We start from the raw sequence: 71,655 nt of genomic DNA, 5'->3' as shown, positions 1-71,655 counted from the left end.
ATATCTCATTATAGGGTGGTGACTAAGAACTACCAGCACCTCCTGACTTTGGTATATGCTATAAAGGAGATCAATGAAAATTCTCAGATCTTACCAAATATCACCCTCGGATTCAGTATCTATGACAGCTATTCTGAAGACAAGTGGACCTATCAGGCCACAATGCAACTTATTTCTACAAGAAACCGATTATTCCCCAACTACAAGTGTGATAGCCAGGACAATATAATAGCTGTTATTGGGGCACTTTTCTCACTAAGTTCTGAGGAGATGTCAAATATTTTGAGCATCGACAAGATTCCACAGGTATGATACCTATTGATTTTTTTGTGGGAATGTACAGGTGTGACTATTACTACTACTGCTGCTGCTGCTGCTATTAATTTAGGACTAGCTTCTTTACTCCTGCATGTATTTACAAAATATGAATGTCAGAACTGGAGTTTTGAGATCTATACATTTTGTTCACTCTCCTTGTATTTCATGTTAGGGCAAACTATCCTGGATCATAAGGCATAAACAAGTTTAATGTGTAGAGGAATGCTGGGCCAAGAAGCCCAAATGGACAATGTTCTCCTATTTATTTTAGCTATCATTAATCAAGGTAACATTTTTGTCAAGTGTATATCTGGTGAAGGAAAACTGAATAGAAATAAAACATACAAATTCTTGCATAGATGCAACTGATAATGAGCAAAGCAGTTCTTAAATTTCCCTTCTTGGCAGGGACACCAACTATAGAGGACCCTGGGGCTCAGCACCCACACCATAGGGCCCCTGACACAACTTCTGGTGCCTTGCGAAGCACCAGAAGTCATGTCTGATGACGTGCGAGACCCCAAAGGTGCTCTTTGAGGCTGTTTTAGTGCCATTGGAAGTCAGGTTTCAAGACATCACGAAACCTTGGACATTATCTCTGAGGCCTCGTGATATCATGGAGATACGGTCTGAGGCCTTGCAAGATTTCAGAACCTCAGGTTCTGTGGCTGTGGGGTGCATGACGTTGTGACATCATGTCACAATGTGACGTCACGTCAGGCCACACGCACTGGGGACCCATAACCCAGGGACCTAGTCAGCACCCCTGCTTGTCAGTAAAGCATGTTTGAAGTGTTTTTCTCTTGTAGTTACTCAGAAGTGTACCTGTGTAATAGTCCATAAAAGGAAGGGGTAGCTTGTCACTAGTGAGCAGCGATATTATATTTCCTCAGAGTAGCGACATGTATGTTTTCAGACAACATTTTCACTTGTAGCAATGTTTGCACATAGTGTTCTGTTCTTTTTTCTTCCATTTTTCTCAGTCATTCCAAGAGGGCTAGAATTGATCCCCAGAATCATGAGGGGGGGGGAGACTTTAATCTTTCACTAAATTCTTGGGGGAGTGCAAATTAAACACTGCACAACAAGTCATACCTCAACATGGCTGATGACCACCATGAACATAGAGTTGGAAGGAAACAGACACCAATGTATTATATCCACCCTGCCCCCGCTAGCACTTTCAGGGTACATTTGACCCTACCTGTAGATGGAGGGTGAAGGTTTGCTAAATGTTCAAACTGCAACTTACTTCAGTAATTTATTAATAGATTCTTTTCGGATGTGTTCCAGTTAAATAGGACATTCTCTGTGCAAGTGTTCACTGTTAGGTCAAATCATCTTGATTTGATGATGACTATGCATAGCCTTTGAAATGTTTGAATGCTCTCTTAGGGGTTGGAATGGATGACCCATTGGGTCCCATCCAATGCTATAATTCTATGAGCCTATGGTTTTATGACATAAGTCTGCAGGCACTGTAACATCTTTTAATTAATTGCATACTTCTAAGGCAGTTTATACTGAAATGTGTTCCAGGTTCTTTTGTTTAAGTGCATTGTTTTGAAAATCTGCATGTCTCCCTGTCTTTAGCTCTTGTATGGCCCTGCTCCAGTAAAAGTGGTCAACACTCTTTCCTTCTACACAATGGTACCAAATGAAAACCTGCATTATATGGGGATTCTCCATCTAATTATCCATTTTGGTTGGAGGTGGATTGGGGTTTTAGCTTCAACATATGAGAATGCAAAAGTATTCATGCAGTTCATGAGCCCAAGGATTTCGAAGGAGGGCATTTGTTATGCCTTCATAGAAACAATTGATGATTTCCCTTGTGATGATACTAAAGAAGCCTTTGATAAATGGATGATGGGACTGTATGACAAAATCATGAGCAGCACGGCCAATGCAATAGTCCTAATTGGGGAAGCTGATGTTATTCTATTTCTGAGATTGTTGTTATCTCAGTCGAAAATGAAAGTTACCATTCAAAAGCCCAAAGGTAAAGTGTGGATTCTTTCAGCCCAAATGGAATTAAAATCATTAAACAATCAAAGGACTTTGGATATACAATTCTTTCATGGTGCTTTATCTTTAGCTATGCAATCCAATGAGCTTCAGGGATTCCAAGAATTTCTTCAGAGAAGATATCCTTACAGAGCAAAAGAAGATGGTTTTTTAGAGGACTTTTGGGAAAATGCATTTGACTGTGAATTCTCAAATTCTTCTATGGGAGATGCAAATGGGTCTATTTGCACTGGGGAGGAGAGGCTGGAGAACCTCCCTGGGCCTTTCTTTGAAATGAGTATGACAGGCCACAGCTATAGCATCTATAATGCAGTCTCTGCAGTGGCTCATGCTTTACATGCCATGTCTTCATCCACATCCTTAGCCAGAGCAGTGATGAAGGGGAATAGAAGACTCATTTCATCCCAACAGATATGGCAGGTAATATCCTCAAGATGAGAGCTACCTGAGTAAGGGTGCTCATTTACCTCTCAGTAATGTTTTAAGCAGCTTGAACCTTTGTAAGTTATGAAACTGTCCTGCCAGCCACCATTGGAGACTGAGCTGATTTGCGGATGACTTGAAATTTCTGATAGGCCTAGGAACTCCAGCTGGATATTCAAAGATTTTTTGTTATGCAAAGATTCAGTTCCTTGTTCTCCAGTTGCATTGCTTTGATACTTATTTCTCTTTCTCTTTTCATTCTAGCTACACCATTTTCTAAAACATGTCTCGTTTAACAACAGTGCTGGAGACAAGGTTTCCTTTGACCAAAATGGGGTAATAGTAGCAGGATTTGATATTATTAATTGGGTCACATTCCCAAATCAATCTTTTGTTAGAGTCAAAGTTGGAAAGATGGATCCCCAGATGCTTCCAGACCAAACATTCATCATTAATGATGATGCAATTACATGGAACACCTGGTTTAATCAGGTAAGTCTTGAATTTGGGTGTATTCTCTGAACTTAAAATGTGCACTAACAATGGGATGGTACACATGTCTGAAGTAAGTCATACTGGGGTTCCCAGTTCACAGGGTTGGCAGGGATACATCACAATGCTAACTATGGCCACATTGACACCGTATTGTTATAGCAGACCAAATAAAATAAGGGTGACAAAAATAATGATCTTATTTTCTTATGAGCAAAAAATAAATACTGGACTAAATGTGAGCTGGCCTTTATTTATTTCTTAGTATAGAAAAACCACAGAAACAAATTCTATACAAAAACATTGTTTTATTGGAATCTTGTCCCATGCCAGCTTCTGTACAATTCATAACTGAGCCTTTACACACTCACTACATGCAATAGGAAATCCTGCCCATGTTTTCCATGTAGTCGACATTTCCTAAAGACATGAAAATTACTTCATTGGGTACCATGCTTTCTCTTGAATTTCCAGGACTCCCACCTTTTCTTTTTTTCTCTTCTGAAGATTAACAGTGTCCTCTTTCATTTATGGATTAGGCACTACCCCTTTCTGTATGCAATGCCTACTGTCAACCTGGTTATATGAAGAAAAAGAAGGAGGGGGAGCCATTCTGCTGCTACGATTGCATTCAGTGTCCAGAAGGAAAGATATCTGATATGCAGGGTAAGAGTTATAGTGATAAGAAATAGCAAACATGGCCAGAGGCATGCTCCACTGTGATCTCTCCCTTGCCACCATACTGCCACTTCTTTCTTACAACTCCAACCCTCTCCAGCCTCGGCAGCAACAACTTCCAACTTGCTTTTGGGTAAGCTGAAGACACAGTCAAAACTGAAGCAGGAGAGAGCAGCAGCAATGCCTTACAGAATACCCACTTTCCACCAAGACTCTTGTCTGAAATTGAGAGGAACATAAATTTAAGATCAGTGCAAGGATGCGTCTCCAGTGCTATGTTTATTCAGCATTAGATATGTGACTTGTTATTCATGCGTGTGCATGAATTTAATAATCTGCTCCTTGCTTTTAGCACTCAAGCAGTGCTAATTAAATCATTGATAAAATGTGGACTATAAAGATAACTAAACCTATCTGTAACAATACTCATTGTACATGTTTTTGACTGTTTGAGAGTTTCCTAGAGGGTAATCAGAGCTTACACAGATTATTTTCTGTCATGGCTCAGGGTCTGTCACCATGGTTCTCCAATGATTCCGATACTGAAAAGGTTTCCCTGACCTTCTTTGAAATGCAGAGTCCCGTCCCACAAGTGTAATCAAAAGAGTGTATCACATTTATACATATCACACTGCAACAGATAAAAAAGAAATTGGTTAACTGAGATTTTTTAATTATTGTAGTGACTACAATAATAATTGTAATACTTGATACACATAATATTTGTTCCATATCAAGTATTAGGAGAGAATTACTATAGGGTATTCTTGCATGACTGAAATCACAATCGCTCTTTTTTTCAGATATGGATGACTGCTTCAAATGCTCAGATGATCATTATCCTCACGAGGATAAGACTTCTTGCATTCCCAAAGTTTTAATCTTCTTAATGTATGATGAACCTCTGGGGATTGGTTTAGCTACTTGTGCTCTTTCATTCTCTTTGATCACAGTTCTAGTGCTAGGAATGTTTATGAAGCACCACAATACTCCTATTGTTATAGCCAACAACAGGAACCTCACCTACACTCTCCTCCTCTCCCTCCTGCTGTGCTTCCTTTCTGCATTGCTATTCATTGGACAGCCTCATAAGGTGACGTGTCTCCTCCGACAAACCGCTTTTGGCATCATCTTCTCAGTGGCTGTTTCTTGTGTGCTGGCAAAAACCACCACTGTGGTTCTGGCTTTCATGGCCACCAAGCCAGGATCCACCATAAGGAAATGGGTGGGGAAGAGGCTGGCCAATTCCATTGTTGTTTCTTGCTCCCTTATTCAAGGAAGCATTTGCATTGTGTGGCTGGCAATTTCTCCTCCATTGCCAGAGGCTGACGTACACTCAGTGGCTGAAGAAATTATCTTGGGATGTAATGAGGGGTCTGTGGTTATGTTTTACTGTGTCATTGGCTATATTGGCTTCCTGGCCATTGCCAGCTTAACTTTAGCTTTCCTTGCCAGAAAGTTACCTGACACTTTCAATGAAGCCAAGTTTATCAGTTTTAACATGCTGATGTTTTGCAGTGTTTGGTTATCATTTATCCCAACGTATTTGAGCATTAAGGGGAAATATATGGTAGCTGTGGAGATCTTTTCTATCTTAGCCTCCAGTACTGGGTTGTTGGGCTGCATCTTTTCTCCCAAATGTTACATTATTCTGTTGAAGCCTGAATTGAACAATAGAGAGCAGCTAATAAAAAGGAAAGATGTAAGAATCAAATGACTGTGTCTTCTACTATAGTTAGTGATCTCCAGATAGGCTGTTTATAAATTGCCTCTCCATTTCCTAAGAAGGTTGTTGTGTGTTCATAGTTGTTACCACTGAATACAGTTTTATGGGGGGGGAAACACAGGTGAATTTTAATGAGGACTTTTATTTTTTTTACTTAGGAAAATCTCTGACTGATATGGAAATGTGGAGAACTGTATTTAATATTGGGGGAAATGAGAAGTTGGAGTGTGTCGAGTACGATTCTAGCTCTGGATTGGAAGCTAGAGCTTGCAGTGATTGGATTCCATCTCCTCCTCCCTCACCCTGTCCCTACCCCACCATTCTCCTTACATGGTGTAGATAATAAGTGCAACACTTTGGAGGCATTCTGTCTGGCTTTAGAGATACTGCTTTTTAGTTCCACATCAGCACAATTCACTATGGACTGATTGAGGTGCACCTAATGGTGTGGTTTGTAGCTGTCTCGATGCAATCTGGATTCAGCACAATTGGGTTACAAATGGCCTGATTTGGTTCAAGAATCAGACAAATCAATTATTCAGCCCTAATCACACAATGAAAGATACTGAAAAAAGTTTCTTGGCTGTCATGAATACCATGTAACTATGAACATGGATTCAGCACAAATATTGAAGCCTGTGACATCAGCCAGTGCAAGGCATTAATCTGAGTGAAATGGGTCAGCCACAGCAATAAACATATATTATCAAGCTCATTCATATTATCAGTTCATTAGCCAACGTAAAACTGTGATGTGTCTCCTTCACCAAACTGCTTTTTTTGCAATCTTCTTAGTTACAGTTTCTTCTATATTGGCAAAAACTATCACTGTGGTTCTGGCTTTCATGGACAAGAATCCAGGAAGCACAGCCAGAAAATGGGTGGGGAAAACACTGTCCAACTTCATTGTGTTTTGCTCCTCCTTCATCCAAATAGGCATTTGTGCTGTGTGGTTAGCAACCTCTCCTCCATGCACTCAGTGACTGAATAAATTGTATTAGTGTGCAACGAGGGTCTTCCACCATGTTTTACTGTGTCCTGGGCTATATGGGCTTGCTAGCCATTGCTAGCTTTACTGTGGCTTTTCTTGACAGGAAATTACCTGACAGTTTCAGCGAAGCCAAATTATCACTTTTAGTATGCCTGTGTTTTGCAGTGTTTGGGTATCCTTTGTTGCAGCCTACTTGAGCTCCAAGGGGAAGTACATGGTGGCTGTGGAGATTTTCTCTATTTTAGCCTCCAGTGGTGGTCTTCTGGATTGCATCTTTTCTCCCAAATATTATATTATTATGTTGAGGCCTGAGCTAAACACGATGGAGCAGTTAATTAGGAAAAGTCAATGAAGTGTTTAGTAGCTAATTTATGTAGTCGTTTAAACACTTTTCCAGTTGCAATGGTTTTTAAAAAGATCTACATAGATCTGGGAAGATCTCTGGGTAGGGTGATGATCCTTTGTGAGGGGAGAGTGGTATGGCAATGACTACCTTTTCCCTGTTGCATCACTTCTCATATAATGGATGTATGGGTGCAGTGATCCATTTCTTAATGTCATTGGCATCCTTCTGTCTAGGGAGACAATGGAGTGCACCTCGGGGGGGGGGTGAAGTCAAACTATGCTGTTTTTGCTGCATTAGCAGCACTGAAATGATCATTTGGGGCACAAGCATGGGCAGTGTATATGGAGTTGCATGCCAAGGCTCTGGGCCCCACAGTTCCCTTTGATAATAAAAACATGGATATGAGTATTTAAGTTGGGGGGGGCAAGACCACAACTTTATTGGTTACAGATGTGAGAAGTTTGGCTTAGGCATTGGGTGAATCCAAGCTATATCTTGACTCCCGCCCATCTGCAGGGAGTCCAACTAAGGGTAAACCACAAGTAGGGGGAACCCTATGACGTACACAAAATAAGGGCACCCCGAGGGGTCCCCAATGGGGTCGTGGTATGGCCCAGCCCACATCTGGGCATTGGACAGAATCCACACCCCTGGATCCCTTTAACAGCATATCCTTGATGAGGAGGGGCAGGTGGAGGCTACAACCTCACCTCCATCCAAACAAAGGCTTACCCAATCCCTAACCTTACAAAGTTGTGATGATTGCTACCAGGCAGGCGAAAACCAAATGGCCAATTTGCCAAGTGAAGAAAAATCCTACCTGGCCCCAACAATATTGCGGCCAACAGATGTCCATACCAAGGTTATATATGAAGAAAGCATAAAAAGAGTGTGGGTGCATAGGGAGACCCAGCAAAAGGAGGCCACACCTACTACCAGAGCTGATTGGCCAGAAAGACCTTGCTGGGTGTAGCCTTGCCCAGTGCTGGTGACATGACCAGGGAGACGCAAGCAAGGGACGTCAATCTCCGCCCTGTGCCAGATCACTATCAGGTCCTGGATGCCTGACCGCAATGCTGCCCACCAGAAAAGGTGGTGCCAAGATCACAAGCCCACCCTCCACCACTTGGAATATGTTTGGTACCAGCTTGGCTATAGGAGCTGCCAGAATGATGCATACAAGATGCCATCCACTCTGGATTTGTGTAGGGTTTGCTGCTTAGCATTTTCTTCTCCCAAATATGTCCTGCAAGGCAGTGGAGGTTTGGGATCAGTTTTCCATCTCCTAGATGGACTACTTTCCCAGGTTGACGAGCCCCATCTGCCCATGCCATAATATTCTTCTTAAGTTATACTGAAACATGCTCTACACAGAGCTGTCCTTGAGGAGTATTTTGAAAAATTAAACAGTCAAGACTATTCTTCCCTGGCATGTGCTTTATGAACCATATAATACATGTCATACTCCGTATCCAGTTTGTTCCCTATCACAACTCAGGTTTTTAGTTTTTATGAAAAACCTCTTCCTTCTCTACGAGCCTGCACAAAATTTACTATCATCTTGAGATATCATGTTGTATATCCCTCCTCCAAGGGAGACAAGGTTCATGAAAACTTGGGACAGCACCTTTTTCTGCAGTAGTGACCAAATAATGAATCTCAGACTTTATTATTTCAAGAGATAAGATTTACATATTATTACTATTATTATTAGTAGTAGTAGTAGTAGTAGTAGTAGTAGTAGTATGTGTCAGTCATGTTAACTTGCTCCGGGCAACCCAATGTAACATAAGCAAACAGGACACCACTTTTACATGTAATATAATTTTTTATATATTGCCCCTTAATGAGTCATTGTAAAAACTGAATGTGGGACTGCATGTAGGTCAGTAGTACTGTTGCTTGGGAACCAGGTGAGCCAAGGATGAGTACCCTTGCTATTGACAACTTTAATAGCAAATGGCTATTTTGATGTTTCTTGCAGTATGAGTATTCTCAATTAATAAAGAAATTATATGTTTCTTCTGTAAATTAAAAAGAGACTTGCTCATATCTGTCACAGAATAAAATAAAAGTCATTATATATGTTTGTGTGTTTTCTTCAAAATATAAAACCTATCTTCCATATTACTAATCATAACATTAGAAGAAACCCACAATGCTATCTTTTTATAATTCCCCAGTCTACAGATTGCCAAAATATCCATGGAATTATGACAGAAGACGGTGAATTAAATTCACTATGGACCACAAAAAACCACATTGACCTACATATCTGATCTGCAACACTTTAATTAAAAAGAAGTGTGTTTTGCTCCTCTGTTCTGATAGAAGGCATATGCAATGAAATGTGGGCATGTTGTAGGTGGCATAGGAGAGGTCAAGCTACATTGAGCAGTTTTTAATGCATTATGGATTTTTGAAGCATTATATATTGAAACCTTTCATTGGCACAATAGGAGGTACTGGCAGACAGACGGGCATGCAAGGACATAATATTGTTGAACCCAGATGCGGACAATAATGCATTAGATGGACCAAAGGCCTGAAGAAAACTCAAATATTTCTCATCCCCCACTCCCAGCATAAGTTATTTAATTTTGCTAGTATAATTTTCTTATTATTGTTCTGTACTGTCCAACTAATAGGGAGAAAACGCTTCCTTTTGGACATGACAATCATGCAATTTGAGTCCCCTGCAATTATTCAGTGAACTGCAATTATTGTCACTGTTTTCAAAATCCACTCAAGAGTTAGACTAGCCTAGTCAATAACAAAATGGGGGGGGGGATTCTGAGACTGATGGAATAAAGAGAACTCTCTCTCATACAATTCTGAATAGAAATACAGTGTTCCATCACATTTTAAATTTCAGTAAGTAGGAAGCAGGGACGCATGTTGTTCTGCTGCTAAGAAACATTAATCATACTTTTACTTCTGCAGAAAAGGTAATCTAGATTAAGAGTGGGGGTTTCTTACTCGAAATGGCTGCATCGGTGGTGTTACAGCTGATGATTCTCCTCATAGTGGGCAATAGTCCTTTTGCTAAATGTAGAATCCAGGATCCCTACCATATCCTTCACAAATATTTTCAACCAGGAGACATAATATTTGGAGCTATTTGTTCTCAGAGTCTCATCCTCTCCAGTCCAAAAGACTTCATACATAAACCTCCACAGACGCTATCTGAAGAGCCTGTGTAAGAAATGCTTTTACCATCTTTAGTATTTTGAATAAACATTCACAAACTTTTTATTGATAATTATTACTTAAATAGTTTGAGGATCTAATAGTATGAGGAACTGTGTAACATGCAGAAAACAGCATTTTTAGAGAAATCAAAGACTGGAACTGAGGGAAGTCGGGGGGGGGGTTCTGTGGGGGGAGGGAGGAAAAAGGGGAAAATATGGATGATATGTTTCTAGATAATATGTTTTGTTTTAATTTTGAATAAAAAGGTAATTTTTAAAAAAGAAATGTAATAGATGATATTAATGGTAGGCAGTCAGTAATAAGTACACAGTACCAGGTTATAGCAACATTGTGGTGAATAGTAATAATGAAATATGTGCACAGCACGATAGAAATATTTTTATAAAATGTGGAAAATGCATGTAACACTAAATGCAAATATCTTTGCAGTATAGTGACAAAGAATTACCAGCACATCCTGGCCTTGGTGTTTGCGGTAAAGGAGCTAAATAAAAATCTCAAGCTCCTACCAAATGTGACCCTGGGATTCAACATTTATGACATCTATTCCAGTGCTGAATTGACCTATCATGCCACAATGAAACTGCTTTCCACAAGGAATATATTTATCCCCAACTACAAATGTGACATCCAGGAAAATCTGATTTCCATCATTGGGGCACTGCATTCAGAAACATCTCACCAGATAGCAAATGTTTTGAGTATCTTCAAGATTCCTCAGGTAGAGTGCTTGTGTGATTCAGGAATCTACATTTTATGCCATTTTCTTCTTTATTTTCAGATGTGTCATAACCATTCAAAGACAGCAATGGGTATAAACAAATATGTTTCATCATTTCATTGAACATGTTATTCAGAGAAATCAAAATAATGTTTATCTTTATTACATAGTGAATAGAAACCTTTCCTTATATGAGCTTTAGTAATATTGTTATCAACACATCTGAGGAGATCAGGTCATGTATGCAGCTGCTGGGTGACCTTGGGCCAGTCACACTTCTCTGAAGTCTCTCAGCCCCACTCACCTCACAGAGTGTTTGTTGTGGGGGAGGAAGGGAAAGGAGAATGTTAGCCGCTTTGAGACTCCTTCGGGTAGTGATAAAGCGGGATATCAAGTCCAAACTACTATACTACCATACTATACTATGTACACGTGAATTTTTCATTTGATGATTCAGATGGGCTTAGAATTCTTTATGTCTTTTAATTTTTCTTCTGTTCATGTTGAGGGCTGTTTATACGTTATTGGACTGTTATCCTTCTTTTGCATTGGACTACATACTCCTCCTCTACAATCTGTAAGAAGGAACTATATTGTTTAATGAGTGACATGACTCTATGGCAGCTTAGTACCACAACTTTCCCTATGGTAAGATAATAATTCTGCTTACTCTCCAAATTGACCTTTAGCTTTTGTATGGTTCTATGTCTTGGAGGACACTTCAAACTGAATTTCTTTCCTCCTATCGAATGGTCCCAGATGATATCCTCCAGTACTTGGGGATTCTACAGTTACTCATTCACTTCAAATGGATATGGTTTGGATTCATTGCTGATGACAATGATAAGGTAGAAATGTTTCTGCAACACATGCTTCCCTTATTTTCCCAGAAGGGCATCTGTTTAGCCTTTGTAGAAACATGCCCTTCAAGTTTTAGTTTTGATGAAGATGATGAGAATGGAGAAGTAATGAAAAAAGGGATTGAAACCTACAACAGAGTCATGAGCAGCACAGCCAATGCATTGGTGTTCTATGGAGAAGCAGATTCCATAATCTTTTTGAGATGGGTACTATTTCTACCAGAGGTGGATGACACAATACGAAAGCCAAAAGGTAGGATCTGGATTCTAACAGCTCAGATGGAGTTAAAATCATTTGTCCACCAACGGCATTGGGATATCCAAGTCCTCCATGGTGCTCTATCTTTCGCAATCCACTCCAAAGAGGTTCAAGGGTTCAAGGAATTTCTTCAGGGCAGAAACCCTTCCAGTACAACAGAAGATGGTTTTATCAGAGATTTCTGGGAACAGGCATTTGGCTGTGTATTCCCAAGCTCTGCTTTGGATGATGTGGTGGGTGATATTTGTACTGGAGATGAGAGTCTGGAGAACCTTCCTGGGCCTTTTTTTGAAATGAGCATGACTGGTCACAGTTACAGTATCTATAATGCTGTCTATGCAGTGGCCCATGCTTTACATGCCTTGCTTTCATCCAGATCCAAATATACAACAATAGCAGAAGAAGAAAGAAGGGAACTTCAGAATATTGTACCATGGCAGGTAAGGCCTGTGAGAAATATTCAAACATAAATGGTGTTGTCATTAATAACATTTCACTACTGATATATTACATTATTTAATACAGGTAACATCATATAGAGAAAGAGGAGTTTCAGTGTGACTTGTGACATCCTCATACTCAAGTTGGGGCAAACCCCAGCTCCCCCTCAGAAGAAGATTCTGTTGATTTGTCATGGTGGGCGTGGGTGGGTTGGCCTATGTGAGAAGATTGGCCAACCCAGGCTACTAGAGGGAGAAACACTCTAGTCTTCTCTTTGGAGTGCCTTCGCTCCCTCCCTCCTTCCCTGTGCAGTATGGACTTTGCTAATTGCCCATTTGGGAGCTGAGTAGGAATTTTGCAGGAGCTCCAAATAGGCCTGGGGGCTCCCTTTATTCATCTACTTCAAGCTGTTGAGAGCAACTTGCATGGAGTGGCAATGAGTTTTGATTGGTTTAATTAGCTGATAGGCTGCCAGTAAAGACAAGTGAAGAGATGGTAAGGCAGTATTGGATTAAGGGTTCTCTTTGGCCACTTTACACTGCCTTGTGTGGGATCACTGGGAGAGGGGGGCTTTGCATGTGTGTTAGGGTGAATGCTGAGCTGTTGGGACTGTTGGGCACTTGTTAACTTTAAATATCCGATGCTTTCGAAGCAAGGAGGTCCCTTGTTCCAAGACCACAGGTTTCAATTAGAAACATGCCAGACAAAGAGAGAGAGAGGGAGGGAGAGGGAGGGAGACATGGCTTCTCCCACCTAGTAACTTTGCTACCTGAATGATATTTTGATTAGTATAATTATGTGTGTTGGCTTGCAGATCTTCTAAGATGTTATATTGAATAAATATAATGTTTTTCCCACGACAGTGTGGAAACCTTTTCACTGGTGTTGACAAGGTCCAGGATAGAAAACAACAACCCAACACAATGGCAGACTATTATATTTCAGAGATAATGGTTCAAGTTCCTTTTGTTAAGCATCTGTGTTTTCCTTTTCAATCTAGATCCACCACTTTCTGAAACAAGTCTCATTTAACAACACTGCTGGGGATGTGGTTTCTTTTGATCAAAATAGAGTATTAATAGGTGGATTTGATATTTTAAACTGGGTCACATTCCCAAACCAATCTTTTGTTCGAGTAAAAGTTGGAAAGATGGATCCTGAAACTCCAATTCCAGAGCAAGAATTCACTGTTAATGAAGATGACATTGTGTGGCACAGCTGGTTTAACCAGGTAGGACTTGGAAACAGCAGTTTGTGCAGTTTCCTTACAGAAGCGCTGGGCTCATCCACACTACCTTTTTTGTGTCATGCTTTCAAAGCACAGGTCCGGGATTTTGAAATCCATGTCTGAGTGGTTTGATTTTGATTTTTATAAAATATTTTCATTTTTGTCTCACTGCTTTCCCTGAGGAAACCCATTGGAAAATAAAGTAAAATAAAATAATCACTGTCAGTAATGCATATTTTTTAACAAAATGGGCATCCTTTTCTAAAGATCTTCCTCTATTCATAATAACAATGACAGATATTTTGCGTAGCTGTCTCCCTCTAGTGCCTGTGTGTTAGCATTCATTGAAGGACAGTGAAACATTGTCACTGTAAGAGGGCTGTACTGAAAGGAAAGGAGATACATCCCAATGGGTAACTTTCACACTGTAAGAGGTAACTGTGTCACTTTCTGAGTGTGCCTATCTTCAATTTGCTATCTGAATGGTGTTAATCTTATTTGTCAAACACCTTGGTATTAAAACCACACAAAATTCATATTCTCCCCTTTCACTTATGGATTAGGTACAGCCCCTTTCTCTATGCAACGATCACTGCGATTCAGGTTATAGCAAGAAAACGAAGGAAGGACAGCTGTCTTGCTGTTACGACTGCATTCTGTGTCCAGAAAATAAGATATCAAATGAGAAAGGTAAGATTGGTTGCACACAGCGTTATCAAATAAGTTGTACATAATTCAGAGAATAATGCATGCAGGCCTCGACATCAAAAAGTAATCTCAACAGATAATTGGAATAGGTGTGGGGAACCTCTGGCCCGCCAGATATTGCTGAACTACAATTCCCATCAGCCCCAGCATTCATGTAAATGGCCAGGGATGATGAGAACTGTAGTGTAGGAACACCTGGAGGTCCAAAGGTTACTCATACCTACTGCAGAATGAGACAACAGAAAATAGCAGGATGGTTAAAACCAGGGTGGGAAAAATGTTAAGCCCAAGGGCCACATATTCCTATGAACAGATTTTCAGGGATGTATCCAGATATAAAAGTAGATAGATCAAATTATGACTCTTGCCTTAATACAATAGGCTACATTCCAGCTACAAAGAAGATAAATTTGTGCACCTTCACATACCTCTCTTCCCTCTCAGTCCAGGCTAGCAAGAGGCATTATCATTGTTAAAAGGCACAGTCCATCCAGACAAAAGCGCTCTAGTAGGATGCTGAGCTCTGTGGGGTTTGTGAGGAGTCCTGAGGTAAGGAAAGAGATAGCTAGAGCATTTGAGGTTCCAGTTCCATTGGGTAATAGCTCAACACTTAATATAACTATAATTAAAGATTTGCAACAAGATAACTAATAATCCAATCCTATATGCAAGCATAATTAAAGCATAATTAAAGTTTGCACCAATTCTGCAACACCGCAGCACTACACTGGCTCGAGATTATAGGTCAGTGCTTTTCATTGCTGGCCCTTATCCAATGCAAGCTGAGAGGGCTCCTCACTCTTCCATCCCATATCACTTGGGCAGCATTTGGAAAGAAGAAGCTTCTTGAACCTTGACCCCACTCCCTAACACACTTCAAGGCAGCTAGCAATAAGAGGAAGGTTGGAAAAGCATTATTTCACAAGGGAATAACTCCAAGCACCCACCTCCTCCCTATATGATGTACTTGCCAAATTTAGGTCAAATGCACATGACCAAAGTAAAAGAGCCAATTACCAAATTAAACCACCACATCCTGCATTAACTGTAGTCTAATAATGGAAAACCCCATGGACATAGGTGGGGGGCAGCTGCCCCCCCCGAAAATCTAGTAAATAAAAACAAATACTTAACTAACTGACCAATTGTGTCACAGATAACTCAGTTCTGCCTCCCAACATAATACCTGTCTCTCCTAAAATAAATCCTGGCTATGCCTATGGAACAGCCCTTCTCCCAAAAGATAAATGTGTAATCCCAAATTGATACAGAGGAATGAGTAAGCAGAAAACTGTATTGAGACTGGTACAGAAGGGAACAGATGCCTCAAGAAAACCCAATTCCGTGTCCTCTGATAGGCTCGATCCCTATTATGTTCAATAGGGCCTAGCCAGCCATTCTTCCTTGATACTTCTCTTGGGCTAAATGGTGGGACAAAATGGTCCATGATACATTCAACAAGAGGAGATAGATCATTCTGTATTTGAAATATGTGCACAACTTGGAAGTAACACAATGAGCCTTACATTGTTACAGTTTCAAATGATGACATGCTAGAGGAATTGAAGGGGCTAAGACTAATAGGATAAATTATTCTAGATGTTCTGGAAAATGCTTTGAAATGTGATAATTCTTTTGGAATATGTAATGAACCATGGTTGTGACAACTGTTATGTACACACATTTCGCAACCCACACAGAATTGAATGCTCAGTAAGTGTAATATAGTGCATATGTTATATTTATTCATTATATAGGTCACTTTATACAAAAACAAGATCTCAAATCAATCTTCTTTTTTATAAAAAACCTACTTTGATATAATAGAGACCACAACATTTCTTCCTTTTTTCAGATATGCCTGACTGCTTTCAATGCCAAGAAGATCATTATCCAAACAAGGATAAAAATGCATGCATTCCCAAGCGTATACATTTCTTGTCATATGAGGAACCTTTGGGGATCATCTTAGCCACTGGTGCTCTCACATGTTCATTGATCACAGCTCTAGTGCTAGGGATTTTCAGGAAGCACCATGACACCCCCATTGTGAAAGCCAACAACAGGGACCTCACCTACACTCTCCTCATCTCCCTTCTGCTCTGCTTCCTTTGTGCTTTGATATTCATTGGCCAGCCTCAGAGGGTGACATGTCTCTTCCGACAAACTGCCTTTGGCATCATCTTCTCAGTGGCTGTTTCTTGTCTGCTGTCCAAAACGGTGACTGTGGTTCTGGCTTTCATGGCTACCAAACCAGGATCCAGGATGAGGAAGTGGGTGGGGAAAAGATTTTCCACCTCCATTGTTCTTTCTTGCTCACTTATCCAAACAGGGCTTTGTGTTGTATGGTGGGAAACCTCTCCCCCATTTCCACATACTGACACTCATTCCATGAATGATGAAATTTTATTAGAATGTAATGAGGGCTCCACTATCATGTTTTACTGTGTCTTGGGCTACATGGGTTTCCTGGCACTTACCTGCTTCACTCTGGCTTTCTTTGCCAGAAAATTACCTGACAGTTTCAATGAGGCCAAGTTTATCACTTTCAGCATGTTGGTCTTTTGCAGTGTGTGGTTGTCCTTTGTTCCAACCTATCTGAGCACCAAAGGAAAATACATTGTTGCCGTTGAGATCTTCTCTATTTTAGCTTCCAGCTCTGGGTTGCTGGGCTGCATCTTTCTCCCCAAGTGTTACATTATTGTGATGAAGCCTCAGCTGAACAATAGGGAACAACTAATAAGAAAAAAGCCTTGATTTTTCACTGTGTAATATAACAGATGTGTTGTTCTGTGAGCTATCCCAGTCTGTACATGCACTAGAACTCTACAGATGCCTAGTAATTTATAAATAATTTTAGAGGCAAGATGTTCTTGAAATTGTTCTCCCTTTATAAAGACATCTTGAAATTCCCTTTCTGCCACTGAAATGAGGGCTCAACCACAGTGTTTTACTGTGCCTTGAGCTTTCCTGCGCCTTTCCTTTCCAAGAACCTCCATGAAGCCAAGTTCACCACTTTCAGCATGTTATGTATAAAAGGAAAAAAGGAGGAGCCTGAAAACTACAGACTGATTAGTCTCTTCAGCATCATCAGAAAACTCTGCACAAGACACCTACAATGGAAACTCCTTGATTGGATTGCAGAGGAGCAAGCTGGCTTTAGGGATGCTCGATCCACTACTGATCAGTGCTCAGTACTTCAGCACCTAATTGAAAAGTTCTCCTCCTGTAACACAACCTCCCTTTACTCTGCTTCCATAGACTTCAAAGCAGCATTTGACTCCGTATCCAGAAAAACTGGAGGCTACCTCAATAGACCGACAAATGCTTCATCTAATATGTATGTTTCATGAAGGGACCTCACTCAAAGTAAGATGTAACCCCCGGGGCCATCTTACTGATGCCATTGAAACTGAGAAAGGTGTCAAGCAAGGCTGCATACCGGCCCCACTCTTATTTAATTATTACATTAATTCCATGGTGGGCCATCTCCACAACATAAACATTCACCCCCCAAAACTTGCTCGAAGACACATCTCTGTCCTGCTGTATGTAGATGATGCAGCAATACTTTCAAGAACACCTTTTGGCCTCAAAAGAGCACTGGGAACATTAACACAATACGGCAAGGAGGACCAGCTAGAACTCAACTATCAGAAAACTAAGCTCATGGCATTTGCCAAAAGGCCTTTGAGCCTCTCTTGGAGCATAGATGGCCACAAGATTGAGCAGGTCTCTTGTTTCAAATACCTGGGGGTAGTTTTTCACTCTACCAGCAGTAGGAAAGCCCATGGGGAACATGTTGCTGAAACTGCACAGAGAAGCTCATCTGCAATCCTTAAATTTCTTAAAACAAGAGGTGGCCACTATATACCTGCAGCACTCAAATTCATTGAAGCCAAAACAATAGCACAACTTGTCTATGGTGCCCAGCTGGGCCCCTTCTCTATTTTTTCATCCCTAGAATTTGTACAATCCAAATTTCTAAGATCAGCCCTTCAAGTCCCACAATGTGTCTCTAATGCCACCCTGAGACTAGAGAAAGGTTTCATAAAAGTGGAGACTTCAGTCTGGGTGACCATACTCAACTACTGGCTCAGACTATCTTTATTTCCCCTTGGCCTTGCCCCACTAACTATGAACGATGGTTTTCAATTCACGTGGAAACAGGCTGTGGTAACCTCAGCCAGTCGCCCAATCCCACCTGGGGAGGCGTTGCCAGGGGATCGGCCAAATAGGGCCCACACAACAGAGGGTGGATCTTACCTGTGAATCGGTTTCAGGCCTTGGGTGGAATCTTTTAGTCTATCTTCCCTAAATGGGGGGGGGGGAGCGTGAAATGGTGACCCCCCCTTGTGGCGGGGATCCCAGGGTTCCCCGTTAAAGGGATCTTGAGGGGAGGCATTGGTCATATGCCGAGAGGCTGTTATTGCTTTCCCCTGCGACGGCAGTGAAACGGGGTGGGCTCTCTGCTTGAACATATGTTCTCCAGAGCCAGCCCAATCCCCACACATTTTGGATAACCCTGATGTCCCCCAGATCCCCGGCTGGGGACTGGGAAGGATAAATGCCCAATGCCTGAGCCAAGGTCTCCCTACATCTGAAACTTAATAAAGTTTTGGCCAATTTTAATCCCATAGCATGTTGTCTTGAGTCATTATTCCACTCGGGAGTTGCCTGGGGTGGGGGTGGGGACTCCTCCTGTCCACGCAATGGGCACCCATATTGGAGTGCTCTGTAGACTGATATCTGTGGTCTTGTATATACTAGCCTTTTGTTCTCTTTCACTCTTGTATGATGTTCCTAACCCTTCTTTAAGACCTTCTTAGCTTCTTTTGGATTCTTATATATATTCTGTTTTAACTTCTTTTAGTGTTTGTTTGTTTTTTGATCTTTATTTTAAATGACTTTAAAAGATTGTACCCCTCCCTCCTTATGCTGGTCTACGACTGTAATAAAGTGTTGTTGTTGTTAGTATTTTGCAGTGTTTGGTTATCCTTCATTGCAGCCTACGTGAATTCTATGGGGAAATATAGGGTAGCTGTGGAGATCTTCTTTATCTTAGCCTTCAGCCTTGAGTTGCTGGCTTGCATCTTTACTCCGAAAATGTTACACCATTGTGATCAAAACTGAGCTGTGGTTCAGTGCTTCTCATACAGATAATCTGTACTTCAATCTCTTGTTCAACCAATGGCTGGCAGGGTGAGGAGCAACCTCATGTGAAATTTTTAAGAATTACTACCTTTCTGTAAACTGTCCTGAGCTAAACTGAACAGTGGTCTAACTCAGTGTGTGACTGCTTTCTAAGTTCCGGTGACATTGCAGTAATATTTTATGTGTGGGATAGTCATAATATACTGTGTTGCTCAGTCACATAACCTTGCAACCCGGTGCAGAAACCTACTCCCACTGTCAGGCTGAGGCAGAGAAACAACTCTACAGCTGAGCATGGCTAGGGAGTGCTGTAAGTTTATGCCACCTTAACTTACACCAAATTGTTTTATACCAGCTTCTTGTGTGTAGGATTGCTCCCTCAGTGAGCCATAACTTTGTACTAAATTAGTCAGAATACACCAGAATTTCATATATTGTTCATGTCTCAATCCCAATTCACTATTTATTTAATTATATGTTTTAAATTTCCCTTCCTTCCTTAAAGGGTGGGGAGGGAGAGAAAAGCCCGTGATAAATTTACCCATAATCTTTTTTCAATCTGCATTCAATTAAGCCCTCTACAATCATAACCATCAAGTGTGGAGAAAACACATAAGGGAAGGTAGCAGGGGCAGACCAAGACATTTTATTGTTGAGGTGAAGAACTAAATTGCAGCCCCCTCTCCATTCCAACTACATAAGGTGACTGGGGTGACAGTGGAATCACCCTTTAACACTGCAGTAGTTTTTCCTCCACTCTGACCAACTCCAATGGACCAACTTGGAAACTACATTGCAAGCTAATGAACACATACAGTCCTGTCCTCCAACATATTGTCACCACTGCTTTCATCTAGCACTGCTTACATCTACCAATTTGGGGAATAGGCCATAGTTCAGTGTTAGAGCTTCAGCTAACAATAATGATGTTACCAGGTTCAAATGCTGGTATCTACAGGTAGGATTCAGAGACCCCTGTTTTAAAAGGTGGATAACCCATGCCAGTCAGTGTAGACAATATGGGGCTAGGTGAACAAATTGTCTGGCTTAGTTTAAGGCAGCTTCTCATGTTTTTGATTTTGGCTCCAGATTTGGATCCAGATCAATTTCTTTAACTACTAGCCCCATTTTCTTCTTGTTACTCAAGGCTACCCCACTGAGTAAGAGATAATACTTTCCTTCAGAGATGGCAATCATGTATTTATTTCACTGTTCTCCAGAGAATACATCTTTCATCTGAGTCCCCTGTAATTAGCTAACAAACTGCAATTGATTCTGCTGCTTGCAGAATCCCCGAGAGCTATAGTAGCATAGTCAATAACAGAACTAATTAAAATACTGTAACTTTGGAATAAATATAACTCAGTCCCATACAATGCTGAACTAAGGAGCAGAATTTGGGAGAGATAAAGCTCCATGAGTTTCCTGTTTGAGATGCAAGATCTTAAACTCCAAAATTAGGGTGCAGGGACATTGCAGCCTCGACACTGATAATTATGTTACGTCTGAAGACAGGGAGCAAGATCAATAGTAAAGATTAGTATTCAGGATGCCTGCATCAGTGGTATTGCATATGCTCCTACTGTCCCAAATATTGGCCACTTCTGTTGTTAAATATAGAATGCAGGATCCCTTTGATATTCTTCACAGGTATTATCAGCCTGGAGACATAATCTTTGGAAGCATTGGTTCTCAGAGCATAATCCTTTCCAGTCCAAAGGCTTTTGATGAACAACCTCCCCAGAAATTATCTGAAGAAGCAATGTAAGAAATACTTTTTTCTACAGTATACCTAGGATATTTTCTATTTTACAAGCTCCCAATACAGTAGAATTGGCAAATTTGTTCTGTAGCAGTGCATGAAAGATATATTTTCATTACTAAACCTTTTAGCATGATGTGTTAATGTATTTCTATGTTGACTCACACTCCAAAATGACAAGAAATTACAGCTGTTGAGGGACATAGCTTTAGCAAGCATGATATCTAGGCAATATTGATATGGTGTGGTAATCCAGCTTCATTGCTACTTTGGAGTTGCATGACCGTCAATGGCAGAAGGATGGACCCAAGTCTCAGATTCCCTGTTCATTGGAGTAGACACATGCTGCCTATTCAACTGATTCTCTCATGAAATTGAAGCTACCATTTAGCATTACAAGTTCTGAACTGACAACTAATGTCATCCCTATAGAATGATAAAGTTGGAAGGGAAATTGAAAAGCATCTGGTCCAATCCTCTCCTTAGTGCATGATAGCCATAGTTGAAACATTCCTCCCTACTCTTGCTATCAATCTTTCACACAGGTTTGGGCTAGCTTTCTCAAACTGAAGCAAATATCCTGTCCGATTTTTTCATATTTCCCCATGGTTCAGAAGTAGCAAAATAAATGAGAAAAAGAGAGACATTTTAAGTACTTTTTCAGTTTATGGGACAGGAAATATTTAAGCTTAGAACTTGAATATAGAGTCTCAATAGAACACACCCTGGAAATATTCCACATAGAGATAATGTGGTCCAGCAGCTGCAGAAGGACACAGGAAATCAATTCAGAGAGGCCAATGCATCACAGATTAAAATACAAGTGCTGAAAAGGCTTGTAAAGAGAAACTTTATGCAAGTGTTTATACATTAATGCCAGATGCCTCCAATGGGGTGAATTGGAGTACTTAGTCTTAGAGGACATCATTGATATAGTGGGCATAATGGAAAGCTAGTAGAATGGAAAGAGCCAGTGAGAAACAATTACCTCAGAATATAATCTCCATAGGAAGGAAAGAGAATGACAGAGTTGCTTTGTATAACAAAGAGATCACTGAGTCCAGTCAACTAGAAATCCCAGAACAGGGATATAGCTTAGTCCAGGTATTTTAGTCTCAGTAATCTACACACTGGAGGTTTTCCAGATAGAGGTAATGTTCTCTATGTTGTCCAAAAGCTGCAAAATGCTATGATTTTGTTTCAGGCAGGCACAGTTTGATGACATTACTCCAATTCGCAAGGTGATAAAGGTCGGGACACAAAACATAGAATTTTCTGTTACAGCACTTCTCAATAACATCATGCCAAGGATAATTTGTTTCAGTCCTACATTTCTATGGCCATTAAATAGTTACCGTATTTTTCGCACCATAGGACGCACTTTTCCCCTCCTAAAAAGCAAGGGGAAATGTGTGTGCATCCTATGGAGCAAATGCAGGGGGGAGGCAGGCGGGAAAAGCCCCCAAGAGCTGCACACAAGCTCCGTGCGCTCTTGCGGGCTTTTCCACAGGAGGGAGAAGGGACTGACTGGCCGCATCAGTCCCTTCTCCCACCTCCTAGAAAAGCCAGGATAAGCCGCGATCTCTTTAAAGGAGTTACGCGGCTTCTGCCGGTTTTGCGGGAGGTGGGTGAATCCCCCCCACCTCCCAGTAAAGCCAGGAAAGCCCTGCACAGGCTCTCCGGCAAGGAGAGGCTGCACGGGGCTATGGAGTCTTTAGCCCCACGCAGCCTCTCCCGGGAGGGAGAGGCTGCACGGGGCTAAAGGGGAAGCCAAAACAGCGAGTGGGATCCATCCCGCTTGCTGCTTTGGCTTGCTCCATAGCTGCGCGCAACCCCTCCGGCAGGGAGAGGTTGTGCGCAACCTGTACGCTGCTCTTTGGGGCTGGGGGGAAAAATTTTTTTTTCTTGATTTCCCCCCCTAAAAACTGGGTGCGCCCTATGGTCCGGTGCGCCCTATGGTGCGAAAAATACGGTATACTAATGTCTTTAGATGGCAACTGAAAATAGAACAAATAGGCATTTGAAAATAGAATTTTGTGATCTGTTTTGTTGTATTGCTGATAAGGTAGAGGAAAGAAGGCTAAATAAGTAGATAAAATAATATAAATTATCATTATAATATAAATTATGAAGACTACAGCTCTGAACTCATTCTTGATCCAGGAGACATGGTACCTTACTTGTTGATGTATATTTGATATGCCAGCATAATGCTGAGCACCTGAATAAATGATTAATTTATGAAGTACTGGACTCCAGTACTGTAATGTTCAAAACCAACAACAATAAATAACTTAATAATAATAAGAAATGTGCATGATGCAATAGAAATACTATTACAAAGTGTAGAAAATAAATATAACAAAATGCAGATCTTTTCATAGTGCAGTGACTAAGAACTACCAGCACATCCTGGCCTTGGTGTTTGCTATAAACGAGATCAACGGAAACCCCAAGATCCTACCAAATGTCACCCTGGGATTTCATATGTATGACATCTATTCCAATGCTGCATTCACCTATCATGCTACAATGAAACTTCTTTCAACAAGAGACAGATTTATCCCCAACTATAAATGTGGCTTCCAAGATAATCTTTTTTCAGTCATTGGGGCACTTCACTCAGAAACGTCTCACCACATAGCTAATGTTTTGAGTATCTACAAGATTCCACAGGTAGGATGTGTGTGCGGAGTTTAGAAATGTATGGTCGTTGTTTTTAACGTGGCCTAATCTTTGAGAGACAGGGATAGGTACATTTCATGTAAACATGTAGACCTTACCATTTATATGAATGCCATATGCAGATACGTAGCATGCCATATGTAGTATAAACACCAACAACTGGGAAACACTCGCCTGCGAGCACTCCAGTTGGAGAAGAGCCTTTACCAAAGGTGTCATGGGTTTTGAAGATGCTTGAACTCAGAACGCAAGGGAGAAATGTGCTAAGAGGAAGGCATGATCAACTCCCATCTGGAGAGCTATGTCTCCACTGTGGAAGGACACGGGGATCCAGAATTGGGCTCCACAATCACTTACAGACCAACTGTTAAAACCTTGTTTATGGAAGACAATCTTACTCAGCTACGAGTGATCGCTAAAGAAGGAAGAAGAAGAAGAAGAAGAAGAAGAAGAAGAAGAAGAAGAAGAAGAAGAAGAAGAAGAAGAAGAAGATATGCAGATAAGGGGAAACAGTACTTATAAATGGTGGAGAAAAAGACAAAAAGATTCTTTTAGGCCATATACATGTGAAGTTATTCAAAAATGCTTAAAGTTCTTTAGGCCAATTAATTATTCTATTGTTCATTGTGAGGGACATTTCAAACATTCCTGGATCCAATTGCTATCCTTTTGCATATGGATCTCACATTCTCCTTTATAGAAGGAAGCCAGTGTGGTGTAGTGGACTCATAATCTGGGGAACTGGGCTCGTGTCTCCACTCCTCCACATGCAGCTGCTGGGTGACCTTGGGCTAGTCACACTTCTTTGAAGTCTCTCATCCCCACTCACCTCACAGAGTGTTTGTTGTGGGGGAGGAAGGGAAAGGAGAATGTTAGCTCTGCGGCTGCTGCGTAATTACAGTGCTCAGTACAATTCTGTTCTGGTTTGGGATCACAACTTTCACTGCCATAGCCCTAGCCTTACAAAGAAGGAGATTTTATTTAGTGACAAAGAAGAAATGTACAAATGTTAATAATAACCACAAGGATGCTGTCAAGGGTAACACTTTGACCCCCAAATATGTAAGAATTGGTTTTATTACACTTGGGTATATGTGATGTTATATACATTAATATCTATAGTGAACCTCATATAAGACCAATTACCTAATTGATCCACTGACCATTTTATTTTAAAAATAAAACAATGGAAACCCGAGTGTAACCGAAGGAGCGTCTCCACCCCCACTGTTCAGCCCAGACACTGAGTTCCTCATTCAAAGGTCTTCTGGCACCTTTTTCACTGCAAATAGTGAAGGTAGAAGGAACCAGGCAGAGGGCCTTCTTGGCAGTGGTGCCTTCCCTGTGGAACGCCCTCCCATCAGATGTCAAGGAGATAAAGAACCACACAACTTTCAGAAGACATCTGAAGGCAGCCCTGTATCAGGAAGTTTTTAATGTTTGACATTTTATTTATTTTGTATATGTGCTGGAAGCCACCAAGAGTTGTTTATTGTTATTATCAGAAGGAACTACACATGATATCTAATTGGTGATGTATGCAAAATCTGGATAAGGGCCTCCTAGTTTCCCATTGTCCTGGTGTCTTGACTACTTTTTGCCCACATTTGCTATTAAATAGAAATAATGTAACCCATTTGAATGACATAATCAAGCCATCCTATCCCCCCACCCATTTAGTAATGTAGTAAACTCATTTGAAACATTTTTCTAGTCTAACCTGAAATGGGGAAGGGGCTCTTTAATCTAGCCACAAATCATTTCTCCTCCTTGATTATGATGGTACTCCTCCAGCCTATAGGAGTGAGGTCTAATGCCAGAGCAGCAGGAAGAACACAAAGTTTCCTGTTTCTCCATTAAGAAAAAGAAGTATACCTGTTCATAGTCCCAAAATTATGACTTAAATCTTTAACATCATGCCAGAATATAAAATTTCGTATCTCAAAATCAAGCAAATTAGTGTACTAACAGATTCATTAAAGAACAGTGGCTTTTGGAATGACACAGTCTGCCCAGAACTGATAAGCCAATTGAAGCATACAGTGTACTTAAAAAAAATAAAATACATTTGTCCGAATTTAATCTATTTGAGATAGCATTGAAAGGAATGAATACATGTTTTCTTTTAATATATATAAAAATATTTCTTTGGTTTTCTACCCACTCCACTTCCAATAAACCTTTAGCTTTTGTATGGTTCCACTCCTTGGAGGACATATATCACTGAATTCCTTTCATCCTATCAGATGGTCCCAAATGATAGCATTCAGTTTCTGGGGATTCTCCAGTTACTCATCCATTTCAAATGGATATGGATTGGATTCATTGCTGATGACAATGATAAAGTAGAAATGTTTCTGCAACACATGCTTCCCTTATTATCCCAGAGTGGCATATGTTTAGCCTTTGTAGAAACGTGTCCCCAAAATTTCAGCTTTGATGATGAGAATGGAGACATAATAAAAAAAGCAGCTGAAATGTTTGACAGAGTTATGAGCAGCACAGCCAATGCATTTGTCTGCTATGGAGAAGCAGATTCCATAATATTTTTGAGATGGGTGCTATATCTACCAGAAGTGGAAGTTACAACACAAATGCCAAGAGGTATAGTCTGGATCCTGACAGCACAGATAGAGTTCAAATCATTTTCCTACCAACGTGATTGGGATATCCAAGCCTTCCATGGTGCTATATCTTTTTCAATTCACTCCAATGAGGTACAGGGATTCAAAAAATTTCTTCAGGGCAGAAACCCTTCCAGCACAGCAGATGATGGTTTTATCAGAGATTTCTGGGAACAGGCATTTGGCTGTGTTTTCCCAAGCTCTGCTTTGGATGATGTGGTGGGTGATATCTGTACTGGAGATGAGAGTTTGGAGAATCTTCCTGGACCTATTTTTGAAATGAGCATGACTGGTCACAGCTACTGTATCTACAATGCTGTCTATGCAGTGGCCCATGCACTGCATATGCTTTCATCCACATCCAAACACAGAACAATGGCAGAGGGAGAAAGAAAGAAACTTCAGAAGAATCAACCATGGCAGGTAATGGCTGGCAATGTCATTTCCTTGCATTTTCTGTATTTGCCTGCACTTTTCCTAGTGACCTATGCTATTCTCTAATCCAGATGAAGCTGTATATCGAAGAGTTGGTGATAATAGTCCTCATAGTGCCCTGGGCCACACTCATAATAATTTCCTGGGTGCTGCTGTTCATAGGTTGTACATGGGATGTACATAGAGCAAGGACTAGGGATGGAAAACTAGGTACAGTGGTGCCTCGCAAGACGAAAATAATCCATTCCGCGAGTCTCTTCCTCTAGCGGTTTTTTCGTCTTGCTAAGCAACCCTATTAGTGGCTTAGCGGATTAGCGCTATTAGCGGTTTAGTGGCTTAGAGGCTATTAAAGGCTTAGCGGCTTAGCGGCTTAGAAAAAGGGGGGGAGCGGAAAAAAATTGCAAGACTCGCAAGACGTTTTCGTCTTGCAAAGCAAGCCCATAGGGAAATTCGTCTTGCGAAGCAACTCAAAAACGGAAAACCCTTTCGTCTTGCGGGTTTTTCGTCTTGCGAGGCATTCGTATTGCAGGGCACCACTGTATAGTATTGTTGCAAAGATTGTAAGTAAGGGTTGGGGAAACTGGCACTCTAGAGGGTGTTGGATTCCAGCTTGTGAGATCCCTGGCCATTAGTAATGCTGGTTGCAGCTAATCTTATTTGAAGCCCAACAATGTGAGCGAGCTGAAAATGGGAACTATATAGCCCAATATACATTGCCCCACACCCAGAATGAAGAGTTGACAATAATAACTGGTAGAGAGGTTCATTTCATTCATTATATTTCTATGCCACTTTTTACTCACCATGTCTTGTTATGTTTACCTTCTTACAGTAAATGCCAAATAAACCAAACAGGTAAATAAGAACTCAGGTCACTACAAGCCTATTCAATTAAGAAAATGAACATGAAATGCCCAGTCAAAATGTACCCCAAAAAGTAGCATAAGGAAGCATTTGTGGAAGGCACTACCTTTTAAGGACAGCTCGCTCCCCCAGCTACTCCCTCAAATGTTATGTGGTGAAATCCTTAACTGTATTTGCTTGGTTGTAAGTTGCAAAGGATGTGGGTGGTTCTGTGGGTTAAACCACAGAGCCTAGGACTTGCCAATCAGAAGGTCGGCGGTTCGAATCCCTGTGATGGGGTGAGCTCCCATTGCTCGGTCCCTGCTCCTGCCAACCTAGCAGTTTGAAAGCACATCATAGTGCAAGTAGATAAATAGGTACAGCTCCTGTGGGAAGGTAAACAGCATTTCTGTGTGCTGCTCTGGTTCGCCAGAAGTGGCTTAGTCATGCTGGCCACATGACCCGGAAGCTGTATGCCAGTTCCCTCGGCCAATAAAGTGAGATGAGCGCCGCAACCCCAGAGTCATCCACGACTAGACCTAATGGTCAGGGGCCCCTTTACCTTTAAGTTGCAAAGAAACCCATCTGGTCCTGTCTATGCTTTTTGGTGCATGGGTAAATTTGAAAATGTTCTATATTCCCTCTCTGCTTCTCTTAAAGTTTTTTTTTAATTTAATATTTCTCTTAACTTTGGAAAAGGTGATTTACTGCAATGAAAAAGTGTGGATTATTATATATGTATTATTTACTGTTTAAGAGAGAAAGGTTCGGCTTCTTGTACATTAACACCATTTTATTAAATGTCAGTATTTGCCTTTTCAATCTAGGTCCACCACTTTCTGAAACAAGGCTCATTTAACAACAGTGCTGGGGATGTGGTTTCCTTTGACCAGAATCGGGTATTAGTGGCAGGATTTGATATTGTAAACTGGGTCACATTCCCAAACAAATCTTTTGTTAGAGTGAAAGTTGGAAAGATTCATCTCAAAGCTCCAAGTGAAGACCAAGCAATCACCATTAAAGAAGATGCCATTGTGTGGCACAGATGTTTTAATGAGGTAGGATTTAAATACAATAGTTAATGAAGTAACCTCATTTTGAATTTTCACAGGGACACCAAAAAAACTTTTCACATATGAAATGCTCTGTTGTGCATAGCCATTTGGTGCACAGAAATACCATCACCAATCACAAAATTGCCACTGGAACTGTAGAGGCCTCTTCTAGCTCTCCCTTCTCTTTCCAGGAGGCAATTAAATGGCAATATTTTAAGACTTACAATACATGACACACAATGAGAAAGGGTATCATATAGCTGCCTAGACAATGAATGGACTGTGTATCCCCATCACTGTGTACTTCATGAGATGCAAGTCTTGATTACTGCAATGCATTCTATGTGGTGGTGCCTTGGTGTCTAGCTTGGGTCTGGTTTTGACCTATAAATGGCTCACCTCAAAACCTTCTTGTCCCATATAAACGGAACAAGACTGTGAGCATCATCTGAGGCCCTTCTTCATGTGCCTCAACCACAAGGAGTCGGAAAGTAGCAACAGGAGAATGAGCATTTTCTGCAGTGGCTCCATGTTTGGCAAATGTTCTCCCAGGGAGGTTTGTCTGGCACTTTCATCATACATCTTTAGGTTTCTCAATAAGGTTTCTCTTCAACAAGGCTGATTAACAGTCAGTGTTGTTTTAGATGTGGGAGGGTGGAGGTTATTGATTTATGTTGTTCTTCTTGTTTTCATTATGCACTTTGTGGTTTTATTCTGTACTTTTATGTTGTGAACTGTCCTCAGATCTTCAGATGAAAGACGGTATCCAAATTCAATTAAAAAATAAAGTAAGTTATATAAATAAATAGATGTATATCAATGGGTAACTTCCACACTGTAGGATATAACGAGAGGCAATTGTTGCACTTTACAATCTTCAATTTTTCTCTATATTCTATTTGAACCATGCTAAGCTTGCTTAACAAACAACTGGCATTAAAGTGACACTAACATTAACACCCTCTTATTTCCTTGATGCATTAGGCATATCCTGTTTCTGTATGCACTGATTCCTGCTTTCCCGGTTATAGCAAGAAAAAGAAGGAAGGGGAGCCATTCTGCTGCTATGATTGCTTTCCATGTCCAGAAGGGAGGATATCTGATAAGAATGGTGAGAATGATTTTGTAGAGTACTATCAAAAATGTGTACATAATTCAGAGAAATATTATTTCCTCTTTTCTTCCAGACATGGCTGAATGTTTTCAATGCCAAGAAGATCATTATCCAAGCAAGGATAAAAAGACATGCATTCCTAAGCTTGTAACCTTTTTGTCATATGAAGAACCTTTGGGGATCAGTTTAGCTACTGGTGCTCTTTCATGTTCTTTGATCATAGGTCTGGTGCTAGGCATTTTTGCAAAGCATTATGACACTCCCATTGTCAAAGCCAACAACCGTTCTCTCACCTACATTCTCCTCATCTCTCTTTTGCTCTGTTTCCTGTCTGCATTGCTATTCATTGGACGACCTGAGAAGGTAATGTGTCTCCTCCGACAAACTGCTTTTGCAATCATCTTCTCAGTGGCTGTATCTTGCATGCTGGCAAAAACCATGACTGTGGTTCTGGCTTTCATGGCCACCAAGCCAGGATCCAGGATGAGGAAGTGGGTGGGCAGAAAACTGTCCACCTCTGTTGTTATTTCTTGCTCCTCTATCCAAACAATGATTTGTATTATATGGTTGGCAATCTCTCCCCCATTCCCAAATGTTGACAAACATTCAAAGTCTAATGAAATTGTATTGGAATGTAATGAGGGTTCAAGTACCATGTTTTTCTGTGCTTTGGGCTACCTGGGTTTCCTGGCACTTGCCAGCTTCACTGTGGCTTTCCATGCCAGGAAGCTACCAGATAGTTTCAATGAAGCCAAGTTCATCACTTTCAGCATGTTAGGGTTTTGCAGTGTTTGGTTCTCCTTTGTTCCAACTTACCTGAGTTCCAAGGGGAAATATATGGTAGCTGTGCAGATCTTCTCAATCTTAGCCTCCAGTAGCGGGGTAATGGGCTGCATCTTTTTCCCAAAATGTTACATCATTGTAATAAGGCCTCATTTGAACAAAAGGGAACTACTAATCAGTAAAAATTTCAAATAATCAGATATTGTAACAAAAGTTTTCATCAATGCCTACATGGGCTGGATTTTCTGTTTGAATTATCCTAGCCTGCAACTGCACCATATTGCTGTTTCCTACACAATACGGTATCAAAAAAGAATTTGGGGAACTTCAACAGGAGGAGGAAGAAGAGGAAGAAAAAGAGGAGAAAGAAGAGGAGGATGAATGAATGAATGAATGAATAAATGAAACCTGAAGTGGCCCATGCAGAACTGTATAAACATCTTAATACACTAGAATCAATCTTAAAGTGCTAAATTGGAATATATATGGACTAAATAATAAGACTAAAAGAAATAGAGTAACACACATATTGGCAAAACAATAAGCTAGATATGTTCACACTGATGAACAGGGTAGAATGAATAGCCTGGGCAGCTTAAAATGGGGTGGATGCCTTCCTACTTGCTTTTATGGGTTCAGAGTGTATAAAAAGCATGACAATCTTGTAGGGCAGGGGTGGGGAACATGTGACCCTATAGATGTTGTCAAACTATAACTTCTTTAACTTCTGGCCTTTGTCCATGCTGGCTAGGTCTAATGAAATATGAGGTCCAACATTTCCAGAAACCACAGAGGGAAGAGTCAGACTCAGAAACTGAACTAAGTGAACGAGGGACTGACTCTGCAGATGAGAGCTGGCTGACAGAGTCCAGAAAGGGCAGTTTGACATACACCCCTTCCCAGGGAAGGCTGTTAGCTCTCAAGAAGAGGAAGAGTTAGAATGCAGCCAGAGCACTGCTAGGCAATCAGCAAATAAGCAGAGGTCTGAGACTGTGTCAAGTAGAAGTGGGGAGGCAAGAGGCCAGCATCTCAGTCCCCATTCTAGGAGTCTGGATAAGATCAGAGGGCAACAGAAGGGAAAAGGTGGAAAGACAGGAATTTGGCATCCTTCCTGCTGTGGGAGGGGCGAAGATTCAGATTGACCAACTATCGTCAATGCGAGCAGGTAAGAAGCCATGCTCTGGATGTTTGGGGGTTTTTTTGTTTTTGTTTTTTGTAAATAAACATACATAAAACTGCCAGAGAGTCATTACTTCTTATCGGGGCTTGCTTGCCAGCCTATTCCCCCCATTTTTCTGTTGCCCTCAATTTTTTTTCAGAAAAAAAATTAAAATGGAACATTAAAAAGGTCCATTCCTTATCTTGTTCAGTCCCCCCCAATACCTTCACATCTCTTGCTGTGATACTGTCTCTGAATATGTTCCCAGATACTGATCATTTTTGTTATGTGCATAGTCTAGTTAAGTTTCTCATGACTCAAAGAGTTAGGTCTTGATTTTTCTGCAGTGTTTTCTGGTGGAGTTTTATTTCCTGTTCATGTATTCTTTGTCATTCTACTAAAGATGTGGCAAACATAATTGATTGTCTGCCCTGTAATAAAAAAAACACCTATAATTAATCTTGCCAAAACCTCTAGAGAGTTCTAGTGGTTGCTAGCGAAATTAATACCTATGTCTATGAAGGATGTTATATAAAAGTACCCCAAGGAATTCTGAGTTGGAACTGAAGATTAGAGGGAGCTGTGACCCCACCAATCTGTTCTTTTATATGATTAAGCCCTCCTCAATGTCTCTGCAAATATCTAACCTCATTTACTGCTGGCAAAAAGCTCGGAAACCAATCAAGGGATTCCTCGGGTTCATTTTCAGCAATGTGACTTCTTAAAAGGAAAACCTGAGGCAAAACTGAAGTTTGCAGCAGGATGCTTTTATTAGTGGCATTGGCACTGTTGCTGCTGCCACACACCATCAGTGATTGTCTTCCAATTCTTCAGAAATATTATCAACCAGGAGACTTCATTGTTGGTGGAATTGTGTCACATTCACTTATCCTTTCAGAGCTGACTTCCTTCAAGCACCATCCCAATGAGGCAGTGATTGAAGAGTCTGTGTAAGTCCCCCCACAACATACTTCATACAATTGTATAACTGTATGACCCAAATTTTATTAATATCAGTTCAGTCTGGTGAATTATTTTAATTTATTTTTAAATCCTCAAAATGCTTGTGAATATTGTCGAATCTTCTCCAAACTGTTTAGTTTTCAGTTGCAATGAAGTATTTTTTTAGATAGTTTACAATATTGTCAGAACACTTTACTCAATATGCAGAAAGGCAGGAGCAAACGTTTACTGCACAGAGATAAACAACAATTACCTTCTCTGAATTAGTGTTTTCAGCCTCTGGTTGTTTGGGCATGTCATACACACTACATGTGACACCACAGACACACATCTAGAGTCTATATTCTACAACACTATACATTGGAAATTTCTTTGGGGCAAAATGTATCCTTTTAAAAAAAATAAAATATGATTTTGTTTTGACATTGAATTAAGGTTAAATGATAGGACACCCTTCCTTTTATATATTTATTATAATCCAGGGGACCTTAAACACCCCCAAGTCCTTCAGAAGACCTTCCTCGGATTAATGATGGACTAGTATGTCATGCATAAGGTTTTAAATCTAAAATTGTTACTTACCTGAAGAAGTACAATACTCACATATATACAAGGCATTTTTCAATAACTGTTGTATATCAGATATGTCGGAATGGATAAATTTGTTAATATTCTCCCCCTCTCTTCCTCATTTTTTCCCATCTTAAGTTTAGTTCTCCACATTTCCACTCATTTGTGTGTATTTTTTTTTTAAAGAAAAGGGCCCTCATGAAAACTCATCAGTGCAAATTTTTCTTAAAGACTCTCCTCCCTGGAAGAGAGGGGAGTGGTTGTGGGCGGGAGCCCAAGCACTGCCTCTAGCAGGGGGCGTTAGCCCCCTGCCTCCACCTCTCCTGGCTGGCGCCCATGCCCCTCGGCAGGCACCCAACCAGGTGCCTCCATGGGGGCGTGCTCAGCAGCCTTTTGCTGCAGCGCCAGCCTCTCCCCGGCCTCATTCTTCGCCGTCGTCTCGTCGCGAGTCACCCACCCTCCACTCCCTTTGAGTTAGGGCTTAGGTCATTGGCCTTGCTATGGACCTTAGGTTGGTCACCCTGGTTGTCCAGGGGGCCTGGTAGGAGTTTTTCCATTTGGCATTAGGCCTTTTGGTTTTTTTCGCCTACTTCGTAGCAATCGTCACAACTTTTGTGGTATTGGTGGGTAGGCATTGGAATAATGTGTTGTGGTGTGTCGAAGGGCTAGGTGTGGCCATCGCCTATGCCTTCAATTTTTGGGTATTCCGTTAAAGGAATCTGGCGGTCGTGTATTCTGTCCGATGCCTGCTTGGCGGGAGGCCATGGCACGACCCTCGGTGACATCAGGGGTGAGCCTATAGTTGGATTAGCATCAACAGGCTCCACCTACTGGTGAATAAACCCACTTGTTTTAGAGATCCAATGCCTAAGCCAATACCTTTTCACTGCTGTAATCAATAAAGTTGTGGCCTTTCCTTGCCCATTAACCTTATATCATGTGTCCTTGTGTATTCATTTCACATTGCGGGGGTCGGGTCCTCGAACCACAACATACAGGTTTGTATGCAATTTCACTAAGAAACTCATTTTTGCACACCAATTTCCCTTAATAAAATGCATTTGTGTCCATTATTTTCACTAATAAATGAATTTTAATGCACACTTTACCCCTGTAGATTTATTTTTGAACACATTACTTGACTGCAGAAATGCATTGCAAAATTCTGAAAACTGCAGATCTTGGAGAATGATTTTGCTTTAGTTCACACAGCATGAATTTGGTACATTCAACTTTAAACATGGATAAAATTTCTTTTCACCCTTAGTAATATGAGCTCAGAAACACTTGTTCGTGTATCTCTATTTATTGATGTAGTTGTTACCATTTAAAAAATATCTTTAAAAGCAATATACATTTCACACTATAAAGGCTAATTCAGAATTCTTAATTCTTGGGCAGATTAAAAATAAAATGTTTTTATGAATTTTGAATACTTTTAAATATTAACTTCAGCTCTGTGGTGGTAAATGAACTTTATTGGTAGAACTCATGTTAGAAATATGCTTCTCTGTAGACAGATAGAATAGTGGTCATTCATCATTGAGAACTTGGGGATGTAGCTGAAGGGATGTACAGCTCATTTTGAAACTTTCTGCAGAATTCTAGGGATTATTATTAATTATAATATTTATTAAATTTTTATATCACCCTTCATCTACATAATACAACCAAAACACAAACAAATCTACAGCATTTGTTTTTATCGCATGTAATAATAATAACAATCTGTTTGATATTGTATGGTGAAATGAGCATTGCATTTTGAATCAGGGCCTCCTGATCAAGAATAGCATGATTAGCATTTGACATAGTGACACCACATGCAACTCTCATTACAGTGTACTGACTAAGAACTACCAGCATGTCCTGGCCTTGGCATTTGCCGTAAAGCAAATCAACGAAAACAGCCACCTCCTACCCAATGTCACGTTTGGCTTCCATATCTATGACACCACTTTCAATACAAAGCAGACCTATCATGCCACCTTAAAACTTCTGAGCACAAGCAGAAGGCTTATCCCCAACTACAGATGTGACACCTGGAACAATCTGGTTGCAGTCATTGGGGGACTTGAATCTGAAACGTCTCTCCATATTGCTACCATCATACGGATCTATAATATTCCACAGGTAGGCAGTGCACATATACAATTGAATTTAAGAAGTGTCTTGTTGTTGATCTATCGACAAGTATGGTTATGTGAGTAATCAGGGAGATCTTGATATCTTTTTGCAATCCATCGGGGACCTGAGTCTGAAACTTCTTTCCAAATCACCACCACTATAATAGTTCATATGAAGGCAATATACACATACACTTGCTGGTTTGAGACATCTGGGGTGTATATGTAATAATCAGGCAGATCTTGATATGGATTGAATTAAGAGCTAACTTTACCTTAAACAATTTGCGAAATATTATACAAAGTGCTTTTGTTGCTGTGCTCCTAATGTAAATTGCCTGGTTTTTCTATGTTAAGGGATAAGGGCTCCTCCCCATGATCTGTTTATTCGGCATTCATCCTTTGGTTGCACAAGGCTTACTTGGTTGCTAGATTATATCCAGGCTTTATTGACCATTTGTTCTTATTTATTTTTGAGGTTGTTATGTTTTTGTTCTTAGCACCCTGGTAACTCTCATTGTGGTATAAAAATATGTGGAGTTTAGCACTAGCTGAAAAAATGGAAAATCATAAATTATGTGTTGCCAAAGGCTTGGAGCATCCTGACAAATGTTAGGAGGGATTTTATTATATATAAAACAGATACAGAAACACAGGGCTCCCTCTCCATGGTACAATGCGAAATTTGACTTTCTTAATGGCATAAACTACTCTACTTACCTGTTTTAAATCTTCCCATATATTTTTTTGCTTCTTTTTGAGGGTGTTTGTACTTCTGTAATTTTTATTGTACTGCTTTGTTTGACTTACTTAGAAAAGGCTAGTTAGATTGGACTCAATCTTACAGAAGACATGTTGTTTTTCTTCAGCATGATTTCTTCTATATGTTTGGTGATTTGGGGTAATTCTGCTTTTCATACTCCTTTCCACCAGTTTTCCCAAAACAGACATTAAGTTAAGCAGCCTATAATTTCTTGGATCTGTAGCTACAGATCACTTTTTAAAGAACTGATGTTACACTGGCTACTTTACGACCACAGGTACAGAATGGAGGCTGATTTTAGGGACAAATTACATGTGTTGCTATATCTTGTTTTCACATGAATATATGATTCCTGCCTCCTAATATAAGCTGCATTTTTTTTTTGATACTGCACAGCCTGACTGTGACTTTTTCAACCTATGATGAATTTGAAGAGATGGGGATATAAAAAATGATTAGGATGGTTCTAACAATATTTAGTTTGCACATAATTTATCCAAAGGGAACATGAATTTGGAGGTTGCTTCTGAATAGAAATGTCTGAGAAATTTGGGGAAAATTTCAATGAATCAGATCAGCAAAATGTATTGCACGTGTGTGTGTGTGTGTGTGTGTGTGTGCACATTTCTAAAAAATAAATAAAGGTAGATTGTAAATCTTTCATAAACAAAAAGATTGACAATTGTAATACAGTTGATAAAATGGCATAAGAAGACATATGTACTAAGTATCCTCTCATTCAAAATAGATACCATGTACCAATCAACACCTTCATGTCCCCCAAAGGATAAATTGTTAATTTTTTATTGTTCTTTAGTGTTTATTGATGAACTTATTTATTTATATCATGAAATTTATGGGGTGCTTGATTGAGATTTGAAAGTAGTTAGCAAAATTTTCATCCAATCTAATGCCTCCCTCACTTAATCATTATCTTTATAAACTATGAAGAGTGTCAGCTATTTCAGTGATTATGCAGGTGCTCTATCAAGATATAGGTGTTACCTCCACAACTACAAACCCCTGTGGCAACAAATTAGCAATGACCTGAGGAGATGGAACAATACTAACTTCACTATCTTAGATAAGCTAGCCATGATCAAAATGATCACCCTTCCCAAATGAACCTACCTCCCCCCTCTTTTCTTCTTCCCCAACCTTACTCTGTATACATCACCAGTGTCTCACATCATATGTATCTGATATATAGAAAAGACTTTACAACCCAAGAAAAGAGACAATGCACATACTTTTGTAAACTAATAAAATCTTTAATAATTTTTTTAAAGAAAAGATACAGGTGTTCTAAGCAGTCACTATTATTACAAGGTTATTATTATTGTTGTACTTGCATTTTGCCTAACAAGTCACCAGTCCTGGGCGGGAAGCATTGTTGTTGTTGTTTAGTCGTTTAGTCATGTCCGACTCTTTGTGACCCCATGGACCAGAGCACACCAGGCACTCCTGTCTTCCACTGCCTCCCGCAGTTTGGTCAGACTCATGTTTGTAGCTTCAAGAACACTGTCCAACCACCTCGTCCTCTGTCGTCCCCTTCTCCTTGTGCCCTCCATCTTTCCCAGCATCAGGGTCTTTTCCAGGGAGTCTTCTCTTCTCATGAGATGGCCAAAGTATTGGAGCCTCAGCTTCACGATTTGTCCTTCCAGTGAGCACTCAGGGCTGATTTCCTTAGGAATGGATACGTTTGATCTTCTTGCAGTCCATGGGACTCTCAAGAGTCTCCTCCAGCACCATAACTCATAAGCATCAATTCTTCGGCGATCAGCCTTCTTTATGCTCCAGCTCTCACTTCCATACATCACTACTGGGAAGACCATGGCTTTAACTATACGGACCTTTGTTGGTAAGGTGATGTCCCTGCTTTAGCCTTACTTTAATTTGGCTTCACACATCAATACATATCCACAGCTTATTGAAGGCTGTCATGAAACAAAACCAGGGTAATCACTTCCAACATTCACTCTGGGGACTTCTGGGCAAGAAAAGAAAAGAAAAATTCAAAATATCACCCAGCAGCATTTCATAGCATTCGGTATAGGTTTAATCAATTTTGGTTAATATTAGCTAACATTAAGACATTTAGAAGTCTATTCCTATCTTGCTTTAATAAACTTTGACAATTTTATTTCATTCTAAAAACCCATGTCTCTTTCTCTGCCTCTTCTCTGCCCTGATTTGAAATTTAGGTGACCTACGGCTCTGCTCCAGATATGAGTGATGAATTCATGGGGCTTTCCTTCTACCAGATGGTCCCAAATGAAAATTTTCAGTACACAGGAATTCTGAAGTTACTTTTGCATTTCAGGTGGACATGGGTAGGAATCATTACTGTGGAAGATGACAATGGAGAAAGATTTGAGCAGACAATGCTTCCCATGCTTTGGAAGAATGGCATCTGTTTCGACTTTATAAAAAAAATTCCGCAAATGACTTATTTCAATGATTATTTTAACTTGGCGCAACTGATGTGGAAAACATTTGACATTGTAATGGAGAGTAAAGCCAACACGTTGGTCTTTCATGGGGAAATTGAGTCTCTTATATATATGAGATGGATGGGAAAATTTTCAGAGATGGGATACATGACAGTGAGGCCAAAGGGAAAAGTGTGGATTATGACAGCACAGATGGATTTCATCTCATTTTATTTCCAAAGGAGTTGGGATATCCATATCATCCATGGTGCCTTATCTTTCACAGTGCACACAAATGAACCCCAAGGCTTCCAGCAATTTCTTCTGAGTAGAAGTCCTCTCTTGACAAAAGAAGATGGTTTCATCATGGACTTCTGGGAACAGGCATTCCTCTGTCATTTCTCAGTGTTGAAGAAGATGTTTGATGAAACATGCACTGGGGAGGAGAGGCTGGAGAGCCTCCCTGGTCCTGTTTTTGAAATGAGCATAACTGGCCACAGCTACAGTATCTACAATGCTGTCTATGCTGTGACCCATGCGTTGCATGCCATGCTTTCATTCAAGTCAAAACATAGAGTTATCGTGGACAGAGACAGAGAGAAGTTTCTGAATCAACAGCCTTGGCAGGTAATGTTTTGAGTTAATTCTTGCAGGATATTTTCATATTTCACTGCTTTGTGAAAATATTCATAGCCACAAATTTTAGGACATGAGTTTCAAACACTGTGTGTGTGTGTGTTTATAGACAGATTGATAGATATGTAGAGGTAAACAGTTATCATAGCTGATGTTGGCCCCACACATTAAAATGGATTTTGTTATGTAATAAATACCTGCACCTTTAAGACCCTATGCACCTCTGAACGATCTTCTCCCAAATATTGGGATATTTTAGCTTCTCTTGCTCCACCATTTCCAGCCCAAATTCTAGACAGTTGTGCTAAATTGGACAGAATGTCTGCTAATTCTATGGAGAGGAGACTTCTGGGTCTGTCGCAGGCAATGGCGGACTGAGTTAAGACTGTAAAAAGTTGAGAACTGGATGCTTTTTTAAATTTTATTTTTGAGAGTATCTTCCAGCAGCTCCACCAATTTGCAAATGGACTTAAGTTATTTTGAGTAGTAGGAAGAACAAAAGAGGGCCTGGCTTTTATGATTTATAGAACTGAGTTTTATGAAGATTTTTTTTCTATATATATATGGGGGGGGGGTCTTCATAAACCTCAGTTCTTAGCAGGCCTACTCAGAATTAAATATATCTAATTTTTATTAAATTTTCTGTTTTACAATTTAAAATGCTCATTTAAACTTCCTTAAAATATCAGTAACTTCCCTTCTTCTCTTTCCATGGTTCTTTTGCATATCATAAATCCCTGCATATTTTACAAAAACTAAACCATTCAGTATTCCATTATTACATCCATCAAAATTTATTCACACTGTTTTCAAGTGTATGTATGTTCTTGTTCTCTTATTCTATATGTTAAGTCTGCAAGCTGCACATATTCTATCAGCTTAAGTTGCCATTCTTCTTTAGTCGCCATTTTGGGGCTAACAAAACACAGGACACAGTATTGGCATACATAAATAACCTTTTTTGACACCTGGGAATTTCCATCCGAATTATCCCCAACAAAAAGGACTCTGTTTTCCCCCGGAAAGGTACTTTTAAACATTTTTTCCAGTTCATTATGGATTATTTCCCAATACTCTTTTACCCTTTTACAAGTCCACCACATGTGAAACAACGTCCCGTCAACCTCATTGCATCTCCAGCACTTATCTGATTCAGTCTTATACATCTTAGCAGGCCCACTCGGAGTTAAATGCCATCTGTAAATCATTTTCAAGTAGTTCTCCTTCAAAGAATAACGTGCTGTAAATTTCAAATTGCTTTTCCAAAGTTTTTCCCAGAGGCTAAAATCTATATTATGTCCTTTATCTATTGTCGAGTGTGTCATAGCGGCTTTGACAAGCTCATCTTTTTTTCTTTATCTTTGTTTTCCTTTTCTGTGTGATTCAAAAGAGATAGATATTGTGTATAGGTTTTAGAACTTTAATATTGGGAAGTGCTGGGATTATTTTCAAAAGCGTGAAAAAAATATTGGGGGGGGGGACTGACACTAAATAAAGTTTCTGAAGTTGTGGTTTTTCTTTTTGGCAGATACATTTGGTTTTGGTTTTTCCTCTTTTTGGATTTGTGTGGGTTTCGATTATCTTAATATTTCTGTCCTGAGCCTGTGAGGAAGATAACATAAATTCTATGTAGTTCTCCCCAGAAGGTCATACTAATTATGTGTACCCTTTAGGCATGTCAAACTTCTAAGCAAACCCTCTCTCAGGAAAATTGATTGGAGATGTTTTCCAGAAATAAGGTGTGTGGCAAATTCAAGCCCAATAGCAATGGTGTATGAAGAGAAGCTTAAGAATTGGCTGCCATGGCAGGTAATGATTTCAGATCATTTATCTGGGATCTTTCAGTATAGCAAGAGGACCTAGTAGAAATAGGAAGTGGGTCCCTCCACAGTATGTTCACTTGTCTTTCCAGAAATGCTACAATACTTGTGTGTGTGTGTGTGTGTGTGTGTGTGTGTGTATTTGGGTGGAATTCCTAGAACTCCTGGAATCAGTTTGTTCCAACTTATTACATTTCTGCATTTCTCTTCTTCTGCACCATTCCCACCCCCCACCCCCAGCTCCACCACTTTTTACGGAGTATTTCATTTAACAACAGTGCTGGGGACAAAATTTCCTTTGATCACAATGGGGCCCTGGAAGCTGGATTTGACATTGTCAACTGGATCACATTCCCAAATCAATCCTTCCTCAGAGTGAAAGTTGGAAAAGTGAATCTTCAGACTCCCGTAAAAGAATTCACTATTAATGAGTCTACTATTACATGGCACATTGGATTTAACCAGGTATGATTTGAAGTTTGATCAGAGTTTTTCATGAGTAGAGGATTTCCCCCACTTCTGCTACTGTGAAGTGCTGTAAACAGGCTGAATGCAGTGCAGGAGAGTGAGAGACTTCATAGTGCACCTTTGTTCTCCCTCACACAAATGTTTATACACAGGGCTCTGAATGCTCAGATAGGGATATACTTTACTACTATCTGAATGTGAGTACAACCATCTGCAGTGCTTTTTTCAAGAAAAAAAGTGCTGGTACTCTTTAACCACCCAACAGAGCTATCCAGGCTGATCACCATGAAGTTGTTACAGTAAGTGCCACACTTTTAACATTGGTGTGGAGGAAGGTGCCAGTACTGTGTGACCTTGACTACTCCCAGAAAAAAAGCACTGCCCATCCCTCCTTCAATACTATGAAGTCATGTTTTCCCACCCAAAGAGTTGTTGAGGGTGCTTCTGCTCAACATGGCCATATATATCCAATTGATGTAAAGAGGTGATCACATTTACAGGGATGCTACCACCCACCCACTTCAATCTCACTTACCCTTGTAGGGGGCTAAATTGATTTTTAAAGGGTGGCCCTGATTAGCTATTGATTGTTGTTGTTGTTGTTGATATTGTTATTATTCCAATCCATACATATGTTTATATCAAGGGTTTACTGCTACAGTTTACTGCTGCTTTATTGTTTGCTTTAAGGATTTGATTATTTGGTGATTCCTTGTCAATATATCTTAAGTAGCTGAGGTAAGCACATTCAGGAAGCTTTGAGTGGGTTGTAACTGACTCTCCTCTCATTGACTGTCTAAAATTAGAGAGGGAATATTGTTTATAAGTATTTTAGTAACGAGAAGTCAAGAAGAGACTGTGAAATTAACCTTCAAATATATATTTAAAAAATTACAAAGAGGTTACATATGAAACAGCATATATGTGGTGGGGGGGATGTGATGGCCAAAACGGTCATGCATATTTTCATCTAATATAAATATAATCTTTATATGGTGTTATACCACTGTGTCTGTATCCTTTGCACATTGATAAAACAATCCAAGAGAAAGAGGGAGAGAATATATGCAAACTAAGGGATTACATTTACAGTTAGGTCAACATGTGTCTCCGTTCTCATTATAACTATACCATAACAGCTACATCAATTTTTTTGTTATGGGAAAACAGAGAAATGAATGGAAAGAACACTAAAGCAAACTGTTCTTGCTTCAATCTCAGAATTAGTTTTAGCAATTATCCTAATATATCCAAATTATGAGGAATGGAATACAGGTCAGAGTGAACCTGGGAAAAAAATAAATGAATGAATGAAGCTCATGATTTCTCTCATTCCCTTCTTTGATAACATTTTGGGCCAAGGTCCAATGTGTGTATGAAACTAGAGGTAGATTTCATTCATATTGCCTACAATCCTTAGTAAAGATTCAAATACCAAAGGTTTTCTAAAATCTCAATGCCTACTGTTGAACTACAGATTTACCGAGAAAATACAACTTCCTGCTGCTTATATTCTAAATGGTAACATCATTTTATTTATTTCTGGGTCAGACATTGCCTATTTCTGTGTGTACAGACAGTTGCCATTCTGGTTATCACAAAAAAAGAATAGAAGGGGTGCCATTTTGCTGCCATGATTGCATCCCATGTCCAGAAGGGAAGATTTCTAACCAGAAAGGTAAGGAGTATATGGACCTCATATGTTAGGTGTTTGCTCGTTTGTTTGTTGGATTCAATTTATGAATTGCTTCTCATAAAATATCAATAGTAAAATCAATTAAGAATAATCCCACATATAAAAGTCATTTTTTGAAATCTCATTGGAAAAACATTTTCAGGGTGAATCTCAGCAATATACAAAATGCAATTTGAAGGCATGTAGGGGTTGATAGGAAACTCGCTGACAAGCGATGACAAGAGATGAATAAGACTGGTTTCATATATTATATTCAAAATGCCCCTATTCTGATTTGGCATCTTTCCCAGTCAGATATGGAAGACCTAAGTGCACCATGAGTACTGATTGGTTCAGCAATGCTTGGGTACAGCATTGTGGCTAAGAAATGAAATATCCTCCCATTCATTTTGTTGCTGTTCAATGATTTTTATTAATTTTCAATTACCAAAATGCAATATGTTCCATATTATATTAATATCAAATAGCAATATCAATTCAAATACAAATCAATTACTTAGCCAATTATAATTTTTGTGTGGCTTCCCACATGCTGTACTTCAAGGTCTGATTCCTTTTAATTCTGCCTCCAGACTATTGCTCAAACCAAATACAATCCATTCTTGATAAAATCCCTTATACCACAGCTACAATAATTAACTCCAATTTACATTAACACATATAGTAATTTGTAAATTCGCAAGTGAAGTTCTCCTTTCTTCTTACTGTGTGAGGTTTTAATTTCCATCAATTGTTCCTGTATTTCTTTATCAAATATTATGTCCATATTAATTATTCCTGATCTCCTTTGTGTCTTACAGCTCTGTTGACTCAGAGTTACTCTGGAGAGGTCTTTCTCTTTGTTCCCAACTCTTATGTTGCTGCTGTAAAATTCCATTTTCAATTTCAAGCAGGGAGTCACCCAATGTCCTGCCAAAGCCCTGGCAGGCCTCCAAGTTCTCCCCTCCACATCCAGTCAAAGCAATTAATTATAATTATCCGTAGAAGAATGATCTAGTTCCCCACCAGAGCCCCAGCAAGTCTTCAAAGTCCAGTCCCTCCTCCCCTCAATGAGGTGGCAAGTAAAAGAATTAACTCTGCAGAGGCTCCAAGCCCTTTTTATAATGATTCCAAACGTAATACAGTATTTTCCTCACACAGTCCCGTATGTCATTAGAATCAATATCCGTACTCCCATCTCCTTTCTTCTTCACTTGCTTTGAAGAACAAAGTTTTTTGACATTGTCAGGGGGGTTGCTGAGTCATTTATGTAACAAAGTATTTATAATGAAGTGATTGGCTCCCCCACAACACATACTGTCTTGTTGCTCAAATGAAGTCATCTTCCAATTTAAATCTGTACAACCTTGTAGCTGTTTCAATTTGGCAGTCCTTAATCTTGTCCCATCATTAGCAGCACGCATCTGTGCATTAATCCTAATTAATCTCTTAATGAACAGAAGAACCGCTGCTCTTAATGGTGGCATTGGAGGGTGACCAAGAAGCGAAGTGCTTTTGCACTCAGAGTCTCCCTGCCACTCACCTCCATGTCAGAGCAAAAGGCAGGTACTGAGATGATCTGAGTAAAGCTCACATCCCCTGTTTGCTGGGGGGAGTTTGCAAGGACAATTACCCTCAAATCATCCTTGTTTCATCTTTGCCAATGGTCTCCGCTATCGTGAGAGCTGTGCCACTAAGGCAGCCGGAAGTCGGGACTCAAAATTCTTAAAACATTTCAAAGATGGGTCTCTCTCTCTCTCTCTCTCTCTCTCTCTCTCTCTCACACACACACACACACACACACACACACACACACACAAAACACACATACACACATTTGCTACTGCAATGGCATTTCAGGACACTTTCACCCCATGATAGTAAAGGTACCCCTGCCCGTACGGGCCAGTCTTGACAGACTCTAGGGTTGTGCGCCCATCTCACTCTATAGGCCGGGAGCCAGCGCTGTCCGCAGACACTTCCGGGTCACGTGGCCAGCGTGACGAAGCTACCCTGGCGAGGCAGAGCCGCACACGGAAACGCTGTTTACCTTCCCGCTAGAAAGTGGTACCTATTTATCTACTTGCACCCGGGGGTGCTTTCGAACTGCTAGGTTGGCAGGCGCTGGGACCGAACGACGGGAGCGCACCCCGCCGCGGGGATTCGAACCGCCGACCATGCGATCGGCAAGTCCTAGGAGCTGAGGTTTTACCCACAGCGCCACCCGCGTCCCATTCACCCCATGATACAACTGATGAAATATTTCCACTCCCCTTTGCATCGGCTAATGGGACAACTTTAAGCCCATGGCATGGGCAAGATACCAGGCAAAACAAGAACCCAGTATTTTGCTGCAGCCTATGGGCCCCTGTGCTGCCAGGAAAAGGTATTGGACATGGAAAAAGGCTTCCCCAAACCTGTGTTATGGGATAGAAACATTCTGCTTTCACATAGGCAGCAAAAGGGCCAGCCATTCAGATTGCAATATCAATTTAGCATCGGGAAATGTTTGGGAAGACTGACAGGGAATATTGTTTTTCAGACATGAACGACTGTTTCTGGTGCCCAGAAGATCGTCACCCAAATGAAGATCAGGATTTTTGCACTCCCAAAGTTGTAAGCTTCCTGGCTTTTGAAGAGCCCTTGGGAATCAGCTTAGTCACTGGTGCTCTTTCATGTTCCTTGATCATAGCTCTTGTGCTCGTGGCATTTATGAAGTATCATGACACTCCTATTGTAAAAGCTAACAACAGGAATCTTACCTACCTTCTCCTTCTCTCCCTCCTGCTCTGCCCCCTCTGTGTATTGCTCTTCATTGGCAGACCTTGGATACTGGGGTGTCTATTTCGACAAACTGCCTTTGGCATCATCTTCTCCATGGCTGTTTCTTCTGTATTGGCAAAATCTGTCACTGTGGTTCTGGCTTTCATGGCCACCAAGCCTGGTTCTAAAATGAGGAAATGGGTGGGGAAAAGACTGGCCTCCTCCATTGTTCTTTCCTGCTCCCTTATGCAAGCAGGTATTTGTGCTATATGGCTGGCAACCTCTCCCCCATTCCCAGATGTTGACATGCATTCTGTGACTGAGGAAATTATACTAGAATGCAATGAAGGGTCTGTGAGAATGTTTTACTGTGTCTTGGGGTACTTGGGTTTCCTGGCCATTGTTAGCTTCACTGTGGCTTTCTTCGCCAGGAAGTTGCCTGACAGTTTCAACGAAGCCAAGTTTATCACATTTAGTATGTTGATCTTTTGCAGTGTCTGGTTATCTTTTGTCCCAACCTACCTGAGCACCAAGGGAAAATACATGGTGGCTGTGGAAATTTTTTCCATCTTATCATCCAGTTTTGGCTTGCTGGGTTGTATATTTTTCCCAAAATGCTACATTATTGTGCTAAGGCCTGAGCTGAACAATAGGGAGCAACTCCTCAGGAAAAAAAACTGAATACAATATAATTTTCTAGCAATACAACCTGTGTGTGTGACCTTTGTTTCTGAGCTATATGCTGATGCCATTCTGATGAGACAACTGTGATGGTTTATAAACTCAATTTTAAATAAAAATAATACCGTATTTTTTGCACCATAACACTCACTTTTTTCCTCCTAGAAAGTAAGGGGAAATGTCTGTGCGTGTTATGGAGGAAATACCTACGGGTGGCATGCCTACGGATTTTCCCCCTCTAAAAACTATGTGCGTGTTATGGTCGGGTGCGTGTTATAGAGCGAAAAATACGGTAATTCCACCCAACTCTAATCTGAAATTCAGACAGCATTTTACTTTGGATGACTTCTGGGGAGACTGAAAATAGACCACCTCTTCTTTCCATACTTCTCCTATATAACCTTTTGCTATTTTAAGCCATTGGGCTGTGCCCCAATGTCCTCATCCCTTCTCTCAAATTTTAAGATGAGGAAGATTTTCATTCCCTGTTCTCCCCTGAACTTCTTTATCACCTCATCACATTTACTTGGCTTGCAAATGATTTCTGATGCTCAGCTAGCAGGGGAGCCAAGTGAAGAAGAACTGAGCAGGCTGTGGCACTAACACCATCTTGAAAGTTGCCCAAGGCCTACTAGTGGCTCTCAGCCCAGTATATGAGAAACACTGAAATAGAATGTGTAAGACATTTTCCAGAGAGGGGGGGGGGAATATATAAGCTACTGCAAATTTGGCTATGTAAGGCCCACCCAGATGAAGTGGAATCTTTGCAAAGGTTAGGGGATCTGGCAGCCTGATTTGCTGTTCTATGCCTTCTTTAATCAAACATTAGAACTGGCCATTCTGATGTTTTTAACATCCTTCTTTGGTACCCCTCCACCCAACCACACCCGTATGGAGCCCTCCTTTGGGCCTGCAGTTAAGAACATGGGCTATGTGGTTCCCTGGCCATAATCACCTTCACTGTGGTTTTTCTAGTCAGTTTCAACAAAGCCATGTTTATCACCTTCAGCATGTTGGTCTTTTGCAATGTTTGCTGTCTTTTGTTACTTGAGTGCCAAAGGAAGACACATGGTTGCTGTGGAGACCTTCCCTGTGTTTTCTTCCAGTGCTGGTTTACTGGGTTGCATTGTTCCCCTAAACACCACATCACTGTGTTGAAACCTAAGCTGAACAGTAGGGAGCAGGTAATATGGAAAACTAAATTAAAAAAAAATACAATCTTTTCTGAGTGCATACAGTATAAATTGAAATGGAGTATATATAGTTTTAGGGGAGGGGTAGTACCTCTGGTATGGGGACACATCATTCTCCTTCTGGGATAGTTCGTCCATCTGTGGTGCCCACCCTGCACTCAGCTCTCATCTGTAGGTCCTAAACAACTAAAACGGGAGGCACTGCTAGGAAAGACATTACTAGCTTCTGGTGTCCATTTCCAGCAGAGATCTTGTGTATTTTTCATGATCCCTGATACAAAAGACCCTGCCAACTTTACTATTCTTTACATCTCCTGTATATCATACAGCTTAATATTTTTGTCCTGAGCCTCTATGTAGTTCTCTCTAGAAGTTCATACTAATTATGTGTACCCTATCGGCCTGTCAAACTTCTAAGCAAACCCTCTCTCAGGAAAATTGATTAGAGGTGTTTTCCAGAGAAAGGGTTTGTGTGGCAAATTCAAGCCCACTAGAAAGTGGGAGCAGCAATGTATAAATGTAGTTCACACAAACAGCTTTATTGAGGTCCGTAGGCCCAAAATACACAGTACAACAATGGTATACATCAAGAGTTATTAAGATGTAACAGTGGCCTTCCTAGTCAACAGAGGAGCTCTAGCCCATATATACTGATTTCTGATTTTTACTGCCTCCAAGAGATATTTTGCTACAGGCAGTGTAATAGCATCAGTCTTATCCTCAATGAGACCCTCAACATAAAAGGAGTCAGGTAGTTCTGCTAGTATTGGTTTGATTAGATGCTGTCTAACCTATTTATACAGACTACAGTGTAATAAAATGCGTTTCATACATTCAACATCCTGGGAACACAGGCACAGCCTAGCTTGGTAAGGGATGCAAGCCAATAGCTTCCCACTGCAGTTAATTATTTTGTATAAGCATAAAATAATTATAATTGGGACTGGCAGAATATTTATTTTTTAAAATCATGGAATAGCAAAGATGTTGAAGCAAAGGAAATGAACAACTTACATAAACTAAATAGAAAGTTATTATATGCGGTGTCCATTAACATTTACATATGGCTTCAGGAATGCTTAAGACATCATAGACAATCCAGTTAAATATGAATGGCTAGGAAGTTTAAAGATATAAAAAAATAAAATAAATCTTGCCAGCATTGGCCTCTGCACATATGTCAGGAATGTTAAATCTGCAATCACGAAAAAGAAAAAAAAGGGAAAAAACAGGTGCAAAGCAATTCAATTTAGAAAGTCACAGCCTCTTCCATGTATCCGTTACTGCAGTAGAGATGCGATCTAATCCAATGGCACTAGAAACAAGAGAATATATCTAGATCTAGACTTAATAAGGAACATTTCACAATGAAGCATATTGAGGCCCAAAGAGGCTGACAATGGAGTGTCCAAGAGTTGTGTCCATTTTTATAAACGTTAGAAGGCCTTCAACATAACAGCACAAGGTTTTTGTCTTGTTCTTGGAAAAATTAAAGGGAAAATACACAACCCATTGGTCACTTCATAACATTGTTAAGGTATGTGCAGATTCCCTGGGAGACCAGGGGTGGGAAGTAATGAAAGTCTAGAATAAATGAAGAGAATAAAGGGAAACTAAAGCCCAGAGACCTCAATTAGAAGTGAGTGTGGTAACTGAGATCTGAATCAATAGATTTTTTTTTAAGGGGAAAGAAGGAAAACCAGGCAGTGAAGGGACAGAATTGCATATGTAGAATCTGAACCAAATAATTCACATTGTCACATTTTGTGACACATTTTGTTACAGGGCCCCTGTTGTTGTTGCTCATTATTATCTCACACCAGTTTTATTCTCACAATGAAGTAGTGTAGGCTGTACTGAGTCAGAGGAAGGCACTGAGAAACCTTCACTTTACCATGGACAATTGGTATGAGTAGGGCTTTCTGTGACACATGTCACAGGGTTTTCTGTCTCCCAAATATGAGTAGGACTTCCTGTAACATTTACTGGTGTAGTTCCATTTCCTGCAATCCCAGTAAAGAGAAGATATGATAAACATGTTTTCTTCTGACAGACCATAATGAATTCTCAAGTATGAGTATGTGATTATCTAGTCTATAATTATCACATGGCAATAATTATACGGCTTGTAAAAGCCACCAAGGAGTTACTATGATTTGGAACAGTAGTATCCAAATCTATGTGAACTCTAATAAATGCACTCGAAAGAATTTCTCATGAAAACTGGGGAGAAACGTAGCCTTGCTTCTTTGATCTCTGATGTAATGTAAGGCTCCTAAGTGCCTGCAGGGAAATCTCCAAGTGCAACCCAAGATTTGTGTTCAAGATGGTTTTATTAACAGTGTTCACACTGTTATTACTTCCTCACACAGTATGCAGTACTCATTTCACTAAGTGCACCATCAGTGATTCTCTTTCAGTACTTCATGAATATTACCAACTAGGTGACCTCATCATTGGCGGAATTGCATCACATACAGTTTATCTTTCAGAGATGGCTTCCTTCAAGAATCACCCCAACAAGGCGTTGATTAATCAGCCTGTGTGAGTTTTTCTCTCTCCTTATATTTGAGCTGCAATATTCATGGTAGTCCAATCTTCTGGAGTGGCTCAAATTATTTAAAAAAACATGAAATGAAATTGTTTTGGGCTGGGGGGGGCATCTAAAAATTATCCTTTGTGAGTTTTCCAGTTGAATTTTCTCTACATTCTTCCTCAGTTTCTGAGTTTTCTTTTTCACTTCATTGGTTGGTAGGTACCGGTAGGTGTGGCAAATATTCCCACTTCTGCACCCATTTTTTGCACCTGTTTTTGGTATTTTTAGAGATATTCAACAGGTGTTTTTCATTACACTAATGCAATACAATTTAATATGTTAAAATGGAAATGAAAGTCAGTGTTCTCTTTTTGCAATGTCCTTCAGAGACAAGCCAGACCTGAATACCAGACTGGTGCATCCCACCGCCCACCGCTTATCCTGAAGAAATATTCTTTAGGTTTAATAATAATAATAATAATAATAATAATTTATTTATACCCCGCCCATTTGGCTGGGCTTCCCCAGCCACTCTAGTTTACTTTTATAAAACAAAAAACCACAAACCCTTAATTGGCCTGACTTAATATAGTCAACTTCAAATATTATTTAAACAAGTTATGCTAAGAGCAAAAGTTATTTTTAGCACTGATACTTTTCGTGTGCTCAGCTGTGGATCAGACACGTTATTAAGATACACCTTCTATCTAGATTTACTTTTTAAAAATAACAGCTGTATGAATTTCATGCCGTTTTATTTGAGATTGATAAAAATTATACCCTGCTCATCTGACTGGGTTCCTCCAGCCACTCTGGGTGGCTTATAGCATATATCAAAGCATAATAAAACATCAAAACATTAAAAACTTCCCAATACAGGGCTGCCTTCAGATGTCTTCTAAAAGTCAAATAGTTGTTTCTTTCCTTGACATCTGAAGGGAGGCTGTTTCACAGGTAGGGCGCTACTACTGATAAGGTCCTCTGCCGGGTTCCCTTTAACTTTGCTTCTTGCAGTGAGGGAAACAGAAGAAGACCATTGGAGGAGGACCTCAGTGTCTAGGCTGAGAGATGGGGGTGGAGATGCTCCTTCAGGTATACTGAATTAAATATACTTTAATCAAAATTATTGCAGAAGTCGCTATGTAGGCATTTGGGACATATGAATAATCAAATCTTTTGTGCAGCTGATATTTTGTGGACTGTAGACTGGTTTTTATATGATAATTGAGGAAGTTTTTTGGGTGGGGGAAGTCCTCCGAAAGAAAAATGAGTATAATTTCCCATTCCTTTGAACATCTTCCACTCTTTCATTTGGAAGTCCCATATCACCCTTCACTTGGTGCCCAATTCAACCTTCCTGAGTCAGGTAATTGCAATTTAATTACGGTTTCTCAGCTTTGCATCAATAATCAATAGTTTAGATTTGTAATGCTACATTTTTATAAGGTTTTTATGTTATTAATCACATTTATCTTTCCCCACCCCTGTAGTCCTCCTTTAAGTTCTACTAGGCAAAGGAAATGTATTTGCTCTGTGCCTACAAACCCATCCTTGAATATTAAATTTTCTGTGTGGAGATACAAGTGGGACAAACTCTCCCCTTTAATGTGGCAGTTGTTGAAGAGGGAACTGAGGTGAAGAACTTATCTGTCAGACTCAATGTCTGCTGCATAGAAATCAGGCTTACATTTCTCCTGGGAGAAATTGTCATATTGGTAGTTAGTTAGAGGCATTGGACACCCAATGATGTTTGTAGGTGTCAGTTGATATTTTGCGACATTTGATAGATGAACTAGATTAGCATTTCATAGGCATGCACATCAGCTCTGTTTGCAGGCAATTAAGGGTGATTCAGTTGAGGTTTCCACATGACTACCATTAACAAGGCATCTTTGGTCAGATCTGGGACTCCCTACAGCCCCAAGTTGATTGCAATGGGAAATAAGTGCAACAACCATCCATCTCTATCTACTAAAATGTAATAAGAGTGTGCTTAACTGAGGATGGTTTAGTTAATGTTGCGTTTTATGGCAGGGCATCTTGGTGGTACATAGCACAGTGGCAATAATTCTTCAAAGAATATTCCCTTGATACCATATGAAATTCTCATTGTAGTGTACTGACTAAGAGCTATCAGCATGTCCTGGCCTTGGCATTCGCTGTAAATGAAATAAATGAAAATTCTCAGATCTTACCCAATGTCAGTTTAGGATTACGCATCCATGACACCAATTTCAATGTACAGCAGACCTTTCATGCCACAATGAAATTTCTTGCCTCACGAAAAGAAAATCTCCCCAACTACAAGTGTGATATCCAGGACTATCTGATAGGTGTCATTGGGGAACTTCACCCTACAACATCTTTCCACATGGCAACATTGTTACACATCTACAAAGTTCCACAGGTAAGAACTTTGAGAACTACTGAAAGGTAAGAACTACTGGCTTTGAGACAGTGAGAAATGTATCCGATCCAAACCAGAGGATATAGGTAAATCACTGGAAACTGAACTCCTTCCTGTGGTGACAGCATCAAAATGTTCTCTCTCTTCTTCAGACAAAAGAAGAAGAAAAAGGATGTGACTTTTTCAACCTATGATATCAAGCACACGGTGCTATAAAATAATTGTGAGATTGTGAAACCATTCCAAATGCCTCTTTTTAGTACAGTCTCTTTTTAGTATGTTGTAAAAGGTAGCAGTGTTAGTGAAATTTGTCTCAGCTATGCTAACATTTTTGAAAATTTAAGAAAACTTGAGAAAATGTGTTCTAAAAATTGTTGAGCTTCAGCAAATTTTATCAGATGATGATTTTGGGAATATGTTTATTTGCTTCTGATCACCCAGTCCTGGTTTGTTTTTTTAAACGAACATGAAAAACTATGAAACATGACACAATTTAAAATTGGCCAACTATTTTTTCAGAAATGATACTGAAAACAATTGTGTTGTACATGGTCATTCCTATTGCATATTCAGTATTCATGAAGCCTTTTCAGCTGTTTCCTATCCTCACTATATTTAGATCACCTATGGGTCAGTTCCAGTGATACATGGTGAATTCCCAGGGCTTTCTTTCTACCAGATGGTCCCAAACGAAGACCATCAATATGAAGGGATTGCTGAGTTACTTCTGCATTTCAAGTGGACATGGATTGGGATCATTGCTGTGGATAATAACAATGGAGAAAGGTTTGTGCAGGCCATGCTTTCTCTGTTTCCTCATAAAGGCATTTGCCTTGCCTTCATGCAAAAAATCCTTCAAATTATGTATTTCGATGATTTTTTTAAGATTGGGGAGAAGATGTGGGAAATGTTTGACATTGTAATGGAAAGTAAAGCCAACACATTGATATTTTATGGAGAAATAGAAACTTTTACAACTATAATGTGGATGGAAAGACTGTCAGAAGTGGGATACACAACAGTAAAACCCAAGGGGAAGGTGTGGATCATGACTACACAGATGGATTTTGTCTCATTTTATTACCAAAGGAATTGGAATATGCAACTAATCCATGGTGCTTTATCCTTCACTGTTCACACAAATGAACTTCAAGGCTTCGAGCAATTTCTTCAGAGCAGAAGTCCTTTCTTTGCAAGTGAAGATGGTTTCATCACAGACTTCTGGGAACAAGCATTCCTTTGTCATTTCTCAGTGATGAAAAAGTTGTTTGATGAAAAGTGCACTGGGGAAGAGAGCCTGGAGAGTCTTCCTGGGTCAGTTTTTGAGACAAGCATGACTGGTCATAGCTACAGTATCTATAATGCTGCCTATGCTATGGCCCATGCTTTACATACAATGACTTCATCCAGGTCCAAACACAGAGCAATGGTTTATGAAGAAAAAGAGAAGCTTAAGAATTGGCTGCCATGGCAGGTAATGATTTCAGATAATTTATCTGGGATCTTTAGGTATAGCAAGAGGACCTAGTAGATGCAGGAAGCGGGTCCCTCCACAGTATGTTCACTTGCCTATCCAGAAATGCTACAATACTTGTTTTGTGTGTGTGTGTATGTGTGTGTGTGTGTGTGTGTGTGTGTGTGTGTGTGTGTGTATTTGGGTGGAATTCCTAGAACTTCTGGAATCAGTTTGTTCCAACTTATTACATTTCTGCATTTCTCTTCTTCTGCACCATTCCCCCCCCCCCCAGCTCCACCACTTTTTACAGAGTATTTCATTCAACAACAGTGCTGGAGACAAAATTTCCTTTGATCACAATGGGGCCCTGGAAGCTGGATTTGACATTGTCAACTGGATCACATTCCCAAATCAATCCTTCCTCAGAGTGAAAGTTGGAAAAGTGAATCTCCAGACTCCCGTAAAAGAATTCACTATTAATGAGTCTACTATTACATGGCACATTGGATTTAACCAGGTATGATGTGAGGGCTTGAACTTTAAGGGTTTGAATTTCATTAGGACTTTTCATGAGGAGAGGAGTTATCCCACTTCTGCTGGAGAATGAGATACTTTGTAGTGCACTTTTGTTCTCCCTCACATAAATGTTTGTACACAAGGAGTCTGAATGCTCAGATAGGGATAGACTTTACTACTATTTGAATGTGAGTACAACAATCCCCAGTGCTTTAATTGTAAAAAAGTGCCGGTAGTCTGTAACCATCTAACACAGCTATCCGGGCTGATCGCCATGAAGCTGTTACAGTAAGTGGCACACGCTTGGGCCGGAAGAAGGTTCTGGTACTGTGTGACCTGGAGTACCCCCAGAAAAAAGCACTGGCCATCCGTCCTTCAATACTATGAAGTCATGTTTTCCCACCCAAAGAGTGGTTGAGGGTGTTTCTGCTCAACATGGCCATATATATCCAGTTGATGTAAACAGGTGATCACATTTACAGGGATGCTACCATCTATCCACTGATTAGCTATTGATTGTTGTTGTTGTTGCTGCTGTTGATATTATTGTTATTATCCCACTCCATACATATGTTTATATAAAGGATTTACTGCTACAGATGGCTGTTTTATTATTTAATTTAACGATCTGAGCATCTGGTGATTCATTTTCATGGCTTTTTAATTTAGTGTGTGCAGGGATGCAATATATCTTAGGTAGTTCAGGTAAGCACACACAGGCAGCTTTGAATGGGGTGGTGACTGACTATCTGCCCATTGACTGTCTAAAATAAGAGAGGGAATATTGTTTATAAGTATTTTAGTAACGAGAAGTCAAGAAGAGATTGTGAAATTAACTTTCATATATATATAATATTTCAAAGAGGTTACACATGAAATAGCATGTATATGGTGGGGGGGGGGGGAAATGTGATGGCCAAGAAAGAGGGGGGTTTGCCCTGCCAGACTTTAAATTGTACTATGAAGCGGCAGCTTTCTGCTGGCTAAAAGAATGGCTGCTTCTTGAAAACACAGACATTTTGGATCTGGAAGGATTTAACAATATTTTTGGGTGGCATGCATATTTGTGGTATGACAAGGTTAAAGCGCATAAAAGTTTTAAAAATCATATTGTCAGAAAAGCACTATTGAATGTCTGGGTTAGATACAAGGACTTGCTGGAAAATAAGACTCCAAGATGGTTATCACCAATGGAAGCTAAGGCAGTTAAAAAGCTAAATATGGAGTCGAAATGGCCAAGATATTGGGAAATCTTGGAAAAGGAAGGGGACAAACTGAGATTGCAGAGTTTCGAAAAATTAAAAGGGAAGGTGAGAGATTGGTTACATTATCACCAAATAAATGAAATGTTTAAACTAGACAGAAAAACAGGCTTCCAGGTGGAAAAATCAAAATTAGAGACTGAACTGTTAGAATCCAGTACTAAGAATTTGTCAAAAATGTATAATCTGCTGCTGAAATGGAACACACAAGATGAAATGGTTAAATCAACTATGATTAAATGGGCTCAGGACATTGGTCATAACATTATGTTTGCTGACTGGGAAAAGTTGTGGACCACCGGGCTGAAGTTTACGGCGTGTAACGCCTTAAGGGAAAATATAATGAAAATGATTTATAGGTGGTACATAACCCCAGTCAAGCTTGCAAAAATTTACCATTTGCCTGATAATAAATGTTGGAAATGTAAAGAAAAGGAAGGTACTTTTTTTCACCTCTGGTGGACGTGCCCGAAGATTAAGGCATTCTGGGAAATGATTTACAATGAACTGAAAAAGGTATTTAAATATACTTTCACCAAGAAACCAGAGGCCTTTCTCTTGGGTATTGTCGGCCAGGGGGTGTTAAAGACAGATACAACCTTTTTTATGTATGCTACAACAGCAGCTAGAATACTCATTGCAAAGTACTGGAAGACACAGGATCTACCCACACTGGAAGAATGGCAGATGAAGGTGTTGGACTATATGAATTTGGCGGAGATGACGAGCAGAATCCGAGACCAGGGAAGAGAAGCGGCGGAAGAAGAATGGAAAAAGTTTAAGGAGTATTTAAAGAAACATTATAAAATTGGTGACAGTTAGAATGATGTTGGATTAAAATAAATGGTTACTATCAGTAAGGGTTATGATAAAGAGAATAAGGGTGAATATTATAAATTTATAATAAAATAAGGCAAGATTTCGCTGAATAACTGTAAGAATTTGGAATACAGAAACGGGAAGTAAGGGGAGGTCGAGGAAGTAAGGTTTACAAATTGGGTTATGAAATGGTACTTGTTTTTATGTTTTATTATTGTCTGATGTTTGTTTATGTATGTTTTGTTTTTGTTATATTAAAAATTGTTCAATAAAAATATTATTAAAAAAAAAAGAAAATGTGATGGCCAAAATGGTCATGCATATTTTCATTTAATATAAATATAATCCTTATACGGTGTTATACCACGGTGTCTGTATCCTTTGCACATTGATAAAACAATCCAAGAGAAAGTTGGAGAGAACATATGCAAACTAAATGCTTATATTTACAATTGCATCAACATGTGCCTCAGTTCTCATTGTGACTATACCATAACAGCTACATCAATTTTGTTGTTGTTATGGGGGAAAAGAAACGGATGGAAAGAACACTGAATCAAACTGTTCTTGCTTCAATCTCAGAATTATTTTTGGTAATTATCCTAATTTTTCCAAAATTCTAATGAATGGAACACAGGTCAGAGTGAACCTGGAAAAGATAAATGAATGAAGCTCAAGATTTCTCTCATTCCCTTCTTTGATAACATTTTGGGCCAAGGTCCAACATGTGTATGAAACTAGTGATAGATTTTATTCATATTGCCTACAATCCTTAGTAAAGTATCAGATACCAAAGGTTTTCAAAAATCACAATGCCTACTGTTGAACTAAAGATTTACTAAGAAAATACAACTTCCTGCTGATTATATTCTAAATGGTAACATTGTTTTATTTCCTTTTGGGTCAGACACTGCCTATTTCTGTGTGTACAGACAGTTGCCATCCTGGTTATCACAAAAAAAGGAAGGAAGGAGCGCCATTTTGCTGCCATGATTGCATCCCGTGTCCTGAAGGGAAGATTTCCAACCAGAAAGGTAAGGAGTATATGGGCCTCATATGTTGGTTGGTTTGTTGGTTGGTTGCTTGTTTGTTGGATTTTATGAATTGCTTCTCATAAAATATTGCAACCTTAAAAATATCAATAGTAAAACCAATTAAGAACAATCCCACATATAAAAATAAATTATAGAATTTTCATTGTAAAAGCAATTTCAGGGTAATACCTTATGTCCAGCAATATACAAAATTTGAAGGCCTGTAGGCATTGATAGGAAAGTCGCTGACAAGAGATGAATAAGCCTGGTTTCATATACAGTCATACCTTGAATCCTGAATGCCTGGCGAGTCAAACGTTTTGGCCCCTGAATGCCGCAAACCCGGAAGTGAGTGTTCCAGTTTGTGAACAATCTTTGGAACCCGAATGTTTCATGGGTCTCAGGAGCTGCACTTTGGTTTCCGAAAGTTTTGGGTGTCGAATGGATTTCCAGAACATATTTCGTTCGACTTCTGAAGTACCACTGTATTCAGAATGCCCCTATTCTGATTTGGCATCTTTTCCAGTCAGATATGGAAGATCTAAGTGAGTACTAATGGGCTCAGCCATGCTTACAAGGGGCAGCTCAGGACTTTGTGGAAAGCATGGCCTCCATGGGGCTGTCCCTGAATAAGTCTGACCCAACTCATAGCCACGGACATGCCTTAGACCTGGTATTCACCTCTATGGATGTTTGTGATCTGACACTAAGTAAAAGTGAAACTGAAGAAGTGCCATGGTCAGATCACTACCTGGTGCAACTGGACTTCTCTGTGACCCTTCCCCTCTGCATGGAGGTGGGACCGATTTGGATGGTCCGCCTCCACCACATAATGGATCCAAATGATTTCCAGAGAGTGGTAGGGGATGTTTTATTCCATGTTGATGGCCTTTCAACAGATTCCCTGGTGGCCCACTGGAATGTGGAGTTAACCAGGGCTATTGACTTTGAACAGGTTCACAGCCTGGGAGTCATTCTGGACTCACAGCTGTCCATGGAGGTGCAGGTCAATTCTGTGTCCAGGACAGCTGTTTACCAGCTCCATCTGGTACGCAGGCTGAGACTACCTCGCCAGAGTGGTGCATGCTCTGGTTATCTCTCGCTTGGACTACTGCAATGCACTCTATGTGGGGCTACCTTTGAAGGTGACCTGGAAACTACACCTAATCCAGAATGTGGCAGCTAGACTGGTGACTGGGAGCAGCCACCGAAACCACATAACACCAATCTTGAAAGACCTACCTTGGTTCCCAGTACATTTCCGAGCACAATTCAAAGTGTTGATGCTGACCTTTAAAACCCTAAACGGCCTCGGTCCAGTAGATCTGAAGGAGTGTCTCCACCTCCATCCTTCTACCTGGACACTGAGGTCCAATGCCGAGAGCCTTCTGGCGGTTCCCTCACTGCGAGAAGCCAAGTTACCGGGAACCAGGCAGAGGGCCTTCTAGGTAGTCGTACCCGCCCTGTGGAACACCCTCCCAGCAGATGTCGAAGAGAACAACAACTACCAGACATTTAGAAGACATCTGAAGGCAGCCCTGTTTAGGGAAGCTTTTAATGTTTGGTGCATTACTGTATTTTAATATTTTGTTGGAAGCCGTCCAGAGTGGCTGGGGAAGCCCAGCCAGATGGGCAGGGTATAAATAAATTATTATTATTATTATTATTATTATTATTATTATTATTATTATTATGTGTTGTGGGTAAGAAATGGAATATTCTCCCTGATCATTAGGCTAAAGTCAAAAGTGACCCTCCCTCCTGAATTATTCAGGACTAAAAATTCTTAAGACATTTCAAAGTTCCTGCGGGCCCCAATATCCCTGTGCCTGTGTACTGCGATATGACCACCGACGATGGAAAATGGACGGTAACAAGCGCAAAGTGTGGGGTGGGAGGTCCATCTCAACCTGGCAGTAGGGATCACAGGGTTGGGGCAGATTGATGGAGGTAGCTCAGCTGTTTCTGTGCTTACCCAGGTGTTTCACTGTGGCCCTAAAAGGCACCGCAATGAAACAAAGTTTGTGTGTGAGTTTTTGGTAAATTATTTCATATCTTTCTTCTTTTTGGCCATTTTCCGTCCTCTCTCTCTCTCTCTCTCTCTCTCTCTCTCTCTCTCTTTCTTACACACACCACACACACACACACACTTGCTACTGCACTGGCACTTCATGACACATTCACTCCAAGATACAACTGATGAAATATTTTCACTTCCCTTTGCAAGGGCTAATAGGACAACTTTTCCCCATGAGCCCATAGTATTAGCAAGGTACCAAGCAATACCTGGGACCAGTATTTTGCTGCAGTCTATGGGCCTCAGTGCTCCCAGGATATGTGCCCCACACATACAGGGCATGGAACAAGGCTTCCCCACACCTGTGCCATAGGATAGAAATATTCTGCTTTCACACAGATGGTAAAGGTAAAGGTAAAGGTAAAGGACCCCTGGATGGTTAAGTCCTGTCAATGGCGACTATGGGGTTCCGTCACTCATCTCACTTTCAGGCCGAGGAGCCAGTGTTTGTCCACAGACAGCTTTCCGGGTCATGTGGCCAGCATGATTAAACTGCTTCTGGCACAACGGAACGGAAACCAGAGCACATGAAAACACCATTTACCTTCCTGCTATAGCAGTACCTATTTATCTACTTACACTGGCGTGCTTTCAAACTGTTAGGTTGGCAGAAGCTGGGACACAGCAACTGGAGCTCACTCCGTTGTGGGGATTTGAACTGCCAACCTTACAAGCAGCAAGCCCAAGAGGCTCAGTGGTTTAGACCACAGCGCCACCTGCAGCACAAGGGCCAGCCATTTGGATTGCAATTCCAATTGAGGATCAGGAAATGTTTGGGAAGACTGACAGGGAATATTGTTTTTCAGACATGAACGACTGTTTCTGGTGCCCAGAAGACCGTCACCCAAATGAAGATCAGGATTTTTGCACTCCCAAAGCTGTAAGCTTCCTGGCTTTTGAAGAGCCCTTGGGAATCAGCTTAGTCACTGGTGCTCTTTCATGTTCTTTAATCACAGCTCTTGTGCTTGTGGAATTTATGAAGTATCATGACACTCCTATTGTCAAAGCTAACAACAGGAATCTTACCTACCTTCTCCTTCTCTCCCTCCTGCTCTGCCCCCTCTGTGTATTGCTCTTCATTGGCAGACCTTGGATACTGGGGTGTCTATTCCGACAAACTGCCTTTGGCATCATCTTCTCCATGGCTGTTTCTTCTGTATTGGCAAAATCTGTCACTGTGGTTCTGGCTTTCATGGCCACCAAGCCTGGTTCTAAAATGAGGAAATGGGTGGGGAAAAGACTGGCCTCCTCCATTGTTCTTTCCTGCTCCCTTATGCAAGCAGGTATTTGTGCTATATGGCTGGCAACCTCTCCCCCATTCCCAGATGTTGACATGCATTCTGTGACTGAAGAAATTTTACTAGAATGTAATGAAGGGTCTGTGACTATGTTTTACTGTGTCTTGGGGTACTTGGGCTTCCTGGCCATTGTTAGCTTCACTGTGGCTTTCTTTGCCAGGAAGTTGCCTGACAGTTTCAACGAAGCCAAGTTTATCACATTTAGTATGTTGATCTTTTGCAGTGTCTGGTTATCTTTTGTCCCAACCTACCTGAGCACGAAGGGAAAATACATGGTGGCTGTGGAAATTTTTTCCATCTTATCATCCAGTTTTGGCTTGCTGGGTTGTATATTTTTTCCGAAATGCTACATTATTGTGCTAAGGCCTGAGCTGAACAATAGGGAGCAACTCCTCAGGAAAAAAAAACTGAATACAATATAATTTTCTAGCAATACAACCTGTGTGTGTGACCTTTGTTTCTGAGCTAAATGCTGATGCCATTCTGATGAGACAACTGTGATGGTTTATAAACTCAATTTTAAATAAAAATAATAATTCCACCCAACTCTAATCTGAAATTCAGACAGCATTTTACTTTGGATGACTTTTGTGGAGACTGAAAATAGACCACCTCTTCATCTAGCCCAACATTCTGCAAGGTAAGGATCTCCACTCAAACACCCATGACAGATTGCTAAAAACCTCCAGTGAAGGAAAGTCCACAAGGAAAATCTGTGGGCTCTTAACTTTGCAGACTTCCCTTCCTAGCCCCAGCCACACCAACCCCACCCTGTCCACACACACACACACACACACACACACACACACACCTTCACCATGTCACTTTCTATGACCGTGTTGTTGTTGGTTGTTGCATGTTGCTGATCCTTCAAGTTCTGCCAGATTGGGTTGGGGCTGGGGACTTATTTTATTTCGGGTAGATGTAGCAACCATCTCCAATTTATCATAGACTGTGTTTCTACAGAGATCATGAACACATGGGCTTTGCTCTCCATAATATTATACATTGGCTCCCAGTATGTTTCTGAGCACAATTCAAAGTGTTGGTGCTGACCTTTAAAGCCCTTAATGGCCTCGGTCCAGTATACCTGAAGGAGTGTTTCCACCCCCATCGTTCTGCCTGGACACTGAGGTCCAGTGCCAAGGGCCTTCTGGCGGTTCCCTCACTGCGAGAAGCCAAGTTACATAGAACCAGGCAGAGGGCTTTCTAGGTAGTGGCACCTGCCCTGTGGAACGCTCTCCCAACAGATGTCAAAGAGAAAAACAACTACCAGACTTTTAGAAGACATCTGAAGGCAGCCCTGTTTAGGGAAGCTTTTAATGTTTAACAGATTATTGTATTTTAATATTTTGTTGGAAGCCGCCCATAGTGGCTGGGGAAACCCAGCCAGATGGGCGGGGTATACATCATCATCATCATCATCATCATCATTAAGCTATGCTCCCCATTCCAGCATGTCAAATACATCAGTGATGTAAAGTGCATTGACTCTTTCTATTAAAGCAAAACAGATGCCACACCGTGAAAACTATAGCATCACTATTTCCAAGAATCTTTCTTCATTGCTATCTTCTGCAACAAGGTCCCCTGCCCATGGGCAGCGGGAATGCATAAACAATCACAGAATTCCATTGTATTGATGGGCCCCACTTGGCACCATTTGTAAAATGAAAGGTCTTTGGTGTCCTCATTAATAAATCGAGCAGAGCCATATGTGAACTAGAGAATGATCAAGTGGAAGCAGAAATAGAAATAGAGATGTGTGTCTGTCTGTCTGTGTGTGTGTGTGTGTGTGTGTAAGGTTTAGGCCTCCACCTGGTGGCTGATAATGTCTATATGCCCAGTACTTGAGACAAAGTCTACCTACATCTGTAATCAATAAAAGTTGTGACCAATTTTAAATTCCTAGTGTCTTGTCTAGTTGTTTATACCTAGTGTTGCCTTTATTTTTGCCCACAGGAGTAGGGGTGCTGGGAGTGGGTTTGCTATATAATTTCCAAGTTCTTTAAAAATGTCATCAGTTGCTCCCAGTTAACAGTATATTGAAGCCATTAAAGCAGTAATATAAGAACACATAAAATCATATAAAATGAAGAGAACAGAAAATTAGAGGATTCAAACCTATAACCGAGTCCAGTCACAGGTAAGAATTGTATTTTTTTAAAAAAAAATCCTGCATGTTTATTGTTCCAAATATTATTTTGTGTGTGAACAAATTATGCTGGATTAAAGTTATATATATGGTTGTGATGGGTTTTTAAAGAGAATGGACAGTCTACATGTTCATCTCAAACATTTCTTTCTCTCATCCCCAAACTACACAAAAATCTCTGGAAAGGCACTATACACACTTGCATCCCACCTGTGGAACCTTGTAGAGACCTAAAATCAGTTCTTATTTTCCTAAAAACTGTTTAGGGGTACTCTCATTTTCCTATTCATATTGAAATACTGCCCCTCAATGAGGCCAAACTTAGATTCACAAAATGTTTAGGGGTATGCATAACCCTGTGTCCCCCAGAAAAAAAGTACTGCTTAAAACAGGAGATTTCAGAGTAAAGTTCTCCAATGACTGCTCTCAGATTATCCCATGCATCACACTTGTAGTTGGGGACAAATCTGGTCTGTGTTGAGAGAAGTTCCATTGTGGCATGATAGCTCCACCTTTCACTGAAGTAGCTGCCATAGATGCAGAAACCCATGGTAACATTGGACAGGAGCTGGTGGTTTTGATTGATCTCCTTAACCACAAATGTCAAGGCCAAAGTATGCTGGTAGTTTTTAGTAAGGGCAGTACAATGAGAGTTGCATGCAACATCACAGGGGAATTCTGTACTTGGAACAAATCATTGCCACTTATTTGCAATTGACCCAAAACATGTGCTTCAGGAGAAAGCTTATGCCACAATTAATTTGTTAGTCTTTAATGTGCTGGAAGAGCCGTTGTTGGTCTTTTCTGCAGGAGACTGAGCTACCAACAATTTAAAGATATGATCCTCATTAGCAACTACATCATCAAAATTAAATCCAACTATTTAGAATAAATATTGATTAAACTGAATTGCTGAGTGTAGCAGAACTGGCACAAGTCTTTTATGGCTTTTAGCATAAAGCTACCACCCCACCTCACCTCTGATTGGATCCCCTAACATTCCCTGCTTTCTGCCTCTGGAAACAGAGGAGAAATTTAATTCAATTCAAATTGAAAGATGAACATAACTAATTCACACTTTACAAAACAGTATGTGAACTGTAATGCATCATTTTATTTTTTGCACCTTATAGATGAAAATATACAGACTGAGAGAGCAGAAAGGGAAGAGAGATTGAAAGAATCTGTATATGTGAGGGGCTAGGAGAATTTTGTATTTGCAGATATTGAATGAAATGCTGTAAAAAAACTGAAATGCATTCTTATAAACAAAACGGCTTACAATTAATAATTTTAACATTTTCACTTAATTAGTCGTTCCCTGTTGTTCAAATCAGGCCTCCAAACAATAATGTAACATTTTGGTAAAAAAATGAAAGCCAGTAAACCAGCACCAGAAGCTAAAATGGAGAAGACCTCCACAGCCACCATGTATTTTCCCTTGGTACTCAGGTAGGTTGGAACAAAGGTCAACCAAACACTGCAGAAGACCAACATGCTGAAAGTGATAAACTTGGCTTCATTGAAGCTGTCAGGTAACTTCCTGGCAAGGAAAGCTATGCAGAAGCAGACAATGGAAAGAAAACCCATATAGCCAAGAAGACAGAAAAACATAATCACAGACCCCTCATTACATCCCAGTATAATTTCTTCAGTCTCTGAGTGCATGTCAGCATCTGGGAATGGTGGAAAGGTTGCCAACCATATGACACCAATTGATGTTTGGATAAAAGAGCATGAAAGGACAATTGATATGGCCAGTGATTTGCCCACCCATTTCCTCATCATGCTTCCTGGTTTGGTAGCCATGAAAGCCAGAACCACTGTCATGGTTTTGGCCAATATGCAAGAAACAGCAACACAGAAAACTATACCAAAACTAATTTGTTGGAGAAGGCATATTGCTTTCAGAGGTGGGCCAATGAAAAGCAAAGCACAAAGGAAGCAGAACAAGAGGGCAATGAGGAGAGTATATGAAAGGCTTCGGTTGTTGGCTTTGACAATGGGAGTGTCATGTTGCTTGATAAATATTCCTAGAACCAAAGCGGTGAAGAACGAAAAGAAAATTGAAAAAATGGCTAAGATGATCCCAAGCGGTTCTTCATAAGACAAGAAGGTTACTGTCTTGTGAACACACAAATCTTGGTCCTTGTTGGGATACTGATCCTCTGCACATTCAGAACAGTCATCCATGTCTGAAAATTGGAAGAGAAAAATGGTTTATTTTGTTTTCTCGAACCTCAGTGTATTTATCTCGCTCTAATACTGCAACAATGTAATAGGGTTGTGACAGTGTTATTTGGCATGGGATCTTATCATAGAGTTTGAATTGGATTTTGTTATGCCTTTCTGGAGATTCTGATTCAGCCAATTAAAAACAATATCATCAGCAACAACATCACAACTTGAATTGCCATGTGCTTTGGAAACTACATTAAATTTAAGCCTGTACACTGAAGTTCTTACCGTCAAGGCTTGAAATCTTCCCATTTGGACAGGGGATGCAATCATAGCAGCAAAATGGTGCCCCTTCCTTCATTTTCTTGCTATAACCTGGATGGCACTTGTCTGAACATACAGAAATAGGCTGGGCCTTTGCATAAATGAGAGAAAATGATGAAAACCTTGTCATTACATACCAGTGATACAAATAATCGGTAATCTATAAATTAAAAAACAACAACCAACAAATATTATTCAGCAAATATATTTGGGCAACTACATAGACATTTTACACAAACTCAATTACCTCTATATCTCTGAATGTATCTCAGGGCTCAGAATTATAGCTTTCTCTTTCCCCTTTTTCTTTCTTTTACTTTTCCATCTTCTTCCATTAATTTTCAACATAAAATGGTAGAAAGACAGAAAACTGAATACATGACTTGATTTCAGCAAAACAATGGCAGTGTCTGAGTTTACTGATTAAAATGGGTCTATTGATTTCAATGGGTCTACTCATCGAGAAATGACATTTCAGCTATCTATCTGTTATCTCTTGTTGAGAGAAGATAATTATGTGCCGATTGATTAGTCAGACATGTTGTCTGCCTATTAGTTTGTAGATAAGGGTGATCAAGGAAGTTAACCTGAAATGCTTTGATTGAGGCCATTTTAAATTAATCTCAAAATGCTTTGATTGAGTTAGAGCAATCTGGCAAGCTGAGAAGTTGTCATCATGCCCAAACACCACATAATCACTTTTATAGCTAAGGAAGACTCTTTTTAAAATACTTATTGGACAAGGAACATTGTAATTGTAAAGAGACCCCTCCCCATCTTGTGGTGGAAATCTACAGTCTGATTAAACAGATGAGGGGAATCCCTGTGTATAAATCTGTATTCCCTTTCCTGTTTCCTGCTACTAAAGAACTGAAGAAAATGAAAGTAAAGTGGCTATTGCTAGCCATGGAATTTTTTTTAAAAAAATAACACATTACAGCTATGATTTTGAGGTGGAAATTACTTTCGTAAACCAAGAAAGTCTGTAATAAATATTATTTTTAAAAAGGAATTATTAAGGTAAGGTAAAAGGTAAAGGTGCCCCTGCCCGTACGGGCCAGTCTTGACAGACTCTAGGGTTGTGCGCTCATCTCAATCTATAGGCTGGGAGCCAGTGCTGTCCGCAGACACTTCCGGGTCACGTGGCCAGCGTGACAAGCTGCATCTGGCGAGCCAGCGCAGCACATAGAACGCCGTTTACCTTCCCGCTGGTAAGCGGTCCCTATTTATCTACTTGCACCCGGGGGTGCTTTCGAACTGCTAGGTTGGCAGGCACTGGGACCGAACAACGGGAGCGCACCCCGCTGCGGGGATTCGAACCGCCGACCATGCGATCGGCAAGTCCTAGACGCTGAGGTTTTACCCACAGCACCACCCGCGTCCCTATTAAGGTAAACTGAGTTGCTAATACTGTATTAAACAGAACATCAAAAGCATCCAGGGTAGTAAAAATACTTTTGGATCTCCCAGTGACTGTTGGTATTGTTCAACAATTGATGGTTGAACAATTAAAAATGATCAGATCAATGTGGGATCTGCTCCTTTTCTCTGCTGTAACTCTAACTGTACTGTATTTTAAAGTCTTGTGTTCCCTCTGCTGAGCTCAAACCAAATCAGCCAATGGTAGCCCTGCTCCTGCATGGAATTTTGATCCTATGTACTGTATGTTTGCTCAATTTAAGATGGCATAATTTGTGGTGGGTTCCCATCCTTAGGAATGTTCCCTTACTGTTTGGTCTTAATTGGAAACTTTCAAAATTACTTGAAATTACCTGCTTGAAACCACTGTGCCATGTGATGTCACCTTCATTAATGGTGAATGCTTTTGCTCTGGCTTGCAGCCTCCCAACTTTCACTCTTCGAAAGGACTGATTTAGGAAAGTCACCCAGTTGATAATATCAAATCCAGCTTCCAGTTCTCCATTCTGGTCAAAAGAAATCTCATCACCAGCACTGTTGTTAAATGAGACTCTCTTCACAAAGTGATGGAGCTAAGATGAGAAAGAAAATATATATTCTTCAAATATTTCAGTGGCTTACATATGAAACTGTCTTCTCAGTAATATCAGTACTGTCTACTCCACTTGACACTAATGCTACAAGATCTACTGGGCAGACTCAAGAGGACCTAGAACAGTTCATGAATCAAAACATCTTTGATTTAAGAACACCATTCCATTAATGCATACTGGACTGGTGAGTATATGGGAGACCTGTAAGCCCAAAGGACATATCTAGGCTATTTTAAGTTTTGTTTTGCCTGATCAAAGGCCTGTGGTATAAAAAGAAGACCAAAAGAAGAAACATGAAGAAATACAGCACAAAAGGATATCTCTCATGTTGTTCCGGAACATTCCAGATACATCTCTTATATGCTTCTTCCCAGCAATAGCCAGTGTTTCACTGTGGAAAAAACAATGGTTGGAGCTGCATTTTATCCCACTGCTAATGTTGGACTCTTCGCCACTCATCATTCACAATATTAATTCGACAAATTGCTCTTATTCTGGACTAAAAGCCATCACGTTATCAAATAATTCATTTCTGATTCCTTGATCAGAAGAGTGTAGCTGAAGGAGAAGGGAATGGAGGGTGCATGAGAATTCATTCCCCTCCTTTTGGATTGTTTTAGAGCTCCTAAAATGTAACAGTTTCTATATCAAAAGGTATTAGGATATCTTTATCTACAGTATCTATCATCTAGCAAGCATCGGTCTATCTATTATCTATCTATCTATCATCTATCTATCTATATCTATCTATCCGCATTTTACATTTAGATATGGTAATGAGATGAAAGTAGTAAAGCGGATAAGTTCATGAAAATGTTGCATATGTAGGAATTGTTAAAAACAGACACAAACATGGCGCTAACTCATATTTACATGCTTGGGCCATCACCTGCCAGGGCTGCGGATCCTGAAAATTCATTGTTCTTCTGTGTTTGAATAATTGCATGGCATGCAAGCCGTGGGCCACAGCATAGACAGCATTGTAGATGTTGTAGCTGTGGCCAACAAATTTCATTTCAAAAAAATCCCCAGAGAGGCTGTCCAGCTTCTCACTTCCAGTGCAGGATTTCTCACCTTCTGTGCTAACAAAAATATGTGGTGAAAGACACTGGAATGCCTGTACCCAGAAATCGCTGATAAAACCATCTTCTTTGGTCCCCAGATGGTTTCTGGTCTGTAGGAAATCATGGAATCCTAATACTTCATTGGACTGAATGGTGAAGCCCAAAGCACCTTGGATGACTTGTAAATCCCAGCCCTTTTGATAAGGGTATGAACTGAGTTCCTGCTGGACTGTTAGAATCCACACTTTACATTTGGGCGGCATTATGTCATATTCAATTTCTGGAATGTATAACAGCCATCTGAAAGTTACCATGTTTTCTGCATAAACAACAACTGCATTGGCATTACTCTCCATGGAAACATTATATATTCTCACCATTGAACCTATAGCTCCATACAGATTACTAAAAGAAGTTGCTTCAATTCTTTCTATGAAGGAAAAACAAATTCCCCGTTGGGGAAACATTGCTGTTATTGTCCACAAAAATCTATCTCCATTCTCATCATTTGTGGCAATGACCCCAACCCATGTCCATTGGAAGTGCAAAAGCAACAGGAGAATCCCTTTATGCTCATAGGCTTCATTTGGGACCATCTGGTAGAATGAACAAGTTTCAGTTTTATCAAATGTCAGTGGAACAGAGCCATGTGTGAACTGTGGAAAGATATAAGGGGGATAGGATGGAATGGGATATGTTAAGAGAAATAAAGAAGCCTGAGTGTGCATTTCGATTCTCTGAAGTAGTATCAACTAACCATTACTATATTTCAGTATGATTTGAATACAAATTCCAGTGTGTTTCTATATTGCATGTGTAATACTTATTTATTTTAAATGTCATCATGGTTATTATTTAGAAGTTAGTTATTAGTTATTTTTAATAAGCTGTCAGTATACTTTTATATACTTTCAGTATATAATTGATTTATAATGTTTATATAATTATTTACATTTATAATGTATTTATATAACATTTGTATAGGGGTGTACACAGTGACGGTCAAATACATTTTACCATTTAGAATCATAGAATTATAGAATTGTGGAGTTGGAAGGGACCACAAGGGCCATCTAGTCCAACCCCCTTTTCCAAGTAGCCTTACTGGATATATCCCTGCAATGCAGGAATCTTTCACCCAACATGGGGCTTAAAACCTCAAGCAAAGGTCAAATGACTTTGTCATTTATCTGTATGTCTTATGTGCAGGTCTGAAAACTTATCTCAAACACGATGTATCCACAGCACAAAGTCATATATATCTGGGGTTGGGGACTATCAGTGGTCATGATATATCCTACCTGTGGAACTTTGTACATGCCCAATAGTGTTGCCATGTGGAGGGAGGTTTCAGAATAAAGAGCCCCAATGACAGCCATCAGTTGGTTCTGAACACCACACTTATAGTTTGGGGAAAATCTGTTCTCTGCTGAGAGAAGTTGCAATATGCCAAGGTAGGTCCAATGTGGAATGAAATAACATTCATAGATATGGAAGCCCAAGGTAACATTTGGTAAGATATAGTGGTTTTCATTTATCTCCTTCACAGCATACACCAATGCTAGGGTGTGCAGATAGTTCTTAGTCAGTATACTATAATGAGATTTGGATGAAAGATGAAAGTAAGAGTTTGTTCTTAGTTAAGCTTTTACGGTGTTGCTCTTCACAAAGAGCATATGCTATAGCAGATACCCGCACCCCAACTTTTCAGTTATTTAATATATTTGGAATAGGGATGTATGCAAACCCATTCTATGACTGCTTGATGACTGGTGATAAGGTTTTTGGAAAGAGGTAAAGGGCTACAATTCAGTATAAGCCTGAGTTTGTAATGATTGATGTAATTGCTAGTATTCTTTAGGAAAATTAAGAAGAGATTACTATCAGTAGCAAAATTGTTGGCTTCCAATATAGTTGAGGGCTTAACCTTTTAAAAGCTTGAATTCACGATGGAAATTGTCTTGTCAGAAAACTTAAATTTTATATATATATATATATATAGCTTTAATGGACAATTTTCTATAACTATGGCATGATTGGTATTCACACCATGAATGCTTAAAAATTAAATGCCAGGTGTGTGTGTGTGTGTGTGTGTGTGTGTGTAGGGGTTATCATGAAAACTATAGCATGTGGGAAGGGAAGCTTTATTCCCAAATAACAGCACAGGGCAATTTTTACCAAGGTCTCAGTGGGGAAGGAGGGGTTTAATCCTCCTCTCCCCACATTCTGGGCTCATCCACACTTCCTTTTGGCCTTTCTGGGCACAGGTCCAGGCTTTCTGGGTCCAGCTCTCATTGGGTTTTTTTGTTTTATTTTCTGTCCCAGTGCTTTCCCCAGGAAAACCCATGTTTTACCGCTGGATCACAGCATATTTTCCA

The 71,655-nt window shown here is 40.2% G+C and overlaps 5 protein-coding genes across 5 annotated transcripts in view; all 5 read left to right on the top strand.

Annotated features, from left to right (window-relative positions):
- The window catches only part of LOC128398837 (vomeronasal type-2 receptor 26-like), a 7,100-nt gene extending 1,444 nt beyond the window's left edge, over positions 1-5,656 (top strand). Inside the window, exons 2-6 of the mRNA XM_053360095.1 lie at positions 15-306; positions 1,912-2,766; positions 3,034-3,261; positions 3,801-3,927; positions 4,743-5,656. Coding sequence (XP_053216070.1) covers positions 15-306; positions 1,912-2,766; positions 3,034-3,261; positions 3,801-3,927; positions 4,743-5,656 — 2,416 coding nt within the window. The remainder of the gene's footprint in view (positions 1-14; positions 307-1,911; positions 2,767-3,033; positions 3,262-3,800; positions 3,928-4,742) is intronic.
- Positions 5,657-9,986: 4,330 nt separating this feature from the next.
- LOC128398836 (vomeronasal type-2 receptor 26-like) lies at positions 9,987-17,189 on the top strand. Its single transcript, XM_053360093.1, has 6 exons — positions 9,987-10,201; positions 10,645-10,936; positions 11,626-12,288; positions 13,497-13,727; positions 14,288-14,414; positions 16,288-17,189. Exons 1-6 carry the CDS (start codon positions 9,987-9,989, stop codon positions 17,187-17,189), a joined length of 2,430 nt encoding a protein of 809 aa, XP_053216068.1.
- Positions 17,190-20,509: 3,320 nt separating this feature from the next.
- Positions 20,510-31,082, top strand: LOC128398835 (vomeronasal type-2 receptor 26-like). Its single transcript, XM_053360092.1, has 6 exons — positions 20,510-20,544; positions 21,237-21,350; positions 26,468-27,080; positions 28,829-28,993; positions 29,975-30,101; positions 30,178-31,082. The coding sequence occupies exons 1-6, from the start codon at positions 20,510-20,512 to the stop codon at positions 31,080-31,082; spliced, it is 1,959 nt and encodes a 652-aa protein (XP_053216067.1).
- A 960-nt stretch (positions 31,083-32,042) lies between these two features.
- On the top strand, positions 32,043-46,943 carry LOC128398834 (vomeronasal type-2 receptor 26-like). The gene is made up of 7 exons (XM_053360091.1): positions 32,043-32,052; positions 32,945-32,996; positions 35,421-35,712; positions 38,673-38,995; positions 41,635-41,821; positions 43,376-43,502; positions 46,042-46,943. Exons 1-7 carry the CDS (start codon positions 32,043-32,045, stop codon positions 46,941-46,943), a joined length of 1,893 nt encoding a protein of 630 aa, XP_053216066.1.
- A 3,519-nt stretch (positions 46,944-50,462) lies between these two features.
- On the top strand, positions 50,463-61,963 carry LOC128398833 (vomeronasal type-2 receptor 26-like). The gene is made up of 6 exons (XM_053360090.1): positions 50,463-50,680; positions 52,788-53,079; positions 53,699-54,553; positions 54,828-55,052; positions 58,040-58,166; positions 61,050-61,963. The coding sequence occupies exons 1-6, from the start codon at positions 50,463-50,465 to the stop codon at positions 61,961-61,963; spliced, it is 2,631 nt and encodes an 876-aa protein (XP_053216065.1).
- The last annotated feature ends 9,692 nt before the right edge of the window (positions 61,964-71,655 follow it).

Source organism: Podarcis raffonei, chromosome 13 (assembly GCF_027172205.1).
Source record: "Podarcis raffonei isolate rPodRaf1 chromosome 13, rPodRaf1.pri, whole genome shotgun sequence".
Lineage (NCBI taxonomy): Eukaryota > Metazoa > Chordata > Lepidosauria > Squamata > Lacertidae > Podarcis > Podarcis raffonei.
This window is presented reverse-complemented; position numbering and strand designations above follow the sequence as displayed.

What these genes read in the sequence shown, in the direction of transcription:
- LOC128398835 (XM_053360092.1), top strand. Translation starts at nt 20,510, where the DNA reads ATGATGTTACCAGGTTCAAATGCTGGTATCTACAG. An exon ending in TCAAATGCTGGTATCTACAG is followed by an intron (nt 20,545 to 21,236) that starts GTAGGATTCAGA and finishes TATTCTTCACAG; the next exon opens with GTATTATCAGCCTGGAGACA. An exon ending in AAATTATCTGAAGAAGCAAT is followed by an intron (nt 21,351 to 26,467) that starts GTAAGAAATACT and finishes CCAAAATTTCAG; the next exon opens with CTTTGATGATGAGAATGGAG.
- LOC128398834 (XM_053360091.1), top strand. An exon ending in GGATCTATAATATTCCACAG is followed by an intron (nt 35,713 to 38,672) that starts GTAGGCAGTGCA and finishes TTTGAAATTTAG; the next exon opens with GTGACCTACGGCTCTGCTCC. An exon ending in ATGGAGAGTAAAGCCAACAC is followed by an intron (nt 38,996 to 41,634) that starts GTTGGTCTTTCA and finishes ATTTAACAACAG; the next exon opens with TGCTGGGGACAAAATTTCCT.
- LOC128398836 (XM_053360093.1), top strand. Translation starts at nt 9,987, where the DNA reads ATGGCTGCATCGGTGGTGTTACAGCTGATGATTCTCCTCATAGTGGGC. An exon ending in ACGCTATCTGAAGAGCCTGT is followed by an intron (nt 10,202 to 10,644) that starts GTAAGAAATGCT and finishes ATATCTTTGCAG; the next exon opens with TATAGTGACAAAGAATTACC. An exon ending in GGCACAGCTGGTTTAACCAG is followed by an intron (nt 13,728 to 14,287) that starts GTAGGACTTGGA and finishes CTTATGGATTAG; the next exon opens with GTACAGCCCCTTTCTCTATG.
- LOC128398833 (XM_053360090.1), top strand. Translation starts at nt 50,463, where the DNA reads ATGGTTTTATTAACAGTGTTCACACTGTTATTACTTCCTCACACAGTA. An exon ending in AGAATTGGCTGCCATGGCAG is followed by an intron (nt 54,554 to 54,827) that starts GTAATGATTTCA and finishes CCCCCCCCCCAG; the next exon opens with CTCCACCACTTTTTACAGAG. An exon ending in GGCACATTGGATTTAACCAG is followed by an intron (nt 55,053 to 58,039) that starts GTATGATGTGAG and finishes CTTTTGGGTCAG; the next exon opens with ACACTGCCTATTTCTGTGTG.